The sequence below is a fragment of the Ceratotherium simum genome, chromosome 36 (assembly GCF_057802395.1).
Source record: "Ceratotherium simum simum isolate JZ-2026a chromosome 36, ASM5780239v1, whole genome shotgun sequence".
Classification (NCBI taxonomy): domain Eukaryota; kingdom Metazoa; phylum Chordata; class Mammalia; order Perissodactyla; family Rhinocerotidae; genus Ceratotherium; species Ceratotherium simum.
Window position 1 is genome coordinate 9,880,017 of NC_141935.1, and position 72,089 is coordinate 9,952,105.

At 34.7% G+C, this 72,089-nt stretch overlaps 1 protein-coding gene across 1 annotated transcript; it reads right to left on the reverse strand.

The window, feature by feature from the left end:
• Positions 1-29,730: 29,730 nt before the first annotated feature.
• On the reverse strand, positions 29,731-52,949 carry RGS18 (regulator of G protein signaling 18). The gene is made up of 5 exons (XM_004439002.3): positions 52,641-52,949; positions 52,050-52,151; positions 50,937-50,998; positions 32,855-33,021; positions 29,731-31,194 (listed from the first exon to the last, which is right to left on the reverse strand). Exons 1-5 carry the CDS (start codon positions 52,757-52,759, stop codon positions 30,937-30,939), a joined length of 708 nt encoding a protein of 235 aa, XP_004439059.1. The 5' UTR covers positions 52,760-52,949; the 3' UTR covers positions 29,731-30,936.
• Between the last annotated feature and the right edge of the window lie 19,140 nt (positions 52,950-72,089).

Sequence of the window (72,089 nt, forward strand, 5' to 3'; positions counted from 1 at the left end):
ATGCTGTGCGTTGTATTTGCACTGTTTGACACTGTGAACATTTTTCTCCTCTTTGCTTCAGTCCCCTGAGGACCAGGCACAGACTCCACTATTTCTATATATTATATTCTGTTCACTTCCATCTGACAGCTGAGTTTTTTTCCACACACATCCTACCAAAAGGGAAGGTCACTAAAGTTATGGAATTGCAATTTTATTTTATTTTAAAGTCTATTTCTACAATGTAAAAACATCTACCTACTTATTATTATACAATTGAGTTTTTCATTTGTCACTTTTTTTTTTTGCCTGGATGGAATTTAGATGTCTATAAATGAAGTTAACAAACTGTTCTCAAAAGAATAATTATTTTAACCTGTGAAAAGGAACATATGCTGTTAGATATCACTCTATCAATTTCTTGAGCAAAAGAGAAATAATCTAGAATGAAATATAACTAGCTAATTATATTTTTCTAATAGAATGATTAGTGCGCGTGGACATTATTTTGATGGGGTCAGAGCTTTTTTAAAAAAAATTTAAGTGGTTTCTTAACAACTGGGAAAAGATACTACACGTAATATTTAAGCATTTGTAGCCTTCACTACCAAAGGAAGATAGAAACCAGAGATGTTATCTGTCCAGTTAATGTTTTCATGGGTTTCAAGGGATTATAAAACATAATAAAATGCAGTTTTTCAAAATGTATTTAGGTAACTTATATTTTAAGCTGTTGACAAGTTAAAACAAGCTGATGACTTTTTCTAAATGGTATATGATCCACAAAAGGACATTTAAAATGAAAGAACAAAAACTGAAAGAAGATAAAGGAAAGAAGATTTTCAAATATACTTAAAACAGAATAAGAAATATCTACAAAATAGAAACCAGGAGCAACTATTCCTGTATCAAAGTCCTCTGGCATAGAGGTAAGGAACACAAATGGTGGTCACTATGTTCTCTGCCAATCTGAAATAAAACACTCTAATGGGAGGTCCACCATTGGGGGCCTCCCCCCAGCCCCCCATGATCTAGCCTGGCTGAAATGAATGCTACACTAACCAACGTTTGGTAAGCCACATCAATTTCTCCATGGAAACTTCTCTCTGAAATAGTGCTTCTCAGACCATCAACACTTCTCTTTCAGCATTTGTTAAAAGACTACACTTAGAAATTTATACTTTTACCAACACTATGTGAAGGTTTCCATTTCTCTTTACCTACATATTTTATTGTCTTTATTTTTAGCCATATTTCTGGTGGATACATACATGAGCAGGAACACACACACGTGTGCATCTATATGCCGTTGTATTTGTATTTTGCATTTTACTGATGACAAACGATATTGAACACTTTATTATATATTTATTGGCCATCTGGGTACCATCTACCATGATTGTATGTTCATGATGCTTGCCCTTTTTTGTATTAGGTTTTCCATCTTATTGAGCTATAGAATTTCTTTTCTTTTCTTTTTTAAAAAATATATATTCTAGATGTTAGCTCTTTAGCCTTTATGTATCAAAAGTCTTTTTCTTATACTTTGATTTGCTTTTTCACTCTCTTATGGGTTCTTATGGTGGACAGAATCTTAATTATGTTCAACAATATATCAATATTTATTATGATTAATCCTTCTTGTGTCATGTTTAAAATACGTCTCTCTATCGCAAGGCCATGAGAATATTCTCCTATATCATCACCTAGTAGCTTTATTGTTTTACCTGTCACATATAGATCTACAATGAACCTGGAATTGAATTCTGTTTATGGCTGAATGTTGGACTTAATTTTTTTCAATGGAAATTCAATAAAAAGGACTTTTTGGTCTTTTTAGTCTGTAACATTGGACTCCTTGTCTCTACTTGTGTTAATACCATGATATTTTACTTATCATAGCTTTTTAATAAGTTAATATCTGGTAAAGATTGTCCACCCAACTTGTGTTCTTCAAGAGTGTCTTGGCTCCTGGCTCTTACATTTCCATAGAATGTTTAGAATCTGCTTGTCAGTTTTCATAAAAATATCCTTCTGGGACATTGTGAGTGTTTTTTTAAACTTTGGATTAATTTTTGGAAAACTTGTATTTTCAGAATAGCCATAAATATGATGTATCTCTATTCAGGTTTTTAAATTCTCTCAGCAACGTTTTGTATTTTTCAGTGTGTAGATCTTGAACTTCCTTCAATTGATTTATATCTAAATCTTTGATGCATATTGATGCTTTATTAAATTGCACCTTTGAAACTTTTATGTCGCTAATGATTGGTTATAGTATATAGAAAGATATATTTTTGTATATTAAAGTTGTATCAAAAACTTTCCTAAATCCACTTATAAATGATAATTAATCCTTATTTATTTGGGAGATGTATTACAATATTTTACTGTGATTGTTGTTTTGTCTGTAGCTCTCATTCAGTTACTATTGTTTTATATTTTTTGAGGCTGTGTTATTAGAAGCATAAAAAGTTAGAAGTTTTTTTCTTCTTTTTTCCCAAAAGCCTCAGTGCATGGTTGTACATTCTGGTTGTAAGTCCTTCTCGTTCTTCTATGCGAGCTGTGGCCACAGCATGGCTACTGACAGATGAATGGTGTGGTTCCATGCCAGGAAACCGAACCCGGGCTGCCAAAGTGGAGCCCACTGAATTTTAACCGCTAGGCCATCAGGGCTGGCTCAAAAGTTAGAATTTTTATAACATACTGGTGAATTAAAACTCTCACCATTATAAAATCTCTTTCTGTATTCTAATATGTTTTTTCTTTAAAGTCTATTTTATGAAATAGAAATATAGCTACTGTATCTTTTTTGATTAGTTTTTTTCTGTTGTTTTTTCTTATGCTTTTATATTTTACCTCTCTGTGCTTTACATTCAAGGCGTGTCTTTCAAAAGCAGCATATTTTTTTTTTAATTCCAATCTAGCATTCTTAATTTCAATACTTACTTTGGTCACATTTATTTACAATTTATATAATTATTGATATCCTTGGGTTTAAATTGACTATGTTACTATATGCTTTCCATTTGTATTGGCTTTTTTTGTATTATCTTTTCAGCTTTTTATTTGAAATATGTATTTTTAACAATTTTGTTTCCCTCTTCTATTACCATAGTTATTACATATTCTTTCACCATTTTAATAGTGAGCAGACTACTTGAATCATATTTCACATCCAGTAGCAAATGTGCTACTGTAGTCATGTTGTTTTCATTCTCTTTGTAATTTAAAGCTCAAAATAAATGATTATTATACTTTGTACAGTCAATATTGATTTATATTTACTGACTTATTTACCATTTTCTTGGTTTTTCATTCCTACGAACATCTCTGATGATGCCAGTTATCAATTTACTGCCTCTCAGCTCCACATCACTCATCATTGCGTGTTCTGTGATCATGGACACCGACTTGGTAAATATGTCTTTGTAGGCTGACGCGATGTTAAGCTTTGTCAGCAGTGGGCGCAGAAAAGACAGTGGGGAATGAAGGTGTTCTCTTCCGGGTTGCAGGGTGCACTTTTCATCTGTGTCTGCATGGTACAGGGCTTCTCCATGCTTGGCTCCTGAGGCATGCACCCATCTTTAGCGGGACCCAGCAGGTTCCCCCAGCACCTGATTGGGTAAATTCAGAATGGGGTGCTGTTGGTGAGCCACCTCTCCGTTGATGACGTCCCCCCTCTCCTGTGGCTTTGCAGCAAGTCCTCACTCCTGCCTCTGGGCAGCTTCCCCCACCATTCCTGATGGTAGCTATCTAGCCAGTTCCACCACCACTGCACCTCAACAACTTGACTATCCAGTGAGCCAAAGCTGGCCCCTCTCTAATGAGGCATTGATCTCAGGATGGGGAGGGTTGTCACTTACTGGGTACTTTATAGATTGCTCCTTATGTCTGCTATTTCTGCTTTTTAGAATTCTCTTTTCTTCTTCTGATCCAATTCCTCATTACTACAATCCCCTCTTACAGTTAATTATTATTTATATTAAATGTTCTCTATTTAAATTATTGCATAGTTTCTGTGTCTTGGAAATGATTAACACATTGACTTTCTAACTGGGATCACTTTTCAAAAAATACAGAGTTTGTTTTTTAGAGCAGTTTTAGGTTCACAGCAAAATTGAGCAGAAAGTACAGATAGTTCCCATATACCTCCCCCTCCCACACACACACTGCCTCCCCCAATACCAACATCCCTACAAGTACATTTGTTACAATGGAAGAACCAACAATGACACATCACTATCACCTGAAGTCAATAGTTTACATTAGGGTTCACTCTTGATGTTGTACATCCTATGGGTTTTGACAAATATATGATGACAAGTATCAACCTTTACTATAGTATCATACAGAATAGTTTAACTCCCCTAAAAATTCCCTGTGCTCCACCTGATCATCCTTCCCTCCCCTAAATCCCTGGCAACCACTGATCTTTTTTACTGTCTCCATGGTTTTGCCTTCTTCAGAGTGTTATATAATTGGAATCATACAAGTATGAAGCCTTTTCAGATTGGCTTCTCCCACTTAGCAGTATGCATTTAAGGTTCCTCTATGTCTTTTTGTGTCTTGATAGCTCATTTCTTTTTAATGCTGAATAAAATTCCATTGTCTAGCTACCATAGTTTATTTATCTACCTACCTACATTTACCTACTATGTGGTAAATATCTGTGTCCAAGTTTTTGTGTGGACATGTTTTCAATCCCTTTTGGTAAATAGCAAGGAGTGTGATGGCTGGATAGTAGGTAAGAGTATGTATTGTTTTGTAAGAAAATGCCAAACTCTGTCTGCCAAAGTAGACATACCATTTTTCATTCCCACCAGCAATGAATGAGAGTTTCCCTTGCTCCACATCCTCACCAGCATTTAGTGTTAGTATTTTGAATTTTAGCCATTCTAATAGGTGTGTAGTCATATCCCATTGTTTTGTTTTTCAATTCCCTTATGACATATGGTATTGAGCATCTTTTCATATTTGCCATCTATATATGTTTGGTGAGTTGTCTGTTGAGAACTATTACTCATTTTTTAATTGGGTTGTTCATTTTTTTATTATTGAGTTTTATGTGTTCTTTGTATGTTTTGGGTAACAATCCTTTATCAGAGGTGTCTTTTGCAAATATTTCCTCTCAGTCTTCTCCTTCTTCTCATTCTTTTGCCAATGTATTGCAGAGCAGAAGTTTTAAATTTTAAAGAAGTCCAACTTAATTATTTCTTTCATTGATTATGCCTTTGGGGTTCTATCAGAAGTCATAGCCAATCTAAGGTCATCTAGATTTTTTCCTTGTTATTTTTTTCTATGTTATTATAGTTTTGCATTTTACATTTAGTTCTGTGATCCATTTTGAGTTACTTTTTGTGACAAATGTATTTGACATCATTTTTCATCTCTCTAAAGAATATTTACCAGTTTCTATATTACCATGAATTTGCTATTGTTGGTTTATCTCAGTTTTTGTTTGCCCAAATATGTCTGTATCCCCCCTTTCTTCTTGATGGATGTTTTTGCTGAATATAGCATTCTACATACAATTATTTTACTTTAAGACTTTGAGAATATTGCTCCTCTTTAACTTCTGGTTTCCTTTATTTCTGTTCAGAAGTAAGCTGTCAGTCTGTTGTTTCATTAAAGGAAATTTTTTTTTTTTTACTTTGATGTTTTTTAGATTTTTTTTCTTTGTCATTGATATTCAGCAGTTCTACTGTGACATGATTTGGTTAATTTTTGGATGATCCTGGCTTGACGTATATAAGATTATTAACTTTTCGTTAGCTTTGGAAAATTCTCGGTTGTTATCCCTTCAACTATTTTCTCTCTCCTATTTCCTTTGTTCTCTTCTTCTGGTACTTCAACTAAAATAAGTATCAGAACATTTTACTATGTTCTTTACTCTCTTAACTTTTTCTGAAATTTCCATTATTTTTGTCTCTTCAACTTTCAACTTGGATATTTTCTTCTGATTCATCTTTCAGGTTAATAATTTTGTCATCTCTGTTTAATCTGCTGTTAAATCTACCCCTGAATGGTCACTTTTTTTCCATTCATTTTTCAGTCCTAGAATTTTCATTTGATATTTTCGTAATTTTCAATTTTCTGCCCCTATAGTTTTTTTTTATCTTTTGGAGTATGTTGAATATAATCATTAGGGGGCCGACCCTGTGGCTTAGTGGTTAAAGTGTACACGCTCTGCTGCTGGTGGCCCTGGTTCGGATCCCAGGCGCACACTGACGCACCGCTTGTCCGGCCATGCTGAGGCCGCGTCCCACATACAGCAACTAGAAGGATGTGCAACTACGACATACAACTATCTACTGGGGCTTTGGATAGAAAAAGGGAAAACAAAAGGAGCAGGATTGGCAATAGATGTTAGCTCAGAGCCAGTCTTCCTCAGCAAAAAGAGGAGGATTGGCATGGATGTTAGCTCAGGACTGATCTTCCTCACAAAAAAAAAAAAAAAGAAAGAAAATAATCATTCAAGTTTGAGCCCAGTATCTCAATTTTCTGTGACATTTGTTGTTCTATTTCTATTGTCCTTTTTTTTGCTGTTTATTCATCCTGTTATTATTTTAACTTCTCAAGTATCTGGTATTTTTAGTTGAGTTATGCAAAGTTTATATTCACATTTGCCAAGATAATTTGAGATTCAAGATGATGTTATCTGCCCCTAGAGAGGATTTATTTTTGCTTCTGATCTGAGGCTAAAGGGTTGGTAATCTCAGATGTTCTTAATTCAGCTTCTGGGATTGAGACTTCTAGAAGCTAGAGTTCACTTTATTTCTAGCTCATCCTTACCCCTTACTGCTGGGTGTAGGCCCTCAGTGTACAAACTCTGTGAAATTGGTTTTATCGAGCATCTCCTCCTTTAGAGCCCTAAATTTCATTTCTGTCCCTTTAGCTCCTTAAAGGTATGAAAAATGCTGCTTAGTATTTGAGCATCCCACCAGGCTTGATGTTCATATAGGAAAGACCGCAAAATGTCAAATTTCTCTCTCTAGAGTTTCTTCTTTTCATGGATATTGGTTACGTTATTTTTTACTGCCTTGTTAGGCTTTTCCACAACTGCAAGCAGATGCTTTTTACACTTTTTTCTATCTTTTTTAAATGTCCTCGGAGGTTCTCTGAATTGTCTAGTCCACCACTATTGTATAATGGACGTATTTGCTTTCTAAGAATAAAAAAAAAATCCCTAGAAATAAAAATGCAAAAAGAAAAAATATTCCAATAAGTCAAAATAAGATTGGCCTCAGATTTCCCTTTCACAAGATTAAAATTCAGTAGATAAACAAGCAACTTCTTCACAGAATTAAATATAAAATTAAATAAATGTAAATATACTTATAACATTTTAAAAGAAAAAAACTTTAAAAAACCTTAAAAGACACTTATTTTAAAAGAGAAATTAAGTAATATCTGCTTCTCAGATTATTTTTGCTTAGAAAATAGATTATCTTCTACGGCCTATTATAGACGGCCTGTGTTACAGGTGAAACACAAGATTATCTTCTACGGCATATTATAGACGGCCTGTGTTACAGGTGAAACACAAACTTTGAAAGAATTGAAAATGTGACTAATACAAATCGTAATCAGGATAAAAACAAATTATTTTATTTATACTTTACTATTATAAAACAAAGAGTCTCTAGATTGTTTTGAATAGAAAACCATCTTTGCACTTGTGTTTATACATAACATACTCAAAACAAAATACAAAGAAATTTTAACAATTAAAAGATGGCAAAATGTACATTAAGTTTGGTAAAAGTTTGTAATTCAAATTGAATACTAGGAATCACTGAAGATATTAAATCCTGGCACATAGTAGATGCTCAACAATGGGGTTACTATGATCATTATTACTATAGTTTGTAGTACTTATTTGGCCCTTAATTTTATGTTGCCTTAATTTTAGCAAGTCACTATCATCTTATACTTACAATTAAACTTGTTTTTAAAATATAATTCTTTTTATAGTTTTATTTGAGTGTCAATCACCTAATAGAAGAGTCTCATTCCTAAAACTTTATTTTTATTCAAAGATTCTTTCTTTTCCAAGATACCATATTACATACTGATTATCCATACTTATCAGGAGAAAGGAATCAGTACTTTTAACATCAAATGCCTTGGCTCAGAGATCAAGTACAACTTACTGATGTAAATCTAGACTTGGAAAACCTTTTTTGACTACTATTTTGTTGTTTATGAAATTGGGCAAGATCTTATTGTGAAAGAATTTTGCCTTGAGTATGTTATGTGTAAACATAAGTGCATCAATATGCCTCCGTAGAATCTTATACTCGATATTTTGCTTGAATAAGTGGAAATCAAGAAGGCTTTTTTATTGTTTCAGATTCTTAAAAAGCTTGATAGATAATGTTAGATTTATAGAAAAACAAATGGTATTAAAATGCATACGGATATCAAATATTGAATATTTACTTTATTGCCTTGTTTACACATGTTGATGTTAACTTATGATGTGATTTACAGAGTCTTGTATACCCAACAAAAATAATAAAAAATTGCATTTACAATGTGCTTTCAAACTGGAAGATAAAGTTTTAGTCTCTGTGATTTATTTGTAAAGAAAAATACAAAATACTATTGAGAAATATAAAAGAAAACTTTAATACATGCGTTCTTGTAAAGAGTAAAATTGTGAAGATATGATTCTTTGTAAGTATTTCATAGGTTTAATGCACTTCTAATCCATATTCTCTGGACCCCTAAACTATTTTCCCACTTCACCTATATGCTTGGTTATTTAATGGATGTTTTAAAGTTAATATGTGTAATACTGTAGCCTTCTTTTATCCCAGCTTCAGAAAATCTTAGTCTCAATATTTTTAATTTTTTTTAAATGCTATACATTTTTTTTTTTTTGAGGAAAATTGGCCCGGTGCTAACATCTGTTGTCAATCTTCCTCTTTTTTACTCCCTAAAGCCCCAGTGTATAGTTGTATATCACAGTTGTAGATTTGTAGCTCTTCTATGTGGGACACCGCCTCAGTATGGCTTGATGAGCGATGAGTATGTCCGCGACTAGGATCCGAACCGGTGAATCCAGGGCCACCGAAGTGGAAGGCACTAACTCAACTGCTACGCTATCTGGCCTGGCCCTCAATTTTTAATTTCCACAAATTGTGTTAAGATCTACCCAGATAGCCAAACCAGCAAGTGATCTGTAACTATTTTGTGTTCCTCACTGGGCCTTCTATGGAATCCCTAAGTCTCACTGTATCTGATTCTAAATTGTTCTCTAACCCATCCATTTATTTTCTTCCTGTAAGAGGAATTTTTCTTTTCTTTTCCTTTTTTTTAAATTATTTTATTGAGGTCTTATTGGCTTATAACATTGTATACAATGTATACAATGAAATTTATAAATTTCAGGTGTTCATTATTATATTTTAGTTTGGTAGAGACTGCAGCGTGTTCACCACCAATACTTCAGTTTCTGTCTGTCACCATACATACATGTCCCTTTACCCCTTTTACCCTCCCCCTACACACTTCCCCTCTGGAAACCACCAATCTGTTCTCCTTATCTATGGGTTTATCCTCCACATATGAGTGAAATCACGTGGTGTTTGTCTTTCTTTGTCTTTCTTATTTAGACGAGCATAATACCTTCAAGGTCCATCCATGTTGTCGCAAATGGCACCATTTTGTCTTTTTTTATGGCTGAGTAGTATCCTATCCATTTTTTTTCTGTCTCCACTGCCAATACATTAGGTCAAGTCACCATCATTTTTCCAGGATTACTGCTATGACATTTTAATGATCTCTTTGCCCCTTGTCTTATTTTTCTCTAATCTATTTTCCTTAATGCCAACCCTAATGACCTCTCTAGAAAAAAAGAAAAAATCCATCATGTCATTCTCCTAGTTCATAAAACTTAATTGTTTTCTTTGAGTGTTCGAATGAAATCCAAACTTCTTAACGTGGCTTGCAAGTCCAGAAATACCTGATCTTTGCTTACTTCTCTAGTATCACCACTTAGCATACACTGTAGTTTTAACTTTACTTGATCTTTCTGTTTCTGAGAGGATTTTTCCCTTGAAGCATGCTTTTTCCTGCATCCTGGGCTTTGCAATAGTTTCAATAGCTTTATTGAGATATAATTCACATATTATACAATTCACTCATTTAAAGTGAAAAATTCAATGGTTTTTAGTGTATTCATAGAATTGTGAAATCATCAACACAATAAATTTAAGCACGTTTTCATCACTCCCAAAAGAAACCCCATACCCATTAACAATCATTCCCCATCTCCTGCTAGTTCCCTCCTTCTCAACTCACCACCACCCCCTACCCCCACCCCACAACCCTAGGCAACCACTATTCTATTTTCTGTGTGTAGGGACTTGCCTGTTGTAGACATGTCATATGTGAAATCATACAATTATATGGCCTTTTGTGTCTGCATTCTTTCACTTTCATAATGGTTTCAAGGTTCGTCTATGTTGCAGCATGAATCATTACTTCATTCCTTTTCGTTGTCAAACTATTCCACTGTATGGATATTACAGCATTTTATTTATGTATTTATCAGTTGACGGGCTTTTGGGTTATTTACACTTTTTGGTTATTATGAGTAGCACTGCTATGAACATCTGTGTGTACATTTTTGTGTAGACATGTGTTTTCAGTTCTTTGGAGGGTATAATTTTTAGTGGAAATGCTAGGTCATATGGTAACTCTATATTTCATCTTTAAGAAACTACCAGGCAATTTTCCAAAGCTGCTGCACCATTTTACACTTTCACCAGCCACGTATAAGTGTTCCACTTTGTCCACATCCTCATCAATACTTATTATTTTTTGTCTTTGCAATGGTGTCTTTTTTTTCCCTGGAATATAATCTCTTTTTGTGCTAGTCTCTTTCGTCCTTTTCTGGAGGGCTCTGATTCATCCTTCAATTCTTACTTTAAATGTTACTTCCTCAGAAATTTGTCCCTGACATCCTCAAATGTTAGGTGTCTTTATATTATCAATTGCCATGGCATATATTTATCAAAATTTATTATAATTAATGGTATAGTTGTCTATCATCCCAGTCTCACTGTAGTCTCTGTGAAGAGCCATGACTTTCTTTTTTTACTGCTGAATCTGAGCATCTGGAATAATACCTAATACCTAATAGATGCCCAAAATATTTGCTAAATGATGGATAGATTGAAAATCAGACTCCAAAATCCCTTACCTTTCCCAAACTCAGTAAATATTGAATCCCTTTATAATTTGTCCTTAAGTCTCTTTCCAGCCACATCATCTACAAAACTCCCCTCACAAATTCCCATCTCCTGCTTCATGTACCATTATGCTGTAAGGTACTCACTCATCATTCTCAGAATATGACAAGCATTTTCAAATGTCCAGACTTGGGCTGTCTTTTCCTCACATGTCTAAAACGCCCCCTTTTCATCTCTCTCATCTGTATAATTCTGCTCATTATACAAGACATGTCTCAGTGCCCACTTTGCTTTTGAAACAGTCTTGAAAGAAAGTTTCTTATACCTCTAGTATTCAAGCATGATGATGTTGATGTCTGTATGTAATATCCAGAGGCTGTTCAAGATGAATTAAAAAATATCACTTTGTACAAGCATCTTAAAGAGGATTTTCATGTTACTATGTCAAGGGATTAGTTGTGATTACCATAGTAAAGAGAGATACCAAGGGCAGATACTGTGAACCTAGAATAAAGAAAGGAGGCAACTTACCGATGATCTATATCTGCCCAATAATAACTTGTACCTTTATTTTTTATTGTTGTTACAAAGCCTTGTATCCGTGATGACCACCTAGAAACTCAAGGTGGTAATCTTTTTTCATCAATTTTCCTTGACTCTCCTCTGTTATAGATCCTATTATCCTCTTGGTAGTTTTAATTTATAATGGTTTTCCACTTTCACCTTGGTTTTTAAATATTGAAATTTTTATGGTGGAAATAGAATGTAATTGCTCTGAATGCACCTGGTGAGCAGTAAGAACAGAGAATGATACAAAACAGTCCATAGATGAAAGAAGGCAGAAACAAAACATAGATTGTCAGCTCCTAAATTCTGAAGGCATATATGGTTCAACATTTGTTATGTATGTGACCCAATATGTTGAGCATGCTTAGTGAATTTTAGTAATGACAACAAACTCAGAAATGCACAGCATCAATGTTTTATTCATTCTTTGTTTAGTCATTCTTATCATATCTTATGGCTAAAATAACTTCCTCTTAGATTAAAAATAAATCTTTCTTCTTTGATGAAAAGAGTATTAAATCTTTATTTTTTTTCAGCAGTTTGTGCCCATTAGCATATTTGAAATGAAAGAAAACTGCGTGTTCCTTCCTTTGATATTGTAAAAGGTAATTAGATTATTTGCTAAGAAATTACTTTTCAGAATTAACTCTCTTTGTGGTTGTTATTTTTCCCTTTGGCGGTACTTAACTAATTTAATGTGCTTCCAATACCTTTGGCAACCACATAAAAATTCCATGGTGGGTGAATCAATGTTTGCACAAGTAGAACTTTAGAAATTACAGGGACAGATATATAAATTTCTGAAAATTGAAATTCTAGGAAATATCTTCCTCTTAAATTATCTTCCTTATTCATATAGTGCTACAGTTCTCCTGTGGCGTGAAAGGAAGTGGATTTCTATTAGTTTTCTAAACCACAGTAAGATGCCAAGCATATGAGGACAGTGACGGAATAATAATATTGATGCATCTGCAGTGAAGCCGAGACAGGGCAGCTACTGTGAGCTGGGCTGTCTTGCTCTCCCACTGCAGCCACTTGCCCCTCCGTGGGGAATTTTGAGTATAAAGTATAAAGCTTATCTTCATAAAAATCTTAAATTTACATGGACTTTCCGTGTGTGTGTATGGTTGTTAAAACAAATTGCCACTGTGTCTTCCACACCAAGCCTTCTTGACCTGCCCACCTTTTGCCCCATTTTCTCTCCCAGACATGTGAAGTCCCTTGAAGGGGCACCAGTGTCATAGCTGTGAAAGAGAATGGAGTCCCTTTATGTTCCTAGAAACGTGTCCTATTCCTTTTGGGATAGAGTGGTCAAATTGAACCTGGAGCCCGTGCAACCTGCGCCTACCCCAGCTTTCAGATGCTGGTGGGAGCTCTCTGGGTTGTCCCTGAGGAGCTGATGAGGCAGAAGTGTCCAGCTGCTTACATGCGTTTAAGTAGAAATTTGGCTTGAGTAGTACAAGCGTTGTAAAGCCGATAGTACCAGGGTGTCCTCCTCAGAGCTGGCATGGGTCCTAAAATTGTGATCTTCTTAGTGTCTTCTGTGGATTAACAATTCGGCTTTCAAGTAGACATGGCTATAAAAACATAGGTAGCCTCTTGTACACGTTTTTCCCCTGTACCCATTTCACTCTCTAACTCTTCAGCATAATTCAAAATATACTACGCTAGGGTGTGAAAGATTTGGTGGGTCTGGATGGGAGTAAGAAGTAAATCTTAGTGTTATTTACCTTCTCACTTTGATACTTTTTGTAACTGCCAAGGAAAGGTGCGGGTGACATTTGAAGCACAGTTAACTCATTTTGAAAAAGCTTTTTTTACATAATTCTAGAGGCTTTTAAAAGTATGAGTGGGCTTTGCACAGCAGGTGGTGAATGGCAGCTGTTTGGGTAGAATACGAATGAGAATATCAGACACCTCCACATTATAAAAGTTTCAAAAACAAAATATGTTGGGTCTGATATACAGCAATGCATATGAAATTACCTATTACTTTTTTATTATTTTCTATTTTTCTTTTCTTTTCCAAGTTCTTGTTATATTTCTTCTGTAGTTTTAATTTAACATAAGACTAAAAATATTTTAGATAAAATTAACAGTTTTAATTTAATATCCTAAATAAGCCCTTCATCAATGGTATAAGTGTAGCTTTAAATGTTTCAAAATTTTTACTTCTCATTTGTCACTTTGATTAGGAAAGTAATGCGGAGGGGACATAGTAATTGGAAAAACTCTGTATTTGAGTTTGGATCTGACTTCTAATCCCATTTCAACCATTATCATCTCAAAGTAGTAAAAACAGGTGGATATTTAAAATAGTTTTTGGTGTGAAATCTTAAGAAAGTCAATTTCTGATTTTCAGCTCAGATATTTATTATTTTATTGAAACTTTTTTTCAATTTCTACTATGTATGAGACCCTATGTTGGATACAAAGATGAATAAACGGTAGTTAGAATCTGCAATGAGCCTTTTATATAGGGAGGATAGCAGGAAGTAATGTAAATAATCATAAATATGTATAGAGGATAATTGCGTCAGATTGTGAACAATGTGTTTTTAGAATTTAGAGCATTTACAACATTCAGGAGTTGAAGTGCAAAAAGGGAGAGACCACCGTACTTATCTTGAGGAATGTCTAATATTTCTGCAAAAGAAAAGAGATGAGAAGTCTCAAAGAATGGTATGAGCACAAATTTGGAGAATAGAAATTATTGAGTATGTGCAGAGGACTGCACAATTTTCAGTTTAGAGTCAGGGAGTACTTAGCAGAGAGTAGTGTTGAGACAAGGCTGGAAAAGAATATGTGTCCCACTAGTACATAGCAAAGACAAAATCAAGCAATGTGGAGTAGCCCAGACAATAAAAAAATTTTCTTGGTGATAAAATAAAAGATCTTCCCTTTATTAAGTAAGTACCATGAGCCTTGAACATAGTGGATGTTAAACAAGTATTAATTGGATAATTGTCTTATCTCATTTAGTTCCCCCAAACAATTAAATGAAGTAGGAATAATTGTTTTCATTTTACAGATGAGAAAACTTATGAATAAAAAGCAATTAGCAACTTGGGCAAATCCATACAACAATTAAGTTTTAGAACAAAGATTTAAAATCAGCTTCATTATATTCCAGTTTCTATGCTTATAACCACTATACATTCCTGTGTATCCCAGGAAGGGCATTCGAATACCGTAATACTTACAGGCTCAAAGCTGTACTTGTCACTAAAGTGCAGATTTGAGTTGTAACTAGAGTGCAAAGTAACTAGAGTTCAAAGCAGAGAAACTAGTTGAGGGAAATGATATGCCAAATCATCTTCAGATCTACCACAAGAGTGACCTAATACAGAGTTGATAATTCACTGATCTGAAGTTACCAACCTCACTGACAGTATAGCTAAACTCTGGGGTAGGGACAGTAAGCTAGATAGGTAATCAGAACGGCTGTAATTGTTCCCAAAATTTTCACACTATCTTCACTAAGTGAATTAATTCATATAGAAATAAATTTGGAGTCATTATTCTATAAAGAGTTCTCCTTATCTGGTCTGTTCAATCTACCCTTAACTGATCTATTAGAATCCATCTGGTCTAGGTATAAATCTGTTAACTCATCTTGACTCATGACTTTCAAAAGACAATATAAGGATAAATTGAGATGAATGGAACTCACATTTTAAATGAAAGAACTAGTTACTGTTATTTAAACTATTAAATACATATAAACACATAAGTATATACCACATATAAAAATATTACACAAAAGAGATATTCCCGTATACAAATGTACAAGTATCTCAATATATACATCCCAAGACACACCGTCCCCAATTTGGATGTGGTTCATTTTAACTCCATTACCAATAACTCAGAACAATATGTACTTAATCCTGCTGACACAGTTCAAGTATATTATAGGTTAAAAGAAGTATGCATATTTTGCGTTAAACAGGCTACTCAACAAACTATATGATTGGGAAAATCTCTTTTTAGTTCTAAACATTCAGCTTACTGATGAAATACTGAAATACAAAGAAATATAACCTATCCTGACCCTCCCACCTTCACTATATGAAAAGAAAATCTAATTCAGCAAATTTTTTTTATTTCTAAATAAATACATTCTATGTATTCGTTCACGCAATTGATATTCATTTTGTGTGTTAGTGGGAGTCAGGCACATATATATTATATCATTTAATTGTCACTCATGTTAAGATTATAAAATTGAAATTGCAGTATCCCTAAGCTACTTGTGGCCAGGGAACACAGTTCTGGCCAAAGTGATTAGGCAGAAGTCTTTCTGCAGGGTGTCCTTCCAGAAAGGAGGGTGTTGCTTCACTGGGAGGAAGCCCTTTGCACTCTTCCTTCAACCTTCTCTCCTCTCTGTTGGTCAAGCAGACATCAGCCTCTAGTTGCTGCAGCACACTGCGATCATGAGGACAAAGGACACACAGGAAGAAAAACAAAGGGAAAAGATAAAAGGAACCTAGCCCTCAGATATCAGGTCGAGCCACTAGACCAGCCCTGCCTGCATATGATGTGAGAAAAATAAAGCCATTATCTTTTTAAGCCACCGTTAGTTTTGACTAATGAAATTATTATACAGATAGAAAATGAAAGGCTAAGACAAAATATGGGCATGAGTGACTCCAACACCAGTATGTTTTTCTATTTTACCAAACTGTGTTGGTATCTTTAAGGAACTCGTAGATTTCACGGAAAGACAGGCAAGTAAACAGCTACAGTAACGGTGGCTAGGATATTACTGCCATAATTATTTTAAGCAGAGTTTCATAAACACTTCTTTTCCCACATATGATTCTTTTTGCTGGGCTTCTAGGTTTTGGAGAACTCATCTTGGAAGTATTCATTTACCCTTTTGCCACCTTTTAATCTCTCTCTACTCATCCTCCTATAATGTGTCTCCTAGTGGATGACACAAAATTTGGATCATAAGATAAAGAACGAAAATGTTCAAAAAGTCTAGAAAAAACATAGGTCTTTACATGAAAGATATTTGCTTCCTAAATTTATGTCTGGGTTTTTTTTTTTTTTTTTTTGTATATTTATTTTCAGAGGTCATAGAATTATTTGAAATGTTAATAATTTTAATGTCTATTAAAGAGTTATTCAGAAAGTCAAATACACAGTGTCATGCAAGCTGTTTATAAAACAGTTTTTACTATGTGTCAATCTCCCAATCACAATTACAGTAGATGTTTCTAGAAATGTCAACTGCTTTTTGGTTTAGATTCCCTCCTTAGTACCAAGAGTAGCTTCTAATTGACATTTGACTATTCTACTTCAAGCTAAAGACAGATGGGTGTGTGTGAGTGATATGAAAAGCAAATGTTTTACCAATCTTCTTTTTCAAATCAAATCCTAGACAGATTTCATTGGACTTTTTGAAAAGATGTGTGTTTATTCTTCGTGTGTAGTATTTTTTTTCCATCTCTAATTGCAACCTGACTCAAGGGTTTTGCTTCCTAGAGTCATTCAGTACGGCAACAGACAATTAGAAATTAGAATTTCAATATAACAATTGTCCCATTTGGAGGCCTATAGAAACTGGAGGTAAAACAATAATAAAATCATTAGGTTAGACAATACTCCAGTCTGACATCTGTCACAGGAATGTTAAATGTGAGTAATAAAGCTAGGATAAAATATCAGGTTGTGTTTTACTTTACTATACTACTTGAAATTATGAAACCATAATCAACTATGAGGCTGATTCGTGTTGAAACTAAGGGTAAAACGATACCTATAAAAAATGTAATTTAATATTCATTTCTAGTGCTGATCGTTCCTAAGATTTTAAAAGATGGAGGAAGATATTTGATCTGATGAAGTAACTAAAAATTGTCTGTTCTTAAATAGGACACTATGGCAATGTATTTGGATAAGAGTGGTTCTATAAATAAGATCATTAAAATGCCTTTTGTTAATAGTAATCTTCTTTTGCATTTGCAAAATTGCTTCCATCAAGAGGCTTAAAGTGTTTTTAAATATCTTTGTACTGCTTTACAGGGACTCTGTGAAAGATGAAACAGATCTCCTCTTGAAAAATGTCATTGCCAGAAGAATTTTCTCTGTGGGAATATACGACCTAACATTGAATAAATAGCCCCCAAAAATCTATAGCTACTTTTGTCTGCCTCAAAGTGTACAGTCGGATCAATGGTCCCATTGAACTTTGCACTGGTCTGAGATCATCTGATGTATTTGATCAATTTTGGGCGTAACGTTTTAAAAAGGAGTAATCGATCATGTCTAATTTATCAGTTCAGGTATCCCAAGTATTTCTTATATGTTTGTGATATATAATAGTTGTTAACAAATATTTAATACCTGAAATAATATCAGGTGATGACTATATAAATGCCATAAAATGCGTACACACAAAGAGCTTGGAGATTTAAAGAAATTTATTAGTGTTTTTATTGTTGCGTAACAAACTACCACTGACTTAGCAGTGGGTCAGGCTTCCAGGTAGGGCTCGACTGAGTTCCCTGCTCAGGGTCTTCCTGGGCTGAAATCAAGGTATTGGCCAGGGTTGTGTAACCATGGCAGTGATTATCCCATCATAGTTTGCTACATAATGTAACCTAACCATGGGTGTGACTACCCATCATATGTGCAGGTTACACCCACATTCGAGGGTAGATGGTTATACAAGGCCTGTACTCTGGGTAGCAAGAATCTGGAGACTCTTGGGGACCATCTCAGAATTCTGCCTAGCACAATAAATAAGCGTGTGCATGTGCACAAACACACACACACACACACACAAACACACATGGAGGCAAAATCATGGAAAAACCTCATTTAAATATTGTTACTATTTCTTCACCTTTATCTTCTTTTAGAAATAGGGAATGAGGATTGACAATTCTTTTCCATCTGTACTTCAGCTATTTGGAAATTGACCTATGTCATGGAACAAGCTAACATATGTTGAGTGCTTATTATGGGCCAGACATTTATCAAAATTCTTTAGACACATTAGCTCGTTTAATCCTCCAGAAACTGTATAAGGGAGGTAAGATTATCACCTTTTTTATAGTTGAAAAACACGCACGAAAAGATTACATTGGTTGTCAGAGTCAACACACTGGTAAGTGGCAACGATAAGATATTATGATAAACACGTATTATGCATTCAATAAATGTAGTTATTACTTTGATTATTATGTAGGATTATTAGAAAAGAAAATAGTATAGAAAAACAAGAAGGACATGTACACATACATTTCCTTTACCAGCACTGTAGCTGTTTTATGTTAGAACTGCTTTAGGATAGTACCCATCTCAGAGGAGTATAGAATCAAATTGGGAAAGAACTTCCAATTCAAAGTAACTTCTGTTTAGCAGTGCTTATAGTGCTGCCCAGCATCTCAGTATATTGATTAAGAAAACTCAGGAAAAAAAAAAAGACCAAATCTTAAAATGACCACAAAAACTAAAACAGAAGCAAACCACCACTGGGTAAGATCTCCATCATATTTGAGAAAGAAGATAGTGGATGAAAAGCATTTAACCCAAGTTGCATTTAGTGGCATGACCTGACTTTGACCTCATGAAAAGAAGCTAATTAAAATCACGTAAGAAGATGCTTGCTTTCTCTCCAAGCTTAATTTTGGCTCTTCCAGTGGAAATCTGGGCAATGTCCTCTCTGGTTCCCAAGGGCTGATTGTGAGGTAGCCACAGTACTGTGTCTTTTCTCCATCTCTTATTACCATGTCCCCTACCCCAAGTACTGATTGTCCCCTCAACACACTATTTTCATCTGGGCAGAGACTACAAAGCCCAACAAACTAGTAGAAATCTGGACTTTGTCAGCATTGCTCTAGCAGGTGGAGGTGGGAGGTGGCTGTGGAAGGAAAGAGGAAGCTACAGGAGGTAAAGAAGCATTGTAAAAAGTTTAATACACAAGACCCAAATGTTATAGGAGGAAACCTGGGGGCAGGCCATGCCATGCACTGTGCTTTTTTTTGAGGCATTGAAGTAATTCAGATCAGCAGACACACAGGATCGTGTCTCTGAATTAACATTTTGTAGAATCTTTCATAAAATTTCAAGAAACTCTTTTACATGCTCAATAGGGTTCAAGAAAATAAGACTTCTTTATCCAGAAATGTAGAGAATTATTAGTTATTCTGATTTGAAGGGAACAGGGCAGGAATCAGTTGAGTGACTCGGACAGAGACTGTAATTGTGTGACACTTTTATTAAAATAATTTGGGTCTTTTTTTTTTTTTGGTGAGGAAGGCTCGCCCTGAGCTAACATCTGTGCCAATCTTCCTCTATTTTGTATGTAGGACGCCACCACAGCATGGCTTGATGAGTGGTGCGTAGGTCCGCGCTCAGGATCCAAACCTACAAACCCCGGGCCGCCAAAATGGAGCACACAATTTTAACCACTACAACACCAGGCCTGCCCCAAACAATTTGATTTTAAGATAAAGAAACAACAGATCAACAGATATCTGCCACACTATTTGAATAAAAATGAAATTTTCATCCTGTTCAAATAGATAAACATGGGACATAGCCAATAAAGAAATGTATGTGAGTTGCCATGGTTAAAAAAATACTATTATAAGTTTGGTGCGACGCAAAGAGATAATCAGCAAAAATATAAAACTGACTTAGAATTTCTTGATTAGTAGAACTGCACTGAGAATTGTGTTAATAGTTGACAAACAACATTGATAAATATTTTCTAAAGACAATGAACATATGAAGGAGGCAATACAAAAGATTGTTAATTCTTAGAATTTGTTATTATCCTACAGGATTGTCTCTTCATGTCTCAGAATGAGGGTATATTAGTTGACATCATCAAAAAAGTTTGCTGTAATTGTCGAATCATTTCCTATAATAATTGCTTTTTTAGCCCTGAGGTTGGTTTTAAAAACTTGTATTATGAATACTTCACATTATAATATTTTCATATTCCATGTGCATATCTCATGCAAACTAACTTTCTTATAGCCTCTCATTGACCTTTACCTCATCGAAGAAAATTAAATTATAAAACGAATCTGCTTAGGAAAATCTTTTTCAGAAAATGTCTCTTCCTCTACATTGTTCAGGTTTAAGAGAAGTCTTTAGCATTCCAAGTAGTCAATCCTCTTATATAATGAAATAAAAATCTAGATAATTGGTAAAAAAGTAAAATATTTTACTTTTCTCAGGATGAAAACGAAATAACAACATTTAAAATATTGAAATATCAGAAAAGAAAAAAGTACTTGTAACAATTAGCTCTTAATATTTTGAGGATTTGAGGGTACTTTTCATTACCATATACTGGCATATTTGACATTTTCCTCAGGCTGCTCAAAATCGATGAAACACATTTTGAGACAAAGACATTTCGATTCTGGAAATATCTGAAAATCCTCAATTTGTACTTCCAATAATATATTCACATATTAAGAAACAAAAAACACCTCAAATACCTAGAAACAGAAAATTTATGTTTTTTTCCACTTAGTTACAAATAATAAACTATTTTCTGTTTTTTCTGAGAGTGCTTTTAGAGTTGCTTTTTAATCTCTGATGATTTCTGCAGAAAATAAAACTGCAAGTTGTGTATTTTCTCTTCACAAAATCTCAGCTGCCTCCTAAAATTCACAAATGTAACCTTGTGATACCTACTGGCCCTGATGGCTTGTATACTAAAGAAGGAGGAGAATTTTGGACTTCCCATGCACTATTTATTTTAAATTCACACTACATTTTATTTTCAAAACTCTGAAATCATATCGTTACTGAGCATGGGCTCACCACCCAATGCGCACAAAAAGCCAATATCGTGGTACACCGGTCTTTGAAAGAAGCAGTTTATTACGCAATCAATTGGTAAGGAGACAAAAAGGAACAGGCTCTCAACTCTGTCTCTCCGATCTAGGGCTTGGGGCACAATTTATGGGATGAAGGACAGGGCAGTCTGCAGTGTGGGGATAGCTGATTGGAGGTAAGGAGAAGTGAGGTAATTGATGATCTGCGCAAGCGTAGTCAAGCTTCACAGGACGAATGTTCACAAAATGTTGGTGTTAGCGCAGTCTGAGGGTGGAGTTTTCAGTCCTTTGACATCAAAAAGGTCACTTATTGGGCATTTGTGCAACCCTGAGGGTTGGTGGTTCCAACTGGCCTGAATTGGACAAGAGGTCTCAGTTCCTGAAAAAACACTCTTAGTTACTCTGTCCATAAGAAGGGGTCAGTTGAACTGGTCATAGAAGGCCTGTGGTTACAATATTACATGGACTTTACTTCCTTTATCTAAACATCCTGATTCAATTTTCATATTAAAGTGTTTTGAATGTAATGTCATGCAGGGAATCAAAAATAGAAGTCTTGTTTATTTTCACACCTAGGAATAGTTTTGTTTGTAAGCCAGGTTTAAAGGAAACACACCTATATAGAAAGAGTTCATAGATTTTAGAATAATCTCAATAAACTATTATTTTAAGAAGATGAAGTCTGAGAGAGAATAATCTATAAAATCACATGAGACAGTTGGTTTTTCAGGAATTTTAATTTTAAAAGAAGTAGAAGAAAGAATAACATACAAACTGGTAAAATTGTCAGACTTGACTTCAGGGATTGTGAAACAAAAAATATAGATTCAATAACCGTTTAATAAAGTCTATGATTCAGTTACATATTAATACATGCACAAAATTCTTGCCTATTTGAAGAAATTTTCAGAGATCAATTCTCTGGTTCTCCAGAACCCTCTGCTCTACCCTCCCCTTCCCTCACATTTCTGTCAAAACCTACGTTTCCTTCTGTGTGATTCATTGTTTTACTATGGTTTTAAATGCTCTTTTACTTTATGTAGCGTAATTAGAAGTTTTTAAAAGGATATATTCATCGAAAACTTTCAAAGACCGAATATGATTTTACATTTGATATCTGAACCTTTTTTTTTTTCCTCGTTGGTGTAAAGTCTGGTCTGAATCATCACTTACCCTTTGAAGAGGCTTGAGCAAACAACTCATTTTATATCTTTGCTAAAGACTCAGACTTAAAGCATGGAAGAGAAAATCAACTTCTGCGGTCAAAACTTACAATTTACATTTTCACTTTTTATACCATTAATTTTAACCAATATAAATCATCTCAGCATTTATTTTATAGACGTGTCAGAATCTTAGAAGCAACTATATGTAGCCTATATAAAATATTAAAGAGAAGCAATGAGACTTTTTTATAAAACAAGAGAATAAATCAGCAGCTCCAAGTCTTATAAAAATTACTCAACCAAATATCTAAAAATTAAGGTAGCTTCTATTTAAAAATGAATTTAGAAATTAACTCATTTAATATATGACACATATCCTCAGTATAAAAGTCAAGGACAGAACTACCTAAAGTAAGTATTTTACAGTTGAGTAGTTATTTAAATTAAATATGTAATTTTAATGTGAAACATTAAGTATCTCAGTACTTCCAAAAACCTGGAAGTTGGGAATTGTGCATATATTTACATGTACACATATGACTAAACTTTAATACTACTGTGAATTATGACTAACCAATTCAGATACTATGCCAATAAACATGATTAATTTACTTCAGTTCTTCCATAAAATAAAATTCTTTGAATTTTCATTCCTCCAAAGATTACCATTCAATTACATTGTAGTATCTCTAGCATTTTGTAAATAAAATTAAATTAAAAACAATTGACTTTAATATAGTTTGCATTTCTTTCCACAATTATGTACGTGTATATTACTAATATATTTATAATATCAGCAAAAATAAATTTGAAGGAACGAATCTAGTTTCATGTTGAGTTCTGATTAAGGTTTAATTTTCAGTAAAACAAAACAAGATGACTTTTTGACAGAATGGTGTATTTGGTTTATTCCTCTGATATTTTGTTTTATAATAGACTCCTGATACTTGGTAGGCACTAGTAAATTATTATTGATGAGATGAATAAATAAATAATATTGGTTGATAGCTGTCATGTTTACACTCAAATTATTATTATTCTAAATTATTCTAGAGATGACTTTATTATTCTGACGTAAAATGTGAAAGGTTGATGGAACATGATCTCTAAATCTCCTTCCAGCCCCAGTGATCAATGATAGAATAAAATTTAAGAAATCTGCAAATTGTCTAATGCAGGTTCCCAGTAATGAAGTGGATTTCCCTTATCAGAACGATGTCACGCTCTGAATAGAACATTTCAAATCTTGCTAATCTTTTCTTATTTTTTCTTATTCAGGAACATCCCACAATGCTTTATTTGTAATAAAATACTGTCTTTTAGAAGCCATTATTATATTCATGTCTTTCTGCTTTCGGATTTCCTTTGCTCTTCCTCATCTATTATCTTCAAATATTTTGTAATCCAGTAATTCTTTTTTCACATACTCTATCTAGGATTTACCTCAAATATATCCTCACCTGTCTTGTTTTGCAATCTGGCTATATTCTATTCATGGCCCCACTGCTCTAGCTCACATTGACATTGCGGAGGATCAGAATTTGCCACTCAAAAATGTGTCTCTTTGTCTTAATTATTTTTAAAAAACAAAAGACTCAAAAAGAAACTTTGACACTTCCCCTAACTGCCTAAAAGAATTTAAGATAGAAGACTTGTCCCAGGAAGGAACTATCACCATAGATAGCTCTGGGTATGGTAGACTGGGAGGAACCTTGCTAAGCCCATTTTCATCAGTTCTCTCTTGGGTCACATTGTCTATAGCTTGTCCAGCAAGCATTTGTTTGCCAAATATTTGCTTTTCCATCTCCATTTAAATTGCCTTCTTCCCCTCTGAAGTCCTAAACCACTACTTCCAACATCCTCTTTTGTCTTTAGCTTAAGACGATATTTAAGGTAATGGCTTCCGCCATTTTGGTGAGTTTCTCCATTTTCCTGAGTTTCTCCCATGTATACATGTTATTAAACTTTGTTTTGATTTTCTCCTGTTATTCTGTCTCATGTCAACTTAATTCTTAGACCAGCCAGAAGGACCTAGAGGGTAGAGGAATAGTTCTTCCTCCTCTACAATATCATAAGTAACATTTTTAAAATTAAGAGAATTTATTTGTCAAACATTAGTACTACTTTTAAAATTTATTTTTTGTAATCACTAGACAGAATTCTCTGATAATTAGTATTCATATTCAAAATCAATTATTTGAATAATGAAAATTTTAAGTAGATTTCAAAAAGATAAGGAAATAAACACATGCTAAAATGCTTACTTCTGGATTGGAAGATTAGAAGTCTTTTTTTTCAATTCATGCTCTTCATATATTATATTTATTTGTCTTTAAGTCATATTTAGAATTAAACATGGTATCTCTTTGATATGTCTACTCTATAGTACTTTTTGAAAACCATGATGTGATATTAAAGTAGAGATTGTGGTTTAGATTATTATAATTTTCATTTTTCTGTAAAGTATTCTTTTTGTTCAGAATCTATACATTGCTTTTGTTGCCAATGCATATATCCTTGAAATTAAGGGATTTTTTTTTTCCATATAACCTTTACTATTGACTTCAAGATCACTTGAACATGCCTCAAAGATCTGTTGGAAGATTAGCTTTGAAATATTATACGTATTGTGATAATTACTTAACTCCACCTTTAGAGATGCATTTTCTGACTTGGACATTCAAGAAAATGAAGGCCCCTATCTAAGTTACTCCTAAATTTCTAAAGGCTTCAGAGATTCTGTATGAAAAATGAGAAAATGAAGATTAAATGATATCATTTCCATTTTAGGCAGATACCGACAGTTGCCAGAATAAACACAATCAATAATATTTGCAATATTCAGGGATTAAAAAAATGCTTCTTTTCAGAAACATGATTTTTTAAAGCACAACAATTACTATTTTATTGATTTCTTTCCAATTACTTTTTATCTGTTATTTATAATCCTAATTTTCTAATCAAAATCCTCTATAAAGTATAAATATTGTCTTATTATATCACCCAAAACGTTTGCCTCAGGACTTTCTTCAATGAGGAAGAAATAGTGGTATTGCATGGCAGAGAAAATACACTTTACCTAGTAGACTGAAGAATAATTATAATCATTATTATCTTTTAAAAATCAAACAGTTGATATATTTTTACATATATGTTTATATAACACCATGAAAATTTCTTTTAATTACAAATTCTTGGCAAAATAGCCATCTGGAGAAAAAACTAAATGAAAAACAGGATAGAAGAAAATATACCCTAAATTGGTTAGGAAAAAATAAATTAATGGGCCAAATTGCAAGGCTATTGTTTCCTTCATGATCATGCGATTTTTTTTAGAGAATGTGTTTATTATTCACAGTAGAGATGCTTATGAATAATATAGATAAATAAAATTTTATGGGTTGATTTATGATTTTTCAATGAATTTACTTTCTAGTTTAAGGTATCATATATCTGATTTTTTGGTTGATATTCATTTTTCGGTGTCTCTTAACATTCTGCTTTTCACATTTCTATCAAAAATTTACTTCTAAAGCCTCTATGTTAAGTAATTTTCTGTGAATAAAACCCAAATACATTTCTAGGAGCTCTACTTAAAGGGAGGCTGTAATGAATCACATCATAGTGTGAATGAAATTAGTTTATCTGTTCCATGAGATTGGTTCAGGTTTCCAGAGACTGGCATTTTAAAGCAAGTTTCAACGGAGGGATAGCAATTAGATACCTAACCCCATACTATAAAACATACTCAGACGTATTGCGAAGACACAAAGGTGTGGCTCTGGTATTTCACTACATTGTGTGAAACTGTGTTGCCCTGTTTTGGAGATATGAATGTTTTGCATGTTATGTTGAAATGACTGGTTTATGTGCTTGCCTACATAGGAATACCACTGGATGTAATATCCTCAATGATGGACTCTACACATTATTCACCTTTGCATTCCTACCTTCTGGTACAGTGACTGGAACAGAGGTGAAGCTATAGCAAATATTTATTGAGCTACAGAGGCTCTGCATGATTAAATAAGGATAGATTACGTACAGGCTAAGCTATGGGTTACTAAATAGATGTGTCACTGGTATCATTCATGCTGATTTGACCTCATTTGAGTTCATGTTTAAATATTCCAATTTCTTTGCATGGAACAATAATAGTTCAGTATTTGGAAAATAATTGTTGGGTTTCACAAGTTGAAGACAATCCTTCCAAATATTTTTCATTCACTTCCTTGCTCTTGTAAATAGTCTATTAAGCACAATTTTGATATTTTTTAATAGATCCAAATTTAACAAGGTTTCAGTCTTCATTTTCTCTACAACTATTATTTATTTTCTGCGTATAGGCAAAGATATCAGAGATGAGACTGTAAACAGACTATCTGAAAGTTAATATTGTTCTTTTAACTGAATCTATGATATTTAAAGTATTTCCTTTGTTTATATCTTCTAAAAGTTGTTTTTCTATTATAGAACATTCAATTAGAAGACAAAGTTCCACATTTATGTGTGGATTTTCCATAAAATTATTATATCCTTTAAAATCACAGTTCATACTGTTTCTTTATTTTTCAAATGCAATATTTTACCACTTATGTGTTTATATATATGTGTATGCTTTTAGTTAGGTCTGTTTTTATTTTATGCAAAATTTGTGCAATTTAGTGGGTCTACCGCGTTTCTCTTAAACAAAAGAAGAAATTGGCTACTCATCTCCTAGCTTCAAAAGATAAGTGATATCTGCATCGTCAGTCATAGATGGATTTGCTATTTGGGATAAATATGAAGGAAAGTCTAGTTTAAAGCGTGGCTTTCAGCTGCGTGTTGTAGAATGCAAACCTTATCAGAGAACGTACCATGAAGAAAGTTTTTTTCTCTCTCTCTTTCACTCCTTCTGTTTGATTCACTTCTGAACGTCCAGCAGCTAACAGTACCAATCAAATACACAGCATTCAATAAATATTTGTTCATTCATTCAACACGTTACAGGAGATGGGTTTCAATATGTTATATTACCTTTTATTTTCATTGTTGAAAAGAGTTCAGGTGATGTAGATAAACACACCCGTGGTTAAACTGGCAAGGGCTTTTGTTTTGTTTTCTTTTTTAGACAGATGATAATTAAAGAGCAATGAAATTGTATATAACGCCAGTTAATGTGACACGACAAAAATAAATTTAATGTGTTTAAATGTAGTGAATGCTATCATTAAATCTGTGAGCATTTCTGGGGTTATATATTTTCAATATGCTTTGTTCTCTTTTTTTCTCCTAAAAGAGGGCTACACTGCACATAACTAAAAAGTTTTTTTCATCTTTGTCTTTAGAAGAATTTTTAAGCTTTTAATGTTCCAATATTTTCCATTTAGCTAAAATGTCATTATTTACTTTTCTATGTAGTGCAAAATTATAAAAGAGTTGGTGAGAACAATAGCTGTCCCCAAGTTTTATTCAAGAAATCTCATTATTCTCAAAGGATATTTGTTCGATTTGTAACCTAGGCGTTATTAGGAAATTTATATTGTAATTAAAATGTGAGACTTAAATACAGGGAATAATTTCCATAATCCTGTCCATGCACTCAAGTCAATTAATCTATACTTGGCACTTTACAAATATTTTTAAGTTTAATCATCTTAAGAACACTGTAAATGTTTTATTCCAATATTACAAATGAAAAATTGAAGTTCAGAATATTTAAATAACGTTCCCAACATACTGCACTTGATAAGTGGCAGAGCCAGGACTCCAATAAAAATATGTCACATTTGGAAGCCTTACCTTTTGCTGAAATATTATACGGCCTTCTTCATAATACTTCCTATGGCTTCCATTTGATTCCACAGTCATTTATCGAGCTTCTAGTATATTCAAAATATAATAGTCTAGGTACCGACTTTTGCCTGTGGGCTTCAAGATACCTCAAATTGTCTAATTCAACCCAATTACATCTTTAAAGAATTCTATTTTTATACATGACTGGCCAAAAAAATATAAGCTATATTTCCTGTGATTTCTTTCTTTTTATGTATTTCTAAGTTTTCTAGAAAATTGTCCCCTATTCTTAGACCAGTACCCTTCATTAATTTTTAGTCTGAAATAGTCCTTCATTAACCTAAATTATTTGCCTCTGTTCCTTGCTTGGGGATCAATCAAGAGGTCCTTTGGAGAATATCAGGTGATCTGCTTAGAATCAAAATATTTGGGACCAGAAATAAGATTAGAAATTAGAAATCGTGCGTTCTTATCTTGAAAAAATGTATAGGGTAAGGATGCCTAGAAGTTAAACAAATTTCTGAGGATCACACATCTGGTTAGGGAGCCCAGGCGTTGAAGCTCTCAGATTCTCAAGTTTTTATACATTTCTGCAATTCATTCAGCCAGTGTTCAGTACTGTCTGCATGTTTTTACTTGGCTTCTTTCACTTCTCCAATTGTTTATTTCGTTTTCTTTATTTGGCTACATGTCTCTTCCACAGATACAAGCTCCTTAAAGTCACAGATTAATTTCCTAAAAAAGTCCTAGTAGGTTTTTGAAAGGTCTCATTGAATAGTTCATAATTTAAACGAGATATTGGATGCTTCTGAAAAGTATGACAAATGAAAAAGCTACATAACACATATCTCTGGTCCTAGAACAATGCTGTTAAAATCAGCCCATGATTTTTTCTGATGAGATCAGAGAGCTTGTATCAAGTCTTAATTCTGTGTGTAAAGCAAACTCTTTGAAAACAGACTGCCACGGAAAACGAAAATACAAATCAGCCAAAGAAATATTAAAAATCACTTCTTAGTTGATCTTTGAAATGCACGATACCTTGTTTTCCTACTCACAGCAGCATAAGGAATCGATTTAGCATTAAGATCAGTGCCAAATACCTCAATTAGTACTTTCCATCCCAATATCATTCTCAAATAAGAAAATATGTCTATGTCTCATTTGATGACAAGAAGGATAATCAAAAATCAGTGAGAACATTTAGTGGTCAAACAAACAACTGTATGAATGGAGAAATTAAAATATTTATTACTATAAGTGATCTAAGATTTTTATATTTTACATTTCAACTAAAATAATGTTTGCCAAAGTCAAATGAATGGCTCTTTAAATATAGACATTTACAGACCATGCAACACACATCTAAAATTAAATATTTCCCTAAAGTAGAGATGTATATACTTATTAGCATAATCTTATTTGAATAACGTAGTATTAAGTGATTCCATAAGAGTTGGAAGGAGACTGTGATCCAGGGAGGAACATTTTCTGAATATGAGCCAATGTGGCAGATGCCTGAGTCTCCAGAACCTTGAGCTCCTTGCTTCTTTACCTCCTCTTATTTCTAATTTTTGCCCCAATCCCAAAAGTCCAAAAATGAGGGCTAATTACTCCTGGGATAAACCTCCTCTGGTTGCCATTCAAATGACTGACTGTGCCTATATTAGTAGCAAGTTCTCTTTACAGGTGAGAAGATGCTCCTCGCAGTCCCAACGTGGAGCTATGCACATCTGGTCATGTTTCTGTGACCAGCAGAAGTGAGCTCCATGTAACTGGGTGAGTCCATGCTCACTTAGGAATGAACCTAAATGTGGATTGCATTCTCAATTATCAACCTGGGTCATGCTTAACCTGCAAGTTCTGTAGAGATGGATGTGTTCTCCCCAAAGTTCCTGTTGCTGGCTTAGAACCAGAAGTTAGGGGTATAGCCAGGGGTAGTAATCTAAGAACAAACGATTGTCCTCTCCCATTGTAAGAACTGGATCACTTCTATACTCTCTAAAACTGAGATAGAGAGAGTCTTCATCATTATGAAAAATATTGTCAGAATATAGGGATATCTGAGTATTATGTAGTTTATATCTAGAAAAACGTCCAAACTAGATATTTGGTCAAACTATTGACAATTTTACAAAAGCTTAACCTTAACTTTACAATCTTATAAAACATTGTTATTACTTCTTTGCTGCGTTTTAATTAAGTAATAAGTTTTTTTGATTATGAATGGAGTGAAGTCAAATGGAAAGTTTTACAGACTATATTGGCAGATACAGTACATTTTGTTAGAATAAAAATTTTGATTTACATTTTTAAAATCCTTTCACATGACACATTTTGCTTTAAAAGATGTACCCATTTGTTAACATAAACATGTTATATCTTAGAAGCTGATGTACAATTTGCCATCAAAATAAGCAAAATTAATTTTCTTTATAACCAAATGGCAACATCTGACTTTACATCCTGGAATTCATTGTAGGTAAATGAACGTGATCGTCTTCTAAGATTTGTTGGTCTCTGAGGTCTTCCTTCTATCAAGTCTAAATAGATGTCAGATTTCAGAAAACGTGTGTAACTGTCTTGTTCCATAAGCTGATACACTCTGCTTTGTGCAGCATCAAAACTGTGGAGGGTGGGTTGGGTGATACCCTTCGCAATGATTTCTTTGGTGTGGAAATCAAGGTTAACCTGGATAATAATTAAAAAAGTGTAATTATAGTCAATCTACTTAAGTAAACAGCTTTGAGAAACAAACAGTACAGCAGGGACCCAATGTTGGAGCGGGCATAGTGCACTTGGCCACTTGGGTGCTTCTCCTGTTGTGGGTCTAGGGATCCAGTGATTTGCTCTGAGCTGGCATTTCATCTGGCTCTTCTCTCCCTATGCTCCTGGTCTTTCTCACTGTCTGCTAATTTAGAATAATGGAATATTAATAGTAAGTATCATAGAGATCATTAGTTTCAATTCATTTTCAAGTGGAAACTCAACTTTGTAGAAATTAAATTATTTTGAGTGAGAGTACACAGTGAATTTGGGGCATATTTGGGATTTCAATGTATGGCTTTTTTTTTTTATCCAAGGGCTCTTTTCATTATATTATGATGTTTTCCTATAAGCAAATATGTGCTGAAAATGAATATCTTTTAAAGATATAAAATATTTTTTTTGGTGAGCAAGATTGTCACTGAGCTAACATCTGTGCCAATCTTCCAATTTTGTATGTGGACGCCACCACAGCATGACTTGATGAGCAGTGTATAGGTCCACCCTAGGATCCAAACCTGCAAATGCCAGGCTGTCAATGCAGAGTGCCCGAACTTAACGACTACGCCACCAGGCCAGCCCCAGAAAGATGTAAAATATTTTAATGCTTTTTATCAAAGCACTGATGACATATCTGGTTCTGATGTGGTGAGTTTTCAGGAAGAGGTTCTTCCTTTTCCCTGGTGGGTAGCAACATACAACTAGCTGCCTTTACCTGTGTATAAGGTTGGCCACGGGGAAGACAGAATAATTCATTGCAACACAAAACAGACTGAAACATACTGAAACAAGGAAAATAACTATCATTTCACATGGACAATATCTACATGGACAATGCTACCTCATGGACAATACTAGTTTACAGTCAAACAGAACTCTTAACAGTGATAGATGACTAGCTCTACTGCTTCAATGAAAAGACACTATTTATTGAACACACAAAAATATAGAAACTCCGTTTAACTCACATTTGAAGAGAATCAAGTAATATTTTCTAGTTTTATAGCCATTTTGGCAATTGTTTCGCACAATTACCTCATACTGAGCTTACAGTCCAAGAAAATCATGATTGTATTTTCAGTTGAACCATTGCCAAATTAGGTTTACTTCATCTCTCTATTATGAAATTTTCTTTTAGTCTACCTTACGGTGGAGGTATAATCATTTCGGGGCAAACAAAACCTTGTATAGGCAGATGAGCAAACATCAAAATGGTACATGATACAAACTTCCTGATTTCTCTTGCCTTCATTGCTTATAGAAATCTTTAGTTTCTAAGAGAGGTTGCTTGAGCTAAGGTGATTAGTATTATAAATGAATCAATCTAAATATTGCGATTAATTACATTCACTCTTAGTCTAGAATAAAAATAACCCTGAGGAGTGACTTCAATTATACCTCTCCTTCCATGGCAATATGTTACAATGCATTCTGTTTGTATGTAGAAATCTACATAAATAACCACCATTTTTGCTTCAACAAAACCCTGGCCTTTCCGGTAGAATGTACAGGCATACCAATTTGATGAAGGCAGAGTCTCTCAAAAAGTTTTCGAACAGACGTAACTTTTTACCATCATCTTTACCTCTTGTGGAGCATCATTGCGTATAAATTTCTCATATATTTCTTTTGCGTTAAGGATAATTTGTTGAGGGTCTTTGCTTTTCTTGAAATCTTCACAGGCTATCCAAAATTCAATGTTTTCCTCACTGAATTCAGTTTTAAGAAATCTGGTAAAAGTCTCCAGTCCACCTACCAAGAAAAGAAGCAATATATTTTAACTGTAAAATATTAATGCTGAGAAAATGCACTACTTGATATTAAAGTATAACTGCAAATATTAGCAGAACGGCCACGTCTTCCCTCTAATGCAGCGCATTAGCATACATCTTGCACAGTATGGAAGAAGGACCTCATATAATTAGCTGAAATCTTCATAACTATGAAAGGTAAGTATTGTTCTTATTGAAATGAGGCTGGTATCAGACCTAAGTAAGAGGGAACCCCTACTCTGGACTTCACTTTGGGTCTCTTTCAACTGTGCCTCTCCCTGGGGTGTATGTGTGTGGGGGGTTATTCTACAGATCCAAGAAGCCATTCCACCCAGAGCCCATCCCTCAACTTCTAGACCATGCTTCTTCTACTCAGGACCCTGGAATTCGCTGTGTAAAAGTTCTGTGTTTCCAGGGTTTGCATAGTCCTATTCTCCAAGTTCATCCACCGAAGGCATGCTGACTCAGTGGTATGCATACCCTTAGCCTGAGTGTGGACAGGACTTGAATTTTCAGCCTGGGATGTCCACCCAAATGTGCAAAGAGGTCTCTCACAGTGTGGAACAAAACCATGGGTGGAAAGTGAAGGAAGGTAGGCCATGCTAATAGAGTAGAGCTATGAAGAGTCTGAGAATTTTAAATTCAAACCTAATCTTCCAAGTGGTTACACAGTATATTCGTCAAAACAGAAGGATAAACTGTATATTTTTAACAGTTTGATCTATAACTTTTAAGCATTTAGACATATAGTAGGGGGCCTCCACTTTTGCTGTTGTTCTATTTGAGCACCATCAATGTTAGGGGCAGATGTCAAGTCTGGGGGAAGACCACCAGGGTTCAGATGCACGTTAGATAGTTACTATGTTGCCCTGAGTGAATTACTTTTCCCTTCTGTGCCTCAGTTTCTCAATATTTAAAATTAAGATAATGATGATATCTACCTGATAGGGCTGTTTGGAGAATTAAATGTGTTAAAATATGCAAAGTGCTTCAAACAGTGACTGACACATAGTAAGTACTCTGTATAGGTTCTGATGGTGTTGATGATGATGATGATCTTGATGACTATCATTTATTTAAGACTCAGTCAGGTAAAGTTTACATAGCTAAAAATGTGGTAGACTCAGGATTCAACCCTAAGACAGTTTGACTTTAAAACTAGTGCTCTTTCAACTATTTATGATATTCTACTTTTTTTGGCTTATAAGTATTTTAGAAAATTAAATTTCTTTGTTTTGAGAATATTATAGATTCACATGTTGTTGCAGGAAATAATAGAGAGAGATTCTGTGTATTCTTTATCCAGTTTCCCCCAATGTAACATCTTGCAAAACTGTAATAAAATAACACAACTAGGATAATGATATCAATATATGCAAGATACAAAACATTTCCATGTTGCTCTTTTATAGTTTTACTTACTTCTCTCCCACACCCAATCTCTCCTTAAAATCTGTTCTCCATTGCTATAATTTTGTCAATTCAAGAATGTTATTTAAATGTAACCATACAGTATATACTGTTTGGGATGGCTTTTTTCACTCAGTTTGATTCTCTGGAGGTTCACCCAGATTGATGCATATATCAATAATTTGTTCCTTTTTATTGCTGTGTTGTATTCCATGGTATGGACATATCAATATTTGTTTAACTATTTACTCATTGAAGGTTTTTTTTTTTGCCTATTATTAATACAGATGCTATAAACATGTATATATAGATTTTTTTTTTATGTAAACATAAGTCTTCGTTCCTCTGGGATAAGTCCCTAGAAGTAAAATTGCTTGATTGTATGGTAGTCATAATATAAAAGAGTGCATTGTAGAACCATTGAGAAAAGGGAAAATTTTTTTGTTCCTTCTGGATTTTTCAGGTAAATTTTCTCAGATAAATTCACATTTGAGTTAGATACAAATGATTTTTAGCCATCTTTCTTTCTTTAGATTTGGTCTCACTCTCTAGTTATGACCTATTTCTCTTTCTGCTCTCACAGGTAAATATCACACATGGAAATTTCATGAGTCTTGTCTGCATTTCTCAGCTGGCAATATTTGATAATACTGACACCCTCCTTTTGGAAATACTCTTCTTCCTAGGACTGGAGGACACCATACCTCCTAACTCACACTATCTGATCACTTTATGCAATTGCCTGTGATGGCTTAACTTCTTCTGTCCCCTGGTTAAATGTGATGTTTGCTGGGTTTCTGTCCTTGACATTCTTCTGCTTTTCTCCCCTCTTCTATCTCCCTCTTCTTTCGACATTTTTCTTGAAACTGATTTTTTCCCTTACTTCCCACTTGGCCTTACACACATTGCTGGCTCCTGAAGGCAAAATGAGGCATTACAAACAATCTTGGAAAACAATAAACTTTCTCTGAGTTAAATTTTGATATCATTAACATTTAATAATCATTTGATATCGTTAAATGATTTTAATCTTATCATCATAAGAAAAATTTTCTATAGACTTCAAATATTCTTGCATCTACTGATCTATATCTTTCTCTTTACAAATATAAAGTCTTTTGAGTAAGTTTTCTATACTTGGTCTCTTCATCCTCTCCACCTCATTTACTTCCCACACAAAAATGTGGTTTCTATTCAACACTTTACTTACATAATTTTTACCCAAATGACTTACTGTTACATTCAGTGAGTTTTTTTCCAGTCCATATGTTTCTCTCTATGACAGCAGGCAAAGTTGAGATATGTCTGTAATTTTCTCCTATGTGACCTGCCCTCCTGAGTTTCCTCTTACACCTTTGCCTTTGCTTCTCTGAGTCCTTCTCAGCTTATCCTTCTTCATCCTTCCTTTTAATTCCATTTCCCAGGCAATTGCTTCAACATTCCAACACTCAGATAAAATGAATACGCTGATGAATCTCAGAACTCATCTCCAGTCCGGTCCAGATCTCATTCCTGAGCTCCAAGCTCATATCAACCAATATCTGGTAAACATCTCCACTGAATTTCCCAGCAAAATAATCGTCACAGCTGAATTCATCATCTTCACCCAAAACCTTCCCAGAATATTTTCCATTTGATGACACCATCCACTCAACAACTTAAACCACAACTTTAGCATCCTCAGGGATCCCCAATTTTCCTTCACCCCACACCCAATTGATAACCAAATCTTGTCAGTTTTACCTCTTTTATATATCATACATCTGTCTTTTTATTTTTATGCAATCTGGAATTACTTTTATTCAGACTATAATTATCTTTCATGCAGATTATTATAAAAACCTTCTAATTGGTGACTCTGACTCCAGGCTTCCCTTGTCCTAGCCCCCCCAATTCGCCCCCTGACACTCCTAGTTTATTATCCACATTCTAGTCGGTAATATCTTTCTATAGTACAGATTTCATTATTTTTCTTCACTGTTTAAAATTTTCCAATAATGCCCTTCATCTCCTTCCATTATCTTTTTCACACTTTAGCTCCAAGCTCAGAGACATGCTTTTCATGTATTTCCATGTGTGTGCCATGTTCTCACATCTCTTAGGTTGAGCTTCTGTTGGAAACACTTTTCTCTTCCTACTCCTCCAATTTTATCACTCTAATTTCATCAATCTAATCTGTACCATCCATTCAGGTTTAAATTAGAGATCATCTCATCTGGAACGACTTCCCCAATCTCTCAAGAGTAAGTTGGGTGTCCTTCATGTATGACTGCCTGGTACACTGAGTAACACTTAAAATATTATGCTGCAGTTGCTTGCTAACTTTTGTTTCTCATTCTACCCTGTAAGATTCATGAGATGGAAACCTTTGTCTAATTTGCCGCTAAATCCCCAGCACTCAGTAATTACTCACCGAAAGAAATAATGGAATATATGAGAAAAATACAAAATTTTATTAAAAATACAAGAGTTCTAGGAAATGTTTAATGTTTTTAATGAAATATCAGTCTATAATATTTACAAGAGAAACTGTCAATCAGAGCCAGTAAGCATAAAAAAGCAAAAAGCCAACAAAGAAAAAAAAAAAACAAAAAATCTTGTCCTATTATGAATACAGACACACAAATATATGAAATTAATAACATAATAGTCCATTTAAGAGTCAATCCTTATCTTAGCCTGATATCATCAAAGATTTAATTAATGTTCTAATTTCAAACTTGTCAAGCTAAATTTTTATTAGGATTTGGCCTGTTTTTGAGCATACAGAAATGGCTACCAGTGGTAGTTTTATTTCTGAATCTATATTATTGAGTTGGAACTTGGCCTCATGAGTTTTGCCAATGTGAGCCTTCTCCTGAGAGCTGAGTCCTTCTTGGCATGCTAACAAGATGACAACATCGATATTCAGAACTGGCAAGGTTGGAATTTGTGGTAAAAGCCAGCCTATGTGTCTTCAGACAAGCTGACAAACTTTCCTGGAGGTACACTGTTCCCTTTTGGATATCACTGTGGGTTATCCCAGCATATTCCTAATTCTATAGCATATTCCTAAATGTGGTCAACTATCTTATTAAACAAAGTTTGTTTTCATCCTGAATGCCCCACTGAACAACACACTAATTTATTGTAAAAATGTTTATTGAGTGCTAGTTGTAATCCACACAGTGTTTTAGGTACTAAGGACCCAGGAGTAAAAGGTAGGCAAAGTCCTTGATTTGATGTTTAATCTACGGAGTCGTGCCTTAAATAGCAAAAAATATTACTATTAAGCTATTAAGAAGTGGAGAGCCATGACAGTAACAAGAGCCAAATTTGCCCTCTGACTATAAACAACTATAAAACTGGACGAAATATCAAGACAGTAGTTTCCAAACTGAGTAAAATTGGCAACAGGGCCCAGAAACAGTGTGACAAGAGAAGCATGTGAAGTGAGCCTAGGTTGGGTCTGGCTTTTTACCTGGGGGCACATATAGAACGGAAATGCATGGAGAGGAGCCCAAACAAAGTAAAAAATCTTGTTAAGTTGAGGAGGCAGAGATAAGAGACTGGGATCATGATATGTTTGGAATTTGTGGGTCAGGGTACTGAAAAAAAGACAACCATGCAGAGGGGGCCTGGAAGTGTGCATGCAGGTTCCCTGCAGATCCTTGATGGAGGGCAAGCCTGTACACCGGTGGGCCAACTCTGTGAAGCCTAGAAGTGTACTTGCTGCTATGGGGCTGAGAGGTAAGTGGAGATATGAGAGTTTGCATGGGTCTGGGAGACTTTGGAGTTCTGGCTCAGCCACAGTGGAAATATCCAACAAAGGCCATGTTTTTTGCCATAAATAAGGGCTTTGTCCTAGTACTAAGACGAATTGGAAAGAGATTGGTTTTAAAGGATCAAACTGGCCAGAAAGAGTCAAGAGAATCCACTAGTGATTTAACTGACTGACAGAAAAATAATCTAAGATTCTTTCAAGGAAGGTAATATAATCTAGACTCCTGTATCTTCCTCCGTACTCACATACAATAAAAATTTAGTAGGCATACAAAGAAACATAAGGTGACCTATTATCAATAACAAAAGCAGTCAATAGAAGCTGACTGGGAGGTATCCAAAATGTTGGAAATAGCACACAAAGACTTAAAAAAGCTATCATTAATATGTTGAAGAATATAAAGGTTAAAAAAGACATAATGAGTGAATATATGCAAAAACAGCAGACAAATTGAAACTATAAAAAACAATCAAATGGAAATTCTAGAACTGAAATGGGAAATATCTGAAGTAAAAATTTCATTGGATGGACATGACAACAGATTAAAGACTACAGAGAGGTAAGTATACTAGAAGACAGTTGGATAGAAATTATTTAATGTAAGCAAGGCAGGAAAGGAGGAAAAGAGTAACAACAACAACGAAATTATGAGACAAACAAAAAATAAATAGTAAGAAGTTAGATACAATCCCATCTGTATCAGTGACGGCATTACATTTAAAAGGACTATACACTCTGATTAAAAGTCAGAGATTGTCAGGCTGCATTAAAAATTAAATATATATTGGCTACAAGAGACACAGGTTAAAAATAAAGTATCAGGAAGGTGAAGTAAAAGGATGAAAATGATACATTACACAAAGGTTAAGCATAAGAAATCTGTATAAAAAATCTGATGTGGCCTGACAAAGTGACTTCAAAATAAAAAGGATTTCCATTTCAAAAGTATAAAATGGTCCATCATTTACTAGTAAATAACAATCCTAAATATATATGGATTTAATTGCAGAGGTTTAAAATACATGAAACAAACTGACAGAATTAAGAGGTAGAAAAATCCATAACTATAGTTGTAGACTTTTTTTTTTTGGGTGAGGAAGATTAGCCCTGAGCTAACATCTGTTGCCAATCCTTCTCTTTTTGCTGAGGAAGATTGGCCCTGGGCTAACATCTGTGCTCATCTTCCTCTACTTTATATGTGGGATGCCGCCACGGTGTAGCTTGATAAACCGTGTGTAGGCCTGCCCCCATTATCCAAACCTGCAAACCCCGGGCCACCAAAGGACAGCGTGTGAATTAACCACTACGCCACTAGGCTAGCCCCAGATTTTAATTCTGTTCACTCATAAATTTATAGAACAAGTAGACAGCATATCAGTGAGAATATATAAAACAACATTATTAACCAAATGGACCTAATTGACAAGTATAAAACACCCTACTCAACACATCTTTTCAAGTGCACAAGGAAGATTATCCAAGATAGACCACATGCTGGGATGTAAAATGAATCTTCAGAAAATTGGTATCTTACAGAGTATGTCCTGTGCCCACAAGGGTTTTAATCAAAAATCTATACTAGTAACAGCCGCAAATATAAAAGCCCCAAATATTTGGAAATAAAACAACACACATAAATAATTCATTAAGTCAAAGAAATAATTATAAGAGAAATTAGAAAATATTTACAATTGAATTATAATGAAAGTACAAGACGTGAAAATTAGTGGAATGTAGTTTAAACAGTAATCAGAGTGAAATTTATGGCATGAAATGCTCTACTAGTAAAAAAAAGGAAGGATATAAAATTAAGATCTAAGTTTCCACACTAAGAAGCTTGGAAAATAAGAGTAAATTAACACCACGGTAAGTAGAAGGAAAAAATAAAAACAGAGCTGAAGTCTATAAAAAAGAAAACAAACCATAGAGAAAATTAACTGAGCTAAAAGTTGGTTCTTTGAAAATATTAATAAAATCGAACCCCTAGCAAGACTGTTACACAGTAGGAAGCAAATTAGGGATATTACAACAGATCTTACAAATATTACAAGGATAGTAAGTGAATATTATGAACAACTTTCTTCCAATAAATATAATTTTAATAAAATGGAAAATTGTTTTTAAAAAAGCAAACCTATCCAGACTGACCCTGAAGAAATGGAAAATCTGATAACCCTAATTCAATTAATAAATAGATTTTATAATAAAAATACCCCCCGTCCAAAAAAAATCTTTGGGCCCAGATTTGGTGAATTCCATCAAACATTTAAGAAAAAAGTATCCTAATCTTACACAACTTCTTCCAGAAAACAGTGGAGGGGTGAATACTTTCCATCTCATTTTAATAGGCTCGGATAACTAATCCCAAAACCTGACAAATATATAACACCTCCCACCTCTCCAAAATAAATAAAATAAAGACTAAGAAAAAAAGAAAAAGGCAGAGAAAATTACAGACCAATATCCCTCATGATCACAGATGCAAAGATTCTGAATAAAATATTAAAGACTTAAATTCAGTGAGTTTATAAAAAGGAGAAGCAATCATTCTGGCATTATGGCTGAAAAAAATTGTGAAATAAAGCTTTCTTTATCTGCTCAACTCGTTTTCACTTATATTTATTTCTTGTATTCACCGCTCTCTAAAACTATTCCTTGTGATCAGTGATTATTTCCAATATAGAAAGTTCCATGGAGAACGAAGCAAGAAGAGTCTCTATTGGTAGAATTATGGCAATAACTCAGAGGTTTAGCGTTTATAGCATATTTAGAGGTTTTGAGGGCTGAGTGCTGTTTATATGCATTACCACATTTAATCTTTACAACAGATGCCTGGAATATGTCCTATATTCATTTTCATTGATGAGGAACTGAATTTCAGATAAGTTCAGTTGCCCCAGATCTCACTTTTCGAACAAAAAAAAATTGTAGAAATGTATCTTTCTCAGGAAGGCAACACTTCCTGTGGTAGGCAGAGTAACAGCCCTCCAAAGATGTCCATGCCTTAATCCCCAGAACCCGTGAATATGTTACCTTACATGGAAACGGAATTTTGCAGATGTGATTATGGTTTTATGGTTAAGGATCTTGAGGCGGGGAGAGTATCTTGAATTATCCTGGTGGACTTAATCTAAGCATGTCAGTCTTTAAAAGTGGAAGAGGAAGGCAGAAGAGTGGGTCAGAGAGCCACAAGATGAGAAAGACTATTGCTGACCTTGAAGATGGAAGAAGGTGGTCATAAGCCAAAGAATGTGGTGGCTTCTAGAAGGTGGGAATGGCCCTCAGTTTAAAGCTAGCCAGAGAATGGAGACCTTGGACGAAAACTGCAAAGAAATGAATTCTGTCAAAAACCTGAATGAGCAGGAAAGGGATTCTCCCCTAGACCCTCGAGAAAGTAAACAGCCTGCTGACACCTGCATTTTTTTCTGATGAGAGCCTGACTGCATGTCTGACCTACAGAGCAGTAAGAGGATAATGTGTGTTTTAAGTCACTAAATTTGCGGTAACTTGTTACAGCAACAACAAGAAACTAATACAATCCTCAAATTAGGCTTTACATATCACCATTTATTTCTCCTATATAGAGAACCTGTTCTCTTTGTCATGAAGCATCATTTTTTTTATGTTGTAAGCAGTCTCTTGAACAAATTAGAGATCTAGGATCTTAATGTATAAGAAATCAGTAGTCAGAAAACGACACGACAACCTACAAACATTTTCTAAGTACTAGAGTGTGGGACGACTCCAACCACTTCCATGATGAAAGAATCATGTGGTCTCTTCTACCCCACTGCTCCTTCCATTGGAGTTTTCACTGGGGTGAGGGGAGATTCTGCCATTTCTTTTCCCCAGTAAATTGACCCTGAACACCAGTTGTTAGTGGTTAAATGTTAGTGGAGAAACTAGGAGGACAAGCAAAGTTTAGGCTCAACAAGAATTTGAGAAGGCGTGATAAGACTGCCAAGTAACTTCAGAGCTCATCTACAGTCATTAGATGCTAGCAAGATAATTCCTAGCCAAACACAGCGGTGTCGTGGAGGCCTTAGTGCTAAGTGGTTCATGAATGAGTCAACAAATTCTAATCGCTGAGAAGCAGCAAGAATGATCAATGTGGGTGATATTAGCTGAGCTTCTTTTCATTTCTCTGGCTCATCTAGTGTTTGCTTTTCAAGATTTATTTCTCATGCTGAGTAGCGCACTTGTCTCAGAATGCAGATGGGAAATATAAATGGATAATGATTCTTCCAAGCATTTTGACAGATGGAAGATTTTCCCCAACTACCTAAAAATGTACATGTTTCAGAGTAAAATTAATGACCTATCTCTGTGTTTAATATTTTTAAACCAAGATTGCTGCCAAAGTGAACATCAAGGAGTCTGACATGCTGGTTTTACCATGGCTAATAGCACAGCAGCGCTCACAGGGTTATTGTTATTTAATATGTTTCTATTTGATTTTCCTTCCCATAATTCCTTTCACCCTCTGTGTCTCAGTAGCTGAACTTGTAAAAAAGCAGTTTTAGTTATTACCGTTATTCAAGATTACATTCCTTTAATTTTTGAAAGCTATATAGCAGCCTCCTCTTAAAACTTCAGGTGAAACTGGAGATTAGGCTGAAGATTTTAGGAAATAGGCTGAATCAGCGTCATTTGGTTACTGCTTGGCAACAGCTCGAAAACTTCCTTCTCCATTTATGTGACTAGAAAGATGGTTTTGTTGCATCATCCCTGGTTTTACTTTTTGTCCTTTTTTTCTCCTTCTTCCATAATGATCCCGGAAGTAAACAAGGAGACTAAGACATGCCTTTCAACCCCCAAATAGAAACTAAGTAGAATTCGAAATGTGGACAATGTTTAGATCTGTAAAAACAAAACCACAACAAAAACAATAATCCACAGACCAGTTGGCTTGAACCAAACTTTAGGCAGTTATGTAGTCATGCCCCAGCCTCTGGTCAGAACTTTTAAAAAATAAATGAGAACTTTCCCCTTGATGAATTTTTAGTGTAATGGAAAACTGCTATTCAGCACCCATACTTCCTTCCTCTTTCAAATTTCTCAAATGTTTGTCTTTTCCCCCCCAAATTAACATCCACTTTTTACCAGATTGAATTTTAAAAAATAAATGATACTCTGTCAATTTATCTCTAACAACTGTCTTCAGAACTGATAGATTCTTTGTATTTTTTAACAGAATTCTGAAATTTGCTTGGCAGCTGCTATAAAGTACATTTCTGAAGAGAATTCCCAGATATTAGAAGACATTGAACACAAGACAACAAAACGATTGTGAGAACATTTTTAGGACACCCTAATTAAAAAAACAAAAAGTCTTCATATGGATATATACACTCTGCTGATATTAGAAAGCACATCATTGGGTCTTATTGCTCTGTTCATGTTATAGTGGCTGCTTCTTCCCTGGCCACAACAAGAGGCACTTTAGTTTGTTTTCACTTGTTCCTGTTACTATTTAAGGGGAAACTGAAACAAAGTTGGCAAAATAAAATGCCTGCTATCTTACATGGGAGAACAATCTGTTCCAGGTCAGATCTAGTTTGGAAAGAAGAAACTAAGGATATGTTTCATTGGGTTTATGAATAAAGTTAATTTGACCCCGCTGAAGGGAAAACTTTTTTGATTTCAATTTATTCTATCCATATGTCATGTATAAACATGGATTAATCAGTTTTTAAATACTAAATTATTTCTAATGTGAGTTAATAAATAATTGTCACAATTTTAGGAGGTTATGGCCGTGACTTTTCCTATTAATAAATCTCAATTATAACAGAATGTTTTGTACTGACATCTAAAAGGGATTATCCATATGCCAGGCAACTGAAATTGTTACTTATTTATTAAAAATAACTTCCTTCATCTGTTAATTATCTATGAAACACTTAGTGTGAACCTGAGGACTGTATTACATACTGAAAATGCAATCTTAATTACAATAGTTGGAAGTTTTGAGTGTTTGCTAAGGTCTTAGCACATTGCCATATGCCTTTTATTGGCACAGTTCTATTTAATTTTCATGTCAGCCCTATGGAGTAAGTCCTGTTTTACCCATTTTTACAGATAAAGAAGTTGAGTTTTAGAGAATTAAGTTGCCCTAAATTTTACTGCTGGTAAAAGATAGCCCAGGGGTTTGAACCAAGGTTTGTTTTGTTTAAAACTGTAGAACCTTTACCAGTAAATTGCCATAAAACAGCAAAGTCCCTATTGTTGAGGAATTTGGAGGTTAATAGGCAAGACAGGCATGTACATACCAAGGACTAAGGAAGGACAATTGCAGAGGTGACATTCTCTTTGGAGCAGCAGAGGAAAATCAGCTTGTGTGGAATTCAAACAGAAGTCTTGCAGAAAACAACATAAACGTTACTTAAAATGTAATCCTTCATTAATTCACAAAATATGAGTGTCAACTATGTACCAGCCATTGCACCCTGGAGTATCATGCAAAAGCCCTTTGCTACCATGGTTAGCCTTGAGCTTCATAACAGACTTTGGAAATGAAGCCACAGCCACAATATTAGGATGAGTGCTGTACGCGAAAGGGGCTCGTGGTGAGTTAATCGAAGTGAGTGGATTTTGTTGGCATAATACGAATATAATAGAGAAGAATAAATACTGATTCAAGAAACGAATTAATGACGAGTGAGAAAGTAGTTCATTTAAAAGTTTCAGTAAATTACTTTTAAAAAAAGTAATATTCACTATTGCGCAAGATTATCCCAGCACATTAGTTACTTCCGGTTTCTCTTCCTCGCTTTGGGCAGCTGCATTAAGTCAGGTTACAATGGAACCATTTCTCACACAGGCAGTAACTTACTCAACAGTCCTTCAGAAGGCAGCAGTGGCGGATGCAGCTGCCAAAGGGCTTGATAGAATTTGAGATTAGAATTCGTACTGGAAGAAGCTGGCATGTTTCTAAATTGAAACTGGGGCATCTGTTGGAGTATCTTTCTGATGCCAAGAAACCAAATGAAACAAAAAGTCAAGAAACTCTGAAGTTGGAAATCCAAGTATAATATAATAGCCTAAGTACTGGGTTGTGTGGTTTCTTCTCTCTTATTTGGCTTCAAAGCGCTTGACTTGCTACAGACTGTTGTGGTTACTTTGGCAATAATGATTTATTTATGTGATCCATTTATAATTTAGACTGGCTTTTACTTATTTTTATTCTTTAGCTAGATTAAGAAATTGAGTGTTTGTTATGAGTCAGCTTGATTCAGAAATTTAACTTTGCAGAACACTGGAATCCCATATCTTGCAGAAAATTGGTAACTGAAAATTGGGAAGAGCAAGTTGAAATGCCACAAGGTGAAAATGGTAAAGAGAAGTACTCATGTCCTTCCCCAAAGAGAGGGATGCATTTCCTTGTGGTCTTTACTCAAAGTCAGTAATAAGTATTTTCCATAGTATAATCAGTTCGTATTTTTAAATCAAGGGAGTGCAATGACTTGATATATTCTACTTCTACCTTATTGTGAATTATTCTCAGAATTAAGCTTTGTAGAACCAGAATTCAGGGCACAGAAAGTACAAACAAATAGTCATTAGTAAAAAGGTTAAAAATATTGCAACTATTTGCAATGACTGGAAAGAAGGGTACACAGGAAAATAAACAGTTCTGCAGTAGTTGGAAATTTTCTTATTGATGGAGACTCCTTTCACAGGAAATAACATTGTCTTTCAAGTCTTCAATTATCAACTATGTGAGATGGTTAGAAAACCTCTATCGATAGTCAGTCACTCTTCCGTATTCTAGGTGTGCACCTCAAAACCTTGAAAAACTTCTGATAAAGTTTACCAGCAACTAAATAAATTCAAACTCTAATCTGTTATCTTCTCACATATCTTGTGTTTCCACCTCTATTTCTCATTTATGAAAGGCACCATTATCTTCCTATTAATATGGAATAAAATCTCAGGATCTGTGGCTCATCTTTTTCCTTCATCTCCTGTTTCTTCCTCATCCACTTTACAACATACATACACATTCAGACACAAAGTTCACCCATTTTCTTTCCAAAATAGCCCTTACCTTGAGGTTGGCTGTTATACCTGTAACAGCCTTGTAGGTAGTCCACACTGCATGCATAGGACTCTGCCTTTCTAACCATCAGTTACCTTTCGAACAAACTCTTACAAAGTTTGCCCCCAACTTGATTTTCCAATGTTTGTTCCCTACTTTTCGCCCCAGTGAAAGTGAACTGCTTGCTTTTCCAGGTTACACTGAAATCTCTTATTTCTCTAGCCCTTTTCATGCCTTTTTCTCTGCTCAGGAATTACCTTTTCTTCTGCCTGTTGAACTCTTGCACACATCTATATAGTGTCTCTTAATGATTTTCTAAAGTCTATGTGATACTTTGCAAGTTCTATAGCATTTTTTAAAACTATTTAGCCAATTATTTTCAAAATTATATATTATTTAGCAGCATTATTTTGCTTTCAAAAATATCTTACACAGAACCATATATATATATATATATATATATATATGTATACAAACACAAACATATGTGTGAGTATAATATACATATATAAAATTTTGTTGGAATTAATTGATTTGCTATGTTCACATCGATAACATTTACTTTTATAAAGTCAATCAGTGAGAAGAATGATGAGTAAATTTGCAATTTTAGACAAATTTGTCAATAAACAGGGATGGCAGAAAAAATTTATTTATCCTAATATCTGCATGGAAATAAATGAGGAAGAGAAGTTAAACTGTTGATGGACTTCATTGTGTTAAAATTTACAACATAAAATGTTTAAGTTCATTTTTCATAAATATTTTATTTTAGAATAGATTTAGATTTTAGAAAATCATGAAGATAATACAGAGTTTCCATACACCCCACATCCAGTTCCCTGCTATTATTAACATCTTACATTGGTAAGGCACATATGTTACAATTGATGAACAAATATTGATACATTCTTATTAAGTAAAGTCCATACTTTGTTTAGATTTTATTGAATTTTTACCTTCTGTGGTTTTTAAAAGAATTTTGAAAGAGTTAAACTACATTTTAAGAATGATATAATAGTAGAATTACTGAAACACTCCATGGAGTCTTTGTTTTCTGTGGAATACAGCAAAAACCATGCTCCTTCTGTTTTAGTCTCATTAATCTACTATCTGTGACCCTAAGCCACCCTTTCCTTTTCAAATTATGTTTCTCAATAAAGAATTACTTTCTTTTTAGTTCCCTAAATAAATTGCATGGGCACGGTCGATGCCTCATGCCCCTGTTGGGTATCTGCTTGGATGATGTCTTTCTCCCCTTGCCCAACTAGTGAATTTTGATTAATTCCCTAAAATCTAAAGTAAGAACCATCTACTCTGTGGCTGCATTCCTAAAGATGCTAATAATCAGTCTATAGTGGTTTTAATATCAGCCATTTTTGTCAAACTGAATATGCAAATTTCCATTGCATTTTGTTCGACTTATCACCTCATTTCCCATTTGACTAAATTTAATAACATTTCTATTTCCTTTGTACTGACATGACATACAGAATTTGAGAAACTTACACATTTAACCGAAGGGAAACTCTATAAAATTTGATAGAGCAAGGTCTTTCTTGAAGTGTGTGTGTGCACACACACGAGCATGCATGCAAACACGAGTATAAGATCATCCGTTCTCTTTTTCTTTTGTGCCTAGAGTCAAGTCAATGGAAAGGAACTGAATTTAACCATTGCAACCCTTTTTTAGCTAATTATTTTAAGCTTTATAATTTAATATTACAATAAGCTTTGCAATGAAAAATAATTGGATTTGGGAGGGATTGATTAAAAAAATGCTAGTAACATAATTTTTTTGTGAATTCGGTATAATTTAATTAGCATTTTGATCAAGAGCAATGATAATAATGTCCAAAAGGATCAGTGCTGATTTTTTGTTATTCGTGTTACTCCCTCTTGATTCAAATTGCTGCTATTTTACAGCTCTTTGCTATTTCCATCAGTAGAGAAAAGACAGAGAGCAGCAAATTCAATTCTTTCCATTTGCTTTTGACTACTTGTAAAGCAGAGTGATTACAGATGTCAGGGCAGGATTTTCTGTGGGACTATTTGCCCTTGCTGAATCTTTCTTCTCTCTGAATGCCTTGTGGAAGTGTGATGAAATTATTACATACCAATTTATTAAGTTAAAGAAATAAATCCAACTCATATATTTCTTTCAATTGAAATTTAACCCTACAAGTGATGTTTATCCTATTGGGAGTAGACTGGAAAACAGAAAAAGATTATTACATTTATTGTTGATAATTACTATTTTTCATAGTACATTTGTGTAATGTCAAACAGTTGTTGGTTTCTTATTCAACATCTCATTTAATCCTGACAGAAATCCATTTCTATTGGAGCTAATAACACTGTTATCTACATTTATAGGTAAGGAAGCCAAAAGTCAGAATAGTTAGGATTAACTGAGATTATAGTGATTACCTTAACTAAGATTATACAACCATTATGTTGAAGAAAAGAACCAGAACTCACATCTCAAAGGAACCCTGGACTAACTTTTTTCTAGCAACAAATTTAGTTATATTATTCGAGCACTTAATATTTACCAGGTGATATGCTGGGTTTGGGGATCCCCAGATGAGAAGACATCTGCTTCCTTATAATAAACAGTCATTCGCAAAAAAAGGAATTCCACTTCTCTTTTTCTGCTTGCTCTGACTGGTGAAGAGATTGAAGAGCTGGGATGTGCCAAAATGTTGGAAATAACAGGAGATTTAAATAAATCAGATTTGGGGGGCAGAAATTATGGAGGGAAGTTTTACATGGGTTGTTATAATTAGTCTCAACAACTGATAAATATCTGAACCAAGACAGTGGCAGTGGAGTTAGTGAGGATGGGACAATATAATTGGCAAGCATTTTAACAATAGTTAAGAAATGATTGGATATTGAGAATGAAGAAAGGTCAGTAGTTGAGAAAAGCTGTTTAAATTACTCTTCTCCAAAATAGGGAGTGATAGAGTATGAAGGTGAAATAAGGAGGAAAGAGTAACAAATTATATTTTTCAGCATAAACTTCCTTTCTTATCACTACCCTCCATTTTCATTGGTCACATCCTTGCCTAAATTTAAGCCTTGATTTCTCTACCTGTACTTTCCCTTCTCCAAGGCAATATTACAATTCAGAGGTAGAATCTATTTTCATTGGAAGAGTGAAAATATTCAGAGAAAGTCTGCAGAAATAGAATTCTTATGTCAGTAAATTAAGGGGGGCATTAACAGGTCACCAAGACCTTATAGAAAGGCGGACAATAAAGAGAAAAATACAGAAAATAAGGACAGACAAGAGAAGCTGGTGTTTCATCAAATGGAACACAGTACTTGAAGCTGAAATATAAGTACTACACTCCCAGCTGTCCTAGCAACAAGAACTCCTTCATCCGGTAGACATCTAAGAATGTGAAACCCACCTGCAATGCTGGGAACAGTAGTTAGAATAACAGTAGTTGGAGTAGTCTGGCTAGCTTCATCTCGGAATGGTCTGGGGAAGAGCTGAGGAGGGTTTGTGTTTCAGACAAAGAATGAAGTAGGGAACAGGAAAAATTTGAGATACGAATCAAAGCTGTGGGCTTGAGGAAGCCTGTGGATATCTGGTAATGATCAACTGTTGCTTCTTAAGCTGACTCTGCTTGGTTCAGTGTGGAAAATAATGAACAGGTGGTTGCTTGCTCCCATTGCCTACTCAGTTAAACTCATCAGTGTTGCTACCTGAAAGAAATCGTGGAATGAATAAAGACAAAAAAAGTTCACTCACCGGCTGCCTTATGTAAGGTGACCCTAAAGAGTAGCAATCCAGGCAGCCTGTCCTCTAAACTGGATTTATCATAGTGTTGGACAGTCAAAGGAGAACTCAATATTTGTCCTCATCTTCCATCTCATCTACAAAGCTCCACCTCAAATACCCACCTGATTCTCAACTCTTCTACAAAATTCTGCTTTAAAAATGGATGATTGATATGAAGAGTGAAGCATTTATAAAATTAAAAAAGAAAAACTATTTTCATGAGAGTTTCCTGGATGTCCATTAAAAGTACTGCTTTAAATTTTAGATCACTTAACAATAAAAATAACGTAGATAATCTGGGATTTAAAAAAATCAGGGGTCTCGTTCAGAAATCGAAAAATTTAAAAATTTGAAATTATTAGCTACAGCACAAAGAAATATTTCGACCCCAGTAATTCTTAATGAAATGAGAATATTTTTAAAGATACTTTCCATTAGTTGACAATTCTATTATTTAGTTATTTCTGTTGATTAGAAACTCAGATTGCTGTAAATTACCAATGACGAATTTTTTTTTATTGAGGGCATAATAGTTTATAACATTGTGAAATTTCAGTTGTATGTTATTATTTGTCAGTCACCATATATATGTGCCCCTTTACCCCTATGTCCCCCCCCCAATCCCCTTCCCCCTGAGTAACCAGTAATCTGTTCTCTTTGTCCTTGTATTTGTTTATCTTCCACATATGAGTGAAATCATACAGTGTTTGGCTTTCTCTGTCTGGCTTATTTCGCTTAACATAATACCCCCAAGGTCCATCCGTGTTGTTGCAAATGGGATAATTTTGTCAGACGAAACTTTTATGGCAGCCTGTTTTGTATAGTTATATGCATACTTTGTGTAATTTTCCATTAAGGCATAAAGTATTTGGGAAAAATACCACTAACCTTTATGGGAGAGCAGTTTGTCAAATGATTCACCCCATGTCACTGCCTCTTCAGGGGAGACTCTGTCCAAGAAACAAAATGTTTCGTAATGGAGTGTGCATAAAGTCTGCTTATGAGTCTGCTCTAACATATGCTATAATACTGCTCTTTTCAGTCATATTTCACAGGGTTTCTCCTTTGCTTATTACATAATGAAAGTTGTATTTACATTGAAATTTCAAAAACATTGGTCAACTTTCTTTTGGATTTTGCCTATCAAGCAACGTGTTTTTGATATTTTATAAATATTTTCTCATGAGTGTATGAATTATTTTATTTTTTAAGGAAAAATTAATTATGTGTTCAGTTAAAAACAAAGGAAAAGAAATCAGGTCAATTATTTTTCTTAATTCAGCAAATAGAAGAACCTAAACTGACAGTTTCTTTCAGTCAAACTTTTTTCAACTGCAATTTCCTTGAAACTCTTACCACAATATGTGGTAATTTTTTTTGAACAGATACAGGAAGTTTGACTAATGTAGTTATAAGGGATCAGAAATACAAAACATTTTTAATACAAAAAATGTTTTAGAGATGTTGATAATTTAGAGAGTTGAATATATTTGTCTTGGATCTTTTATTGGTCTTATTTCATATTTGGAAGAATTTGTATTATACTAGTATATAAGGCTATTCCATTTTCTGTTTGAATTAAAGAAATAGCTAAAAAATACAACATATCCCTTTCTGTGTTTGACTTGCTATTATACCTAGGGCGTTTTCTCAAACTACCGAGGAAAGAGATGAATAGCTCTTCTTTATGATAACATTACATTGTCAAAATTCTTGAATTAATGAGTATTTCACGAGTTTATAAGGAGTAAAATATATCATTAAAATTGACAGGCATATAATTTTAAAAGAGCACCTTTAAATTTTTATAAGATTATTTAATTCAAACTATTAAAGAGGTTTAATTTTATGGAATATTTCTAGTTTTTTGAGATGAGATCTCTAACCTTCCTTATATTACTGTATAATTTCCAATAAAATGGAAATCCCTAATTTCCTCTTTCTTAAATCTTTAATGATGGAATCAGCAAAATCTCCCCCAAATAATTAAAAGTTATTCACCTTGTTTCTTTGGCTAACTGCCCAGATCTACTGGAGGGGGTCTCTTCATGAAACTCAGGTTTCTGCAGGAGAAGACTTAGCCTGTTTCTTTTTTCCTTAGCTCTGTAAAGAAAAGGCATTAGCTTCAGGACAATTTAAATGAGAATTAAAATCTCTCTTTCTGATATCAAACTAGTTTGGAACTAGTAATCACCTAAATACTCCTTTTCACCGACCCCTGACTCACCACACACTCACAATGATTTTCCTAAAGAATTTCATTTAAATATTATGCTTGTGGAGGAACTAGGATAGCATATGTAAAATATATTTGTTTTTTCCCTTTGTGACTGTAAAGTATTTGAGATTATATTTCAACAAAGATTGCTACTAGTTCTTCGTGTAGTGAAAATTGTCGCACTTTTTTTTTTAATGGAAACATTTTAGATTTAACAGTTATTTACTCCTAATAAATAAAGAGCTTTTTTTCCAACTGTAACAATACAATCAATATATTTTCAACCAGATATTTTAAAAACAAATGCTAGCAAATATTCAACATCAATCCTCTTTTTAAAAGTATAAGGCTGATTTAAAAAATTGTGATTTTACCTGAGTTTGGCTTCTTTGCTCGTTTCTTCTTTTCCTGAACCATGTATTAACTTGAAAAAAGCTTTTTCTCTTGATTCGCACATATTTAATTGAGAAAAGAAAATTAATGAGGTTTCCATCTTCTTTCTCTAAAATGAAGAGATGTCTAATTTATTACATCTTCACGTGTTGATGCTATTCTATAGTTATACATGGTAGAAGAAAAAGTTAACTCTGTCAGCAATGCTTAAAAAAGTTAAGAGCTGTGTTTCTGCTTCTGCAAAAATGTAGAACTGAGGAACTGAAGTACAGTTCGCTCCTGAGTTGTTTAGGGAAATGATACTACAAATTTGCAAAATGACTCTTGGTCTCTAAGATAAAGACTAGTATTACCACAGTGCAACTTCTCTTTCTAGTTTGTGCAACCAGAATGATGCTTTAATGGACACAAATGACACTGTCATTTCCCACAGGAACTTTTCAAAAGTTGTTTAATGTGTGTAGTGTGTGGTAAAATGTGTTGTGGCAAAGTACTACATCAAACATTAGGAGACACTTGCCCTTGTTCTTAAAAAAGTATTTTTTACTTATTTAAATTACATTGAATAAAGTAAATTACATTTGATTGACATAATGCTATGTAATGTTAATTTCATTTGCTTAACACTGGATCAAAATAAGACTATAGATCATAGAGTTTTATAGTTGAAAGGGAGAGTAGAAAGCATTTAATTCAATAATTTTTAAGCACAGGTTCATGGAATGATTTTAGACATTTATGAAATTTTTACCAGTCTGTGATAAAAATGGGAAAAGAAAAATATGCATATTTTCTTAAATTATATTTTTATTTTTTTAATATGAAGGACTTCCTTATTTTGAATTTCCCCATCATCTTTTTTATTGTTAAAATATTCTTTTTAAAGACAGTTTAACTAGAAATGGCAGTTTTTATATTTCTATTTTAAGTCCTTATTAAAAAAGAAATGACAACTCCAAGTTGGTTCAGCCTTCACTTCTTTTACTGTTTCCTGAGACCCAAATATTTAACAAATACTGATGTAGTCCCTAACTCATATTTTATAGAAAAAGAAACCGAGGATGATAAATATTAAGTGATTTATTCTTGCAAAGTCCTAGAGGTCAGTGGAAGAGAAGATCTAGAATTATCAGAGCCTCCGATCACCAGTGGCGTGTGCTTTAGTTTTTCCAAGAGCCTTCGATCTCCAGTAGTGAATGCTTTAATTCCTCTAAAATTAGATATGTAAAAAATAAGTTAAATCTAAAAGAAAATTTATTTTATTTTCAGTCTTTTTGAATTATTTATTTCAAGAAAATAGTTATGATACCAGCTAGGAGCTCAAAATATTTGCAGAATTGAAATGAAAGAATATTTGGTATATATTTATACATATACCCTCCCAATTCTTTAACGTTTACTTTGAACGTATTTTTAAATTCACCTTGGCTGAAAATTGACTGTTAACAAGACTATCCATGATGGCATTTTATGGCAAGTTTAGGTGGAAACAGATCCTGATAATGAGATTACACTTCCACCATGATGTCCCCTAGTGTTTATGAGCATTCCTCATATTTATATGAGGTTTAATTTTGTACCGGTGAATGAGGGCAAGGGAATATCACGGGGGCATGGACACCATCCAGTCCCTAAGACTATATTTGAGTTACTATATCCAGAGAAGTGAGAGATGAACTTACTGAACTATTCGTCGTAAGATCTGTTAAAATCGTGTGCAAGATGTGCTATCCACGAGCTGATAGAAATATGGAGAGAGACATTGTGAAAATATGGACACAAGTGAACTACATTAAAAACCTGTACAAAGGTCAGAAAGAGAATTGGGAGATAGATGGATTTGCTCTTTGTGTACGCAGACAGGTGGAGGCCGGAGACGAAGAAAAGTGCGGACGCTACATGGTGACTTCAGCTAATAATCATTCTTATAGTCACAATTATCTTTTAAATATTTTTCAATGAGAAAGAATAGTCTTTTATATTTATCCACATGTTTACCGTTTCCAGCTCTCTTCACTTCTTTGTGCAGACCTGAGTTTCCATCTGAGATCATTTTCCTTAAGCTTAAAGACCTTCAACGTTTTCTGTAGTGAAGAATGAAGATCTGCTGAAAACAAATTTGCTCAGCTTTTGATTTTCTAAAAATGTGTTTTGTTTTTTTTTTATCTTCAGTTTGAAGGATATTTTCACAGGATAGAATTCTAAGTTGACATTTTTGTTTTTTTTTAACACTTTCAAAGATGTTGCATTTTTGTCTTCTGACCTCCATTATTCCTGAAGAGAAGTCAGTGATAATTTGTAGAACACTTCTTATGCACTAATGTATCTTTTTTCTGTGGCTACTTTTTAGGTTTTTTTCACCTCTGATTTTTTAAGATTTGAGTAAGATATGAAAAGTATCTATTCTACTTGGGGTTTGTTGAACTTCTTGGACTTGAGGGTTTGTAGTTTTCATCAAAGTTGGAAACTTCTAGGCACTAGTTCTCTATTTTTTGTTTCTCTTTCTCTCATCCTCAGAGACTCCAATTACAGGTATGTTTGACCCCTTGACATTGTCTCACTGATCACTTAAGAACTATTCAATTTTTTCAGCCTCTTTTCTCTCTGTTCCCAACATTTTCAATTGCTATGTCTCCATAGCAAAGTTCACTGATCTTCTCTTCCCTGGTGCCTAAACTGTCGTTAGGCTTATCCAGTACATTTTTTACATCAGCTCCAGAAATTCCTTTCTTTTATAGTTTGCGTTTTTCTCTTCATTATGTTCTTTTTTTAAGCACTTGAATATTTAAAATACCTGTATTGAAGTTCTTTCCTGAAAATTCATCTCTGTGATTCTGGGTCTGCTTGTGTACCAATTTTCCTTCTGATGATGGCACATTTTCCTGCTCCTTCAAGTGTCTAGTAATTATTTATTGGATGCTGGACATTTTGAATTTTACGACATTAGATATCAGGATTTTGTTAGTCTTCATTTAATGATGATGGAGTTAGTCTTGGCCAGCAGTTATTTAAGTATCAGCTTTGTCTTTAAGGATTTTTATTTAAACTGTGTTATTGTGGGTCTAGGGTAGCCTTACTTACTAAGGTATGATGATTCTTAAATTTCTATTGAATTCCCAGGGTGATTAAATTAATTCAATAAAGGAATTCATTAAAGCTTTCCTATTCTGAATGTTAAGAACTTGAATGTCCCTCAGACCCGTGTGAGCTCTGGCCATCGTTAACCTATATCTTATGGTAGGTATCCTTTGCCAATACTCGTGGAGTTTTATTCTGCATGTGAGCTGCTTAATATTCAGCCAGACTCAAAGGCACCATCGTACAAATATCTTCAGCTCTTCCTAGTACTGTATCTTGCAAATTTCAGCTCTCTTCATCTCATTGAACTCAAATCACTGTTTCCTCAACTTAAAATTGTGTTTTTTGCTCTATTTAAGCAGTACCCCTGTAAACTTCTCAGTCTCTAAATAAGGCTTATATTTTTTCCCTGAACTGAAGTCTTTAAAGAAACCAGTTGAAGTTGTATGGATCACTTTGTCTGTCTCTCTTCTGTTCAGGATCGCAGGTCTATGCTGCCTATTTTCAGCATTTGAAAAAAGTTGTAAGATATATTTTTCCAGTTTTCAAGTTGTTTATGGCAGGAAATAATGTGTTGTATCAGTTAATCCATCATGATCATGGCCATCTTTTACCTGTGATATATATATCCTGTTACCTTACTGAATTTTGTTATTGCTGTTATTGCTCATAGAAATATTCATAGTTTTCTTATATTTCTCAATGAACAATAAGATTCTTTATAAATATTATTAGTTTCAACAACCCTTTTCCAATTTATACTTTAATTTAATATTCTAGCCTCATAATATTGGTTTATAACTTCAGTATAGTAAGTTGATAGTTGGAATCCTTATCTTCTTTTCCTTGGTATTAGGAGAAATTAGGGCTCACTAAAATGAGGCTAGGTTTTAGACTTATCTTTTGTGAATGTGTACATTTATATAATTATGTTCCTTATTCTCTTATTATAACTCTGTATGGAATGTAAACTTGATACATTTCTGTTGTTTACTTTCATGTGAAATTAGTTTTCTTTTACTTTCAGAATAAGCCAAGATTCAAGAAAGCTTTTCTAGCTTTAGTTTACTTAATTTTAGTAATCATGGTGGTGGTAGTATTAGTATTATTATTATGAGAATAAAAAAATGAATAATTAGTGAATGTTCTAATTTATCATTCCCTGTGTCCCTGAGAAGCATAATTCTTGGTGTGGTATAAGGGACATTTAGATACAATAAGGAAGAGTTTAATTAAAATCTCTTTACTCTTCAAGTTTGAATGCAAGGATCAGTATAAACTTAGGAAGTTGCTGCTGGGTTGGTCATTGTTTCTAGTCTTTTATGTTGGACAGAGCTAGTATATATATATTTTCCTACCTGTAAATATTTTCTACCTCTTTCCACTATTAAGACCTAGATACAGTGACTAATGCATTAGCAATAAGACTCAGATTGTGATCTTGAAATGTCACTTCTTACTAAAAGCAACAAAGGTTTAGTGAAGACATCACTGATTCCAGGTCTGAGACAGGAAACGTACAAGCTGAGCCTGGCAAATTTTGTCATATCAGTTAACAGATTAGCTATCAAAAACTAATGGAGTCAATTCAAAATGATTTAAGGGCCACCTTTGCTAGTCTTCCACTAACAAAAATTAGTGAATTTCAATAATTTTAACAGTTAGAATGGATCGAACAGGTCAAACTTATTTATAAGTATATAGTGATATTTAAAAAGAATTATGTACCCTCAGAGGATTATAAAAATTAACCCATTATCATGAAAATTAGTTAATAAAGAGAAGAATTAATCAGTTATCCTGCCTTTCCCACTAATTCTACCATGGGTAATCAAACAATAGATGAGAGGGAAGTATTTCTATATTGATATTCTATCAAACAAATAGAAATGAAATAACAGCATTAAAGTCTCAACTTCTTTAACTACCAACAAATAATTACGTATAGGCATTAAGCTCCAGTGGTTGCTAAGATCACAGAAAAAGACACAAGGAGACATTATGTGCTTCCTCGAGCCTTGCCATACTCTACACATAGTTTTCCAAAGAGATCAAGTTTGATCCAGTGTCCGGATCCACCTGTCAATTAGCAGGAATGACAGAGGACCAAGAGACATGCTGAATGGCACCATGACTGTGCTATCAGTGAGATGCAAAGAGTGGGGAAAACTACAGCCCAGTTCTTCAACAGCTAAATTGTAAGAAAAAGAAAGAAAGTGAATTAAGGGGGAAATAGAACTGTCTCTGTGGATTGAACAAAAAATATAAATCTATAAGCCAAATACATCTTCTCAAATAAAGGACTAATTGCCCAATTAGGTCTTCCTGAAAGTCCAAGTGTTTGATTTCATCTAGGAACACTGATGTACTGCTACCAATCAAGCAGTCAAAATCAACATAATATTTTATTAGCAATTTTGAGAGAAAACTGAATAAACACCATGAGATAAGGGAACTTGAAAAGAACTTACACACTATAAAACTAATCAAGTCTCCCTTCCCACAATTATCCCCAAACTACTCCAATCGTAGTAATTTGGTTATTTTTCAACTCAGCAACACAGCGCAAACACTGCATCACACTACTCTTCCAAAATTCTATCTGATTACACTAATTTGAAAATCAAAATATCAGGACTACTATTAGTAATAGTAATAAAACAAATAAAATCCAAATTCAGGGGCCCAGCCCCATGGAGTAGTGGTTAAGTTCAGCACGCTCTGCTTTGGCAACCCTGGTTTGCAGGTTCGAATCCCAGGTTCAGACTTACACCTCTCATCAGCTGTGCTGTGGCAACAACCCACATACAAAAAAAAAAAAGAGGGAAATTGGTGCACGTGTTAGCTCAGGGCAAATATTCCTCAGCAAAAAACACAAACAAACAAACAAATTCATTGACTACCTCTAATGCAAAGGGGAAGAAGATACAACCATTCCTAACACCCCCAGTGAAAATGTTACATATGGCTTATTGAGGAAACTCACAGGCAGAGAAGTAGCAAGGCACATCCGATCTCCCCCATTTGCATCATTCCACATAAAAACATGCTTGCCATGGGCAGAGCTGCATTTGACACTTCACGGAAGGGCTCCAAGAGAGAGACTTCGCCCCAATAACTCAAAATATTTATAAGCAAAGGAGGACAGGTATCATCTGTATAACAATTAGAGTGTCCTGGTTGAGGATATGCCCTTATTAGAAGGGGAGAAACTCCAGAGTTTATTACACCCTTCTACCGAGCTAACTTACAACTGCTTTGCTAAATTATTCCTAAGCTACAGAAGAAGAAGAGGAAACGACCACCAGGGGCCATACAGATTTGTCTCTGCTTGTTCCCTAATGCCAAACAAAATAAAAGGCTTCACTCAGCTTCATGATGTGGTCTCTACCCGTCTTTTCAACCTCGTTTCTCACCCCATCCCCTTGGTTCTTTTAACCCCAGCTCTACAGCATTCTTGCCATTCTTACAAAGGATCATGCTGTTTTGCAACACCTAGTCTTTATCCTGTCAGGAAACATGTTCAAAGACTTTAAATAGGGAAAAGATTGAGTGTCCTGTCCAGTTCACCCTTTGGAGTTATTTTCCTTTTCATTGTCTTTGAGGTATTTTACAATTCTATAAATTGTTGAACACTGATAGTAATGCACATGCTCCTTGTTCACATATATGCAAATTAGCCCAGTGGAGATGCATTTGATTACTGCCTACGGATATTCATGAATTTGGTATCTATTTGTAAATTCATTTTAGCATTCCTGATGACCAGCGTATGTGTGTGTGTTTTGGATTCTCTTCTGAACCACCTATAACATCTTACTGATTCCCTCATTAACTAGTGAGTTAAATAAAATCTTAGATATGTATTTATTTTATATTTGTATGAGTCATTATTTTACCTTTTAAAAATTATCCATTGATAAAATAATTGGTCCCTTCTTTCTAGATTGCTCCATCCCCTTGTCTGTTTGGAAACAGTAATTAATCTTTAAATATTAAGCTTAAGCATTGCATTATCTCTTCTTCAAAGCCATTCATAACTTAGCAAGGCATAACCGAGCACACCATCCGTTGGGATCCACTATATCCAATATATAAATTCATAATAAGAATTGCAAGATTCTGTTGCTCATTTTGTCATCTATTTTTTTTCCTACTTGATTCTAACCTCTGACTATATGAAAAATTTCTTACTCATTTTTGTAAATGTAGCACACAGCACTCTGCCAGCAACACAATGAAGGTTTATTGCACATTGTAATACAAAACAACACAAAAAATATTTAAAATCACACAAAACAAGTGTATACCATAAAGAATTATTAAATTGCTACCACTCTTGTAACTACTACTTAGGTCAAAAAAATAGTACTTTGCCAGCCACTCAGAAGGCCCACACATGTGTTCCAACAAAAATTACAAATCCTCCACCACTCCCTGGGTAACTATTATCCTGAAATTCATAAGGATCACTTTATTTTTATAGTTTTATAACCCAGATATGCATCTTTTGATATTATATTTATCTTTTCCCTTTTTAAACAATACGACTTTTAAGTCTTTTATAATAGGTCCTTCATCAATCCCCTTCTTTTCATTACAATTTATTTGTTGAAAAACTGGGCTGTGATTTTCCCCACCGTCTGGATCTTGCTGATTCCACATTTGTGATGCAGTTCAACATGTTCTTCTGCTTCTAAATAATACTTGCAAGTAATATTATATCAAGTATGATGAATACTTCAGGAATTAGAGGTATAACTATCAATGGCCAAACCTGCATACGTTGTAATTACACGATAAATTACCTCTTACTGCGTCCAGACTTGCCAAAATGAGAATTTAAAGCTTTATAAACTCAGCCAAACTATTTTTATTTCCATTTTATATTGCAATATATTTTGATTTTTTCTACAATTGTCAAATATAAAACTTCATTCAACATATCCAAAGGGATTGAAAAGTTGCCTTTGTAAATTTATAGAATCAAAGCGATGGATGAATTTCAACCCACAGTTGAGAGAATCAAGAATGAGAAAAATTAAATGACTTACTCACTGTCAGCATATTGCTGGCAGAGTTGAATATGGTTTTTATAACTCCCAGGGCTTTCCTAGGCTCATCTGAAATTGGCTAAAATCTTTTGGCTGGGAAAATGCTGTACTCGTGTCCCACGCCCAGCGTCCCTCTCTTTGTTTGCGACTTTACTGGATTCTTACACGTTCCTTTTTCTCTCCCACTGGGTTTAATCTGCAACCGGGTAAAAGCTACCATTAGCCTGCCTCTCTTCCAGTGTCTAGTCCCTTGACATGACAGTTCTTCCACTCTGTCTGCTCTACCGTTACACAGTTCGATGGTGTTCTTCCCCACCTACAGTGCTGTAAAGTGATTCTTTTCTGATCCTTAATTGCTAATTTTGTTAGGAGTTGAATAATTTATTGTAAGTTTTAAAAGTTGCTCAGAAATTTATTTGATTTTTAATAAACTTTTTATTTTGGAAGACTTATAGATTGATAGCCAGCCCTGATGGTCCAGTGGTTAAGATGCTCGCTCTTACTGCCATGGCCTCAGTTTGTTTCCTGCTCAGGGAACCACACCACTCATCTGTCAGTTGTCACACTGTGGTGGCTGTGTGTGGCTGGGATGCTGAAAGCTATGCCACTGGGATTTCCAATACCAGCAGGGTCACCCATGGTGGACAGGTTTCAGCGGAGCTTCCAGACTAAGGCAAAGTAGGAAGAGGGATCTGGCACCCACTTCTGAAAAAATTGGCCATAAAAACCCTAAGAATAGCAGCAGAGCACTGTCTGGGAGTGGGGCTTAAAGTTCCAACCCTCTAATCACAGGGTTGGCTCCTCCAGCAACCAGTCTCCATCATTAAGGGAGGTTCAACAGTCACCTCATTAACATAACAAGATACCTTTGTAGCTCTCATCACTTAGAAAATTCCAAGGGTTGGGGGAGCTGTGAGCCAGGAACCACGGACAAAGACCAAATATATGAGAAATATATATTTAGTCATTTAGATATATATTTATTATAAATCACAATACTGCACAGGGGTTTGCGGACTTTAATGGTAAATACTGTGTTGAAAATTTCTCTCTCTTAAGGAAATAACATTTTGTATTTTCACCAACAATGAAGGTGAGTTCCTGGTACCTTACAGCCTTTTGGACTTTTGAATTTTTAAGCTTTTGGATTTTTACCAAGTGATAACTGTGAAGTTGTCCCTCATTATCATTTTGTTTTAGTGTGTGTAGCTTAATTTTTTTAATTAACTTTTTATTTTGAAATAATTATAGACATACAGAAAAGTTGCAACATAATAACGTGAGTTTACGTATGTCCTTTACCTAGCTACAACTCAGGTTACTATCTTACATAACCATGATAGAATTACCAGTACAGTAGTCTCCCCTCATTTGAGGTTTTATTTTCTGAGGTTTCAGTTACCTGTGGTCAGTTGAAGTCTGAAAGCCGATGATCCTCCCTCTGACATATCATCAGGCGTCATTGGTAGCCAAACACTATGTCACAATGCTTATGTCATTCACCTCACTTCATGTCATCACATACACGTTGTATCACCTCACATCATCACAAGAGGAAGGGTGAGGATAGCACAATAAGATATTTTGAGAGAGAGAGAGACCACATTCACATAACTTTTATTACAGTATATTCTTATAATTGTTCTATTTTATTATTAGTTATTGTTGTTAATCTCTTCCTGTGCCTAATTTATAAATTAAACTTTATCATAGGTATGAATGCATAGGAAAAAACATAGTGTATATAGGATTCGGGACTATTTGTGATTTCAGGCATCCACTGGGGGTCTTGGAATGTATCCTCCTTGGATAATGGGGGGACTAACAAGGAAATTAACATTGGTACAATATCATTTTTTAACAACTTTATTGAGATATCTTTGACATATAAAAATTGTATATATATTTAAGGTGTACAGTTTGATGTTTTGATACATGTGTATGTTGTGAAAAGATCACCACAGTCAAGCTAAAAACCTTATCCATCCCTCTATACAGTTACCACAGTGTGTGTATGTGTGTGTGTGTGCGCGCGCGTGCGCACGTGTGTGTAGAAGATTTAAGATCTATCCTCTCAGCAAATTTAAAGTTTACAATACAGTATTTTTAACTGTTGTCACCACGTTGTTCGTTAGATCTCCAGAACTCATTTATCTTGCATACCTGAAACTTATTCCCTTTGCTTGTACAATACAATTAAATAAACTGTAGACTTCATTCAGAGTTCACCAGTATTTTCATAAATGTCTCTAAATGCTTGTTTAATTTTCCCTTATGACTGAGACAGAGCATAGTTTTATGTATTTAAATCCCAACTAATTTATTTTTCTGGGAATTCTTTTTTATAGCTTCTGCCAATTTTTCCCTTGGGTTTTAGTCTTTCTCTTTTTGATTTTTAGGAGCTCTTTAAATGTTAAGGAAGTTAGCCTTTTCTCTGTGCTCTATATTTCATTTGTTCCACAGTTTGTCTTTTGGCTTTTGCTTATGGTTTTCCAATTTATGCTTTAATACAATTCTGTTTTTATTTTAATATAGTCAAATTTATCAAATGTTTTAGTTTTTACTTTTGGATTTTGAGTCATATTTAGGAAGAATTCTATCCTCTCTCAGGTTTTAATGAAATTTACCCACGGTTCCTGTTAACACTTGCACAATTTCATTTTTAATATTTAAATCTTTGGGGCATTTGGAATTTATCATCTTATAAATACCAAGGTAAGGATCTACATTTATCTTTTTTTTTAATGGTTATACATTTGTCCTAACACGCTTGTTTTAAAAATGCCATCTTTTTTCTACTGATTTGGGGTGCTACCTTTCTCAGATATTAATTTTCTCTAATATTTAAATCTATTTCTAAACTTTGTATTCTGTTGTATTGGTCTAACAAAAAAATGCAGCCATCACATTTTTTAAACTGTGGACACTTCATAATATGTTAAATATTCTGTAGTCTTAGTCTTTTTCCCTTTATTACATGGTTTTCTTGACTATTCATATTTATTCTTTTTCTCTGTGTCATTGTTTAAATTAATTTGTCTGGCACTGGGTTGGGGGGCAGGGGCACTGTTTGTATCTTTACTGAGATTTTATTAATGTTGCATGTAATTTTTAAATTAAAAGTAAAGTTTCTGCTTGTATTTCAAGAGTGTTTTAAAGTTTTACCTCAGATGCATTTTACATATTTTTGTTATTTGATGTTACATTTTCAAAAAGGGGAAAATCAGAATCTAGGATATTTTTCTTGTAAATCATCTCTAAATGGAATGTTAGAAATTGTATCACAGTGGTAATGCATGTATGAATATTATATATCACAAGTGAATTATGGCTTCTAGTTTCAATCCAAACATGTAAAGAGCTGAAAAGTCATAACTCCTGTCTTTACAACAAGAGAAAACTGGACAATGACATCTAGGGCCTATCAGAGAACTGGGTCACAGGGCAAACCACCACCCCAAAATCTAGAGAGTACATCCAGAGAGATACAGCAACCAAGATCTGTTTACCTGGAACAGAAGCTGCTGGAACCATAAACTGGTAGGAACACTTAAATGGCAATTTTGGTGAATTCCTGCAGGTTGAGTGGAGACTAGTATAAGGGTGAGAGACTCCTGGTAGCCACAGCCTTAGGGGGACCCCACTTTTTTGTGTGCTTTCCTTCTGGGAACCCCAACAGGTTTTTATGGTGAAAGTCCAAGAAATGTCCCCTCTTGGGTCTGGCAGGGGGAAGGGAAGAGTAACCTTTATAAACATGCACAGAGCCTTTTCCACAACAAAGACCTACTTTCCAGGACAAAGGACTTTGCCAGACCCCAATACCGAAACTTTAGCCCAGTTGAGGGAAGGGAATCCCCTTCGGCCTTCCTATTTCACTCAAGGGATGGAAAAACATAGGCATCAGGGATCAGGTCTTCAAGGAAATCGATTGGGAAAGCTGCAGCCAGAGAAAGGAGTAGGAGGCTGAAGGCAAAAAAGCCGTGTCACCGGAGAAACAGTGTGAAGGTGTGAAGGTCACAGCCCCCAGACACAGACCCACCAAATGACTGAGATTGAATCAGAAGATCAAAGAACATTCTTCTTCCCCCACGCCTACCACCACAACAACAGGTCTCCAGTATAACAAAGTGGATTCTAGTGGAAAGAGCTGTAAAATGCAGATTTTATGAGCAAGAATATGTAGGGAAGCCCAAAGTCAAGTAAAGAGATCAAAACAAAGACACTAAAAGTACTTGAGTTTAGAATCTCACATTGTCTCATCGTGTGAGAAGTTGGGTATGACCTTCTTCTCTACATAATAAAAGCTCTTCATGGATAGAGACCATGTTGTATCATCTTGGCATGTTCTGCTGTAAGAATGAAGATGTCAGCAAAGCTGTTTTGAGTGAAGACATGGGTAAATAAAACAAGCATAATTTCATAGTATGAGAATTTCTAAAGGAATGACAAAATTCAGAGGCTTAAAGTTCTGATTCTAACATATTAACTATTTCATTAAAAATATCCATTTATAAATGTTGATATTTCTTCTAGCACACATGGTTCACATTTACTATAGATGAGCAGCTATATCGGAGGAGGCCAGTAACAACTAAGTATATATTGCAGTTGTAGGCATCTCTGTTGGAAATTTCTGCATCATTTGGTTGTTATTTTAAATTTCATGAACATTTCACACAGAGTCCTGGAGTGTTTTTATAATAAAATCCCCTCCCATCTCCACGTGCTCATATTCACTCACACCACTCTTTTTGGAGGTAAAGACAGCTGCTGTTTTGGTGAAGTTTTTACGTTTCCTTTGTGATCTTGATTGACTAGGCTGATGTTTATCAGTGACTATCTATGATTCCAAACTTCCTTCTGTGATGAGTATCTGATTATTCTCAGGAAGTGTGTGAAAGAAATGTCCTTTGAGAAACAGTCTTAATGAAAACTTTCTTTGGTCATAGCTTTACTCTGCTCTTTGAACTGACCACTTTCATACCCATATTCCCCAAGCATTAGTCAAAAAGGCTTTGTTTGTTTGCTTTACTTTTTAATACTAGAATGTAGATGGCTAGAATGACATATGTCTAGGATATAGTACTGATTTCAAAACTGAGAAGGAAACTAATAATAATCCAAATACCTATGTATCTAGGGGGAGAGAGAGAGATTGTGGGGAGTCAGAATTTGTCACCCTAAAATGTGTCTCTTTGGCTTGATAATTTTTAAAAACAAAAGACTCAGAAAAAAGCTTTGATCTTCTCCTCTAACTGCCTAAAAGTGTTTAAAATAGAAGGTCTGTTCCAGGAAGGAGCTAATACAGTAAGACAACTGTAGTATAACATGAACTAGGTGTGGTAGACAGGGAGGAACCTAACAAGTGCCTTTTAATCAAAGTCCTCCCCATGTCCCATTGTCTCTGCAAGGCATGGTCAACATTTGTTTACCAAACATTTGCTTTTCCATCTGCACGTGAATTGCCTTCCTCCCCTTTGAAGTCCCAAACCGCTACCCCCAACATTCTCCTTTGTCCTTAGCTGTAGATGCTGTTTAAGGTAACGGCTTCTGCCATTTCGGTGAGTTACTCAGTTTTCCTGGATTTCTCCCATGTATATATGTTATTAAACACTGTTTGATTTTCTCCTGTTATTCTGCCTTATATCAATTTAACTCTTAGAAGAACCAAAAGAGCATAGAGGGTAGAGGAATAATTCTTCCTCCCCTACACTGTTTTCAGAAATGCCTCAAATTAAAATATTGCTTATAATTGGATCCCTATGAAGACAGGAGACCTTCAAATTCCAGGTGACCAGGTTTTATCTCTAGGACAGAAATAAAACAAAAAATAATATATATAAAAAATACATTGTATTTTTTGTATTTTATACCATTTTTCATAACTTCATATTTAAATATGATTCACATGAAGTTCATAAAAATGATTTAAATACTATAATTTGACATTTTCCTTCCAGCTTAGTCCAAGTCTAAGAAACTGAGAGAAATTGTATTTCAAGTGACATTAGCATTCAGCTCACTGGAAAGTTAGATTTTTGAGCAAGGATGGTTCACCGAACTTTTTCGTGACCTGGATAAAATATCCTTTCAGGCTCTTCAATGCTTTCGTTCTTATTCTCTGCCCATCAAGCAAACTTGGGCTTGCAAGCGTCTCAGTTGTCTTGACACTGAGAAGGATGTGCCCTTGACAGAAGACACAGAAGTGCTCCTGGGTTTGAACACATAAATTAGATTCCTCGTTTATTATCAGTCTCTTTTAAGCTTGACCATAGAAATCTGTCTTCCAGGTCTTACCCAAGTCAGACTGTACTGTCAAAACTGGGCTCCTGATAAAATGGGTCTCAGCCCTGGGACTGAAGTTACCCTGCCCCCTGGAGAGGCTCTGTCAGAGTGACTAGCTAACCTCCCTCTAAACTGTTTCTTTTTTAAACAAGGGTTTCTTCTGAGTATTTTCCCCCTTGATTAATCCATTAAGAGAGACAAATTCAAATATAAATCGAACGACTAGCTCTCTCTACCCTTGAGTAGTGGAGCTTCTTTTTTTCTTACCCCCAAAGCCCCAGTACATGGTTGTACATCATAGTTGTAAGACCTTCTAGTTGTCTATGTGAGCCACCACCACAGCATGGCAACTGACAGACAGGTGGTGTGGTTCCATGACTAGGAAATAAACCTGGGCCATAGGAGGAGAGCACAGATTTTTCACCACCAGACATCAGGGCTGGCTCTAGTGGGTCTATTTTTTTTTTTTTTTTTTTGGTAACGAAGATTGACCCTGAGCTAACACCTGTGCGCATCTTCCTCTATTTTGTATATGGGACGCCACCGCAGCATGGCCTGATGAGTGGTGCATAGGTCCATGCCCGGGATCCAAACCCACAAACCCTGGGCCACCAAAGCAAAGCACGTAAACCCAACCACTACACCACTGGCCAGCCCCTAGTGGGTCTTCTAAATAACAAAATTATTGTTACTTAGAGCTCCTGCTGCCTTTCACAGAATGAATTCACAATTTTCTTTCTAATTTCACTCCCTGACCCCCCTAGGGATTTCTTCTCCCCTATGGAGTCCTAAAATCTCTCATGAATTACTCACACTTGCCCATGAATCTTGTTAGTTATTCTGCCTACCTCTGTGCAGAGTTAGTGCTGTGGTGATCAAGTCAAAGGCCAGGTGGTTCTGAAATGGCCTGAACTGAACCTTCTTGGTCCAGTGCGTTGCTCACCACCATCAACCTGAGGCACCCTTACCAATTTCTGCCCCACTCCTTCTGGCTCAAATGTTCTTTTCTGAGGAGAAACAGGGCATCTCTTCTCGTTATATCATGTTTAGCTCCACAACAAAAGGCATTATGCGTCAGCAATTATGTCGGGAGAGGGCTAGCCTAATTTATTGTGATTTCACTTGAATTCTTTCTATGTTCATGAACATTTATGCATTTATCCAATGCATACACCTTAGCATCCTCTATCAGTTTCCTAGTGCTGCTGTAACAAATCACCACAAATTTAGTAGCTTAAAACAACACAAAGTTATTTTTTCACAGTTCTGGAGGTCAGAAGTCCAAGATGTGTCTCGTTGGGTTAAATCAAAGTGTCAGCAGGGCTGTGTTCCTTTCCAGAGGCTCTAGGGGCCATTTTCTCGCCTTTTTCAGCTTCTAGAGGCTGTTCATGACACTCTTCCAAAGCCTGGAATGTCTGGCCACGTCTTTCTCCTGCAATCACTTTAATACTGACTTTTCTGCCTTCCTCTTCCGAGTGTAAGGATGTTTGTAATTACGTCAGTCCCTCTTGGGTAATCCATTCTAATCTCCCTACTTTAAGGTCAGTTGACTAGCAATCTTAATTCCATCTGTTATCTTAATTCCCCTTTGCCGTGTAACATAACATATCCACAAGTACTGGAGAACAGGGGCTGGGCATCTTTGAAAGGCCATTATTCTGCCTAGCACATATACATTCTTAGAAAAGTCCAGAAAACAGGGTGGGGGTAAAATTAAATCATCCTGACAGTTGCGAGTTTGGTTCAATGACAATATCTAATTTTGAAGATAAGAGTGATTTTGAGTCCACATACTTTTCATTGTCCAAATAATTTTCTTCTATGGTGTCTCTGACAGATGCCTAAATTTTAGAGTTCAGATCTCTAATAAAAATGTAAATCTGGAAAGAAGAGGATTTTTCTGTCTCCACAATCCATTCATGTCTGTCACCTCCTCACTTCTGGTACGAAGTGATTTTTTTCATATAATGACATATTAAGATCATACTGTAAGTCACAGTCAAAATGAATGGTAAAGGGGCTGTCCCGGTGGCGTAGGGGTTAAGTTCACACACTCTGCTTCAGTGGCCCGGGGTTCACGAGTTTGGATCCTGTGTGCAGACCTACACACCACTCATCGAGCCATGCTGTGGTGGTGTCCCACATACAAAATAGAGGAAGATTGGCATAGATGTTAGCTCAGGGCCAATCTGCCTCATGAAAAAAAAGAATGGTAAATACTCTGAAACTGAAAATATATAATTAGTAGCAAGACTTCCAAATAGTATTTCCCAAGTATTTTGAACACAAAGATCTTTTTATGATATCGATATAAATTTACACCAAATTAATTGTGACGCTTACACATCTGTTGACTGAGAAATATACCATAACAAAAATGACCTTGATTTTACTAATGGTTGTAAATAAGAACGTGCACTATTCTTCATGAAACATGCATATGTTTCAGATAATGGAACAGATAAGTGTATGATATTATTCCTTGTATTCATTTTATATACACAGCTTTGTACACATAGGTATTCAGGTTCACAGGCCCCTTGTGTTAACTGCATTCCAGAAACTCATGGTAAACTCAGATTGTAAACTATTTCCTAAAAGTCAAACACCTATCAAATCTATCTTTCCAATCTCCATCAATGACACATGTTTTGGTTCAAATATTTCAGAGTACTGCAAAATATGATTGCATCATTTTTGACACTTAAGAAGCAAGAACCTAGACATCTACAAGAAAAAAGTGTTAAAAATTCTGAAACAGAAATGTGCAAATCATTTAATTTTTTATCCCCATTTCTAGTAGCTGTCTAGTATAAAATAAAGATATAATTTAACATTTGTTTAACTTACAAAATTAAGATATGCTCATTAAATACTACTTGGTAATTTGACTCACCTTCTCTCAGAACAGTTTCTTAAAAACTGTTCAGGCAAATACATATTCAAATTTTACTCCTGTTTAAGCCTTCAAGAAATAGGATGCTCACTTACGATAAACCCCAGTCCCATACCAGTGAAAAATATCTTGTAGGCATTTATAATAATATTAAATTCTCTAACGGAAACCTAAAGTACATTGTTTCACTGAGTAATTCTCTATGCTGGTGAGATTGCTGTGTTTTATGGAAACAGAATCAGAAAATAACTTTTAGTAAAATAAAAGAATGCACTTGATGAGATACATAAAAATTATAATGGGCAAATATTGTACTTTATGTATTGTCACAGTCTTTCATGTAATTTTCATTTTTCTTCTGCTTTGCATTTTTTGGTACAGCTGCTGCTCACCAGAATATTAGAAAACATAAGAGGACTTAAAATTTTAAACAATCATCACGTTAAAGAAATTTCCTGTTTGCTTGTTGAGCTTTACTTAGGACAGAAGAGTGTGGAGAATAAATCACGTACCTAAAATAATTGCTTAAATGAGATTGTGGAAAATTTAGGCTGGTAAAAAGTAAAGATCAGCATTAAATTATATGGTTTGGCTAACAAAATTAATCTCTTCATCTTGTCCTATTCATTTTATTTAGATAATGCTTTCAGAAGTTTTATCTCTCAGTGAAGATTTGGCCAAGGACTCCTAAATTTTTAACTAGTTCTTCAAGTTTACTTAGATGATGCATTTAAAGTTGTTTGTAATGGAATATATCTTGGGTATGTTCTGTAGGCTTTTCTGATCAGATGATTGTGGTATGATTTTATTTTAAAATAACTGTTCATCTGGATTTAAGATTATCAGGAAACTACCAATGCGGAAATGATATTAACTATTTATAATTCCATGGTAGTTAAAATTTCCTCAAATATGATGGAGAAGGGGGATTATATAAGAAAAAGATACTGGCATATTTCCGTTGCTAAGAGCTAAGGACAGAGACTATTTGCAGACTAAACAGTGCGTAAATTTTAGTTTATGTGCCCATGATAGCCACTGTGGACAGGAAACAGGATGCCACAGAGTGAAACAGGACTTGCAGCATCACTTGAGGCTTGTTCTCTGAAATTTACCAAGCCCTGCCATTACCAGCATGTGTATTCGGAGCCTAACATTTTGGTTTTATTTGCATAGCTAAACAATGTATTGAGAATTGATCATTTATCATTCACTTTTCATAAATAATCATTGAATCTTTTCTCAAAAGAGTATTAATCTCTAAAAACCAGTAACACTGAAGCAGAACATTTTATTTTTCATGGGGTGTTAAATAAATTTTTCAAGTAAATTTCTTGTGTACAAAGAAATCTACAACCGTGACTTATAAATGCGATGTTTAGGAATGCTGTGACGACAATATTTTCTTACTGGTGCTTTTATGAATAACATTGTTTGATTTGAGAGAGAATTGTAGCTTCTTTTGAAAACCAAGTAGAGAGATAGAACAGGGGTTAGCCCAGATTAGATATCAAGATCTCTAAGAAAATAAGAAATTGTGTTTTATATTGGTTAGATGTGACTGTTTGATATTTAATTCAAGAGAAGCAATGATGAGCGGCTGTGAAGAATATTGAGTCTAGCCTCAGCCTGTCCTGGGCTCATAAATGGCTAATGGTGTGACCTTCAGGTCACTTAGCCTCCCTTTGTTTCCCACTTTTTAAAATGGTGTTGATAATAGTACATACCTCAAGAGGTTGTCAAGAGGATTAAATGAGTTAATATAGGTAAAGCACTTAAAACATTGCCTGGCATCTTCTAGGTGCCTTTCGAAAAAAAGTATTAACTCATTTATTATTGTGAGTGCCTAGCCCATAGCAGGCACTGTGCTATCCTGGGCTCTCAAAGGTGAATAAGTTGTGGTCCTGTTCTCAAAAAACTTACAATGCAGTATGGGGCTTACATAGATCATCTCAATATAGTGTGTTAAGTGTATAACGTGAAATCCATGTTGGTTGCCATGGGAGAAGCTTGACTCTGGGTTTCTCAGACAGAGTATCTAAGCTGCTTCTTGAGGATAAGAAGTTACCCAAGTGAAGTAGCTAGGGAATGGCGTATATTTAGAAAATAGCATGAGA

What these genes read in the sequence shown, in the direction of transcription:
- RGS18 (XM_004439002.3), bottom strand. Translation starts at nt 52,759, where the DNA reads ATGGAAACCTCATTAATTTTCTTTTCTCAATTAAATATGTGCGAATCA. An exon ending in CAAACTGCTCTCCCATAAAG is followed by an intron (nt 33,022 to 50,936) that starts GTTAGTGGTATT and finishes TTTTCTTGGTAG; the next exon opens with GTGGACTGGAGACTTTTACC. An exon ending in GCAATGATGCTCCACAAGAG is followed by an intron (nt 31,195 to 32,854) that starts GTAAAGATGATG and finishes ATTATTATCCAG; the next exon opens with GTTAACCTTGATTTCCACAC.